Below are 69,993 nucleotides of genomic sequence, written 5' to 3' on the forward strand. Positions count from 1 at the left end.
TGGCATCTGATCTCCATGCCGGGGAGAAGACTGTGCTCTTCCACCCTCTCCAGGCTTCTGGCTTCTGCCCGTCCTATGTCTCTGTCCCCAGCAGGTGAGTGGCTCGTCAGGGGCTCCGGGACCTGCTTCACTGGTGGGCAGGGCTTCTGTCCTCCAAGGTGGGTGCCCTATCTTGGGAGTGCCCTCCTCCAGATCCAGCAAGTGCCTGTCCTTTCCTAAGTAATAGAATCCATAAATTGAGCGCTTCCCAGGGCCCACCTACCTCTGCTTGACCCAGACATCCTGAGCTTGGACTTGGGTGTTGGTTGAGGAGGGCCCTGCCCAGCCTTCATCTCCCTGCAGCCTGGCAGTGGACATGAGTGCCTTGCCAGTATGGGGGCTACTTTGGCCTCAGCCCCTTTAGGAATCTGTTCCCATGATGTTCCACAAATCTAATGACATGAGGACATGGGGCAGAACTCCTCCAGAGACTGGTCGTTGGGGCAGGCGCCAGTGTGGATGTCTACATACATGTGCACATGTGCTCACATGCGTGCATATGCACACACACACACATGTCCACGCATATACCAGCACACACTAGTGCACGGGTTTGTGCCCCCCCCACACACACAGGTGGGGCTCATGGCAGAGAGGCCCAATAAGGAACCAGAAGAGCTGGCCAGTGAGGGCCTAGGGAAGTCAGGCCTGCTGGTGGGCTGGAGCTGGCCCTTGGACCCTCCAGGACCCTGAGGGGGCTCTCTTTGGAGGCAGGGAGCCAATGGGGCCAGGATCTGGATCTGAGTTGGGGATTCAAATCCCAGCTCAGGGCCAGGGGTGCCAGATACGTCCTTTCACCTGGCACACGGGGCCCCACTACCCAGGGTGCAGGAGACACGGAAGAGGTGGGTCCGACCCGCGGGATGTTGTGGCCAGTGCTGTGGGCCACTGCCTTGAACCACGGTCACGGGTTGGCCAAGGACCCGTGAGCCTGGGAGCAGCAGTGTCTGTGGATGAGACTTGCCTGCGTCTGGGGGTGCACCCAGGCCCAGACACAGGTCTGAGGCCCCTGAGAGCTGCTGACCACAGCAAGCCCTGGGCTGCAGACTCAAGGACTGCTCTGAGTCAGTCCCCAAAGCCCTTCAGATGCCGCACTGTGATTCCAGACTCCTCTGCTTGTCTACCAAGCCACCCTGTGGGTAAGGAGGCCAGTCAGTGGGGCTTCACCTGTGCCCACCAGGCCCATAGACACGCCCCAGGTCCCAGAGGGCCACCCGACAGCCAGAGGAGCTCACTCTCCTGGTTGGCCTTCCTCATGTGCTGACTGTGGGGCAGGAGCCTCTTCCACTGCCCCTGAGACCCCTCTCTAGGACTGACCACCAAGAGGAAGCTCTGAGAGGTTCCTGGGGAGCAAGTGGGGTGCCGCATGCAGGGAATAGCAACTTGGCGCTCACTGTCCCCTGGCCTGTGCCAGCCACTCACACCCCAAACCCGTGGCTCACACCAAGCTCTGGCCCAGAGACACCCTATCCCTGAACCGGGGTCCTGAGAGCCTCCCACATGCTTGGTCTCAGCCCACTGGGGCTTCGAGCCCCCCAGCCCAGTGCAGGATTTTCTGGCAAACCCGAGCTCCCATCCAACAGCCTGGGGCGAGGGCAGAGGTGGGCTGGGGCAGGGGGCGCACACCCACATCTGTTCCTGCCCTCTTCGCATGAAGACACGTGAAACCTTCACTACCCTCCCACCCTGCTCTGCAACCACCCCGAACCCCACCCTCGGCCGCTCCTGGCCCTGGCGCCCCTGAGCACCCCGGAGCCATGTGTCCCAAACCTCCCTCCAGTTGGCCCGCTGCTTCTCTGATGACATGACTTCCTGGATGGTACCCGCCAGCTGTTCCTCGGCCAGGCTTGCACCATCCTGCTTGTCACCATACCGGAGACGGATTTTCCTGCCTGTCAAGCCCAGGATGGGGAGACCCCCAGGGAAATTGAGGCTGTGTAGCTTCCCTGGTAACCACTCTACTCAGCCTCCCATGTCCTTGGCCTCAGAGACGCCCTCCAAGCTAGACAGATGTGCCAGGGCTCAGGGCTGTTGGGTCCTCCCAGTGTGAAGAGCAGTCCAGCTCAGGGTGAGGCCACAGTCACAGGGACCCTGGGCTCAGGGTCCCACCCACCACAGCGTCCCACCCCCTCGCAAGGACGCCTCTGCCTGGCAGAGCTCTCAGCACCCCTCCCCATACACCCCCACGTGCCCACTGCTATCTGTGCCATTCTGGGGAGCTGGTGGTCCCTGAGAGGCCCCAGCAGCGCAAGGCGGAGGGCTGCTCTCCCACCCTTTACATTCAGCACCCCCCTGGGTGAGGGAGGAGCTGGCCCAGAAGGATGGGGCCCGCTGTGCCCCTGCGCACCCCCGCCGCTGGCAGCCCACAGCTTATGACACCTCCTTCCACTGTCCCTGTTGTCATGAGCTGCCTGTTTTAAATCTAGATTTTATGATTATTCAGCTATGGCAAAGCCAACTGACCGGGAGACGGTTGTCATTGAGAAGATAGTGGGTTACTCGCAGATCCTAAGAGGACGGGGCATGCCGCGCTCCTGGGAGCCACCGGGGACGGTGGGTCAGCAGGCAGATTGAGAGAGGGAAACTGTGGGCAGGAGCCTTTGTTGTGGTTTCTGAGGGAAGGCTGCAGAGGAAGCAGCCTAAGGACTGGCTAGTTTGAATGATTTCAGCGCTCTGGGGCATAGGGGCTGTCCCTGGTTGTCTGGTACGTGGCCCTGGGTGATTGGGACAGGTAGGCAGTGGCCCAGAGTGTGGGAGCCACGGAGGAGGTGGTTGGGAGTGGACTCTGGATGGGTTGGTTTGTCTGTGAAATGTGTGCTCATGGATGAGTTGTTTGCTCTCTAGGGATTGGCTAGTCCTGGCAGGGGCAGTCCCTCCAGGGGCAGCCAGGACCTGAAATGTCAAAGCACCAGAATGCAGATAACAAAAGGCGTGGTTAAGAGTGTATGTACTGGGAAGACCCAGGGCGAGAGGGATGGCACCTAGCAAGCCCCCTTGCCTGCAGAGGAACCCCAGGGCCCACCCTCCATGCCTGCCCCACTGAGCCATGGAGGCCTGTCATCCACTAGAGTCCCTGGGACCCAGAGGCCTGCCCGGGTGGAGGTGGGCAGAGCCCCACGACGGCTGGCCCAGGTTGGGTTGCTCCTGGGAGCCCATCTTCACATGGTTCTTGTGGCCATCCATTACACTTTTTGTTTGGGGAAGATTTTAGAGTATGAGAAAGAGGAGCCGTCCCTTCCGTAGGGACCTCTCGACATGGGGCATTTTGTTTCCCGTTCTCTGTCCGTGTCCCCGGGAATGCCCTTTCTGCCCCATGAGCCTCTGTGGCCTCGAGCCCCTCAGGAGCTAAGTCCTGGCTTGTCCTGCTGCTTCCCTCTCGACACTACCTGCTTGGCACCCCTTTGCCAATTCTGCTGAGGCTGTGTGGACGGCACTCCGTCGCTTTTCCCCGTCCGAGGACGTCTGCCTTCCAGAAGGACGATGTGAAACACCGACATCATTCATGACTGGTCCGGGTCTTGCTTCAGTCGTCCAGTTTTATGTGCCCCGTTTTATCCTCTTTTCTTCTCCTTTTTTTTTTTTTTAACTAAAATGATCCATTTATTGAGTTAAAGATTGCATATTCAGGACATTCACTCGGTAGGTGATTCTGCATAGTAAATCGAGAATGAACCAGAGACCTATTTTTACATATTAAAAAAAAATTCGGTGGCATATAGACTTATAATGTTGGGGAGGGAAGATTTGGAGGGGAAATATTCTTTTTTTCCTTTAACGTGGTGAAATATATGTAGCATAAAATTTACCATTTTAATCATTTTTACGTGTCCAGTTCAATGGCATTAAGCACATTCATGCTGTTGTGCACCCATCCCCACCACCCACCTCTGGAACTCTTCATCTCCCTAAACAGAAGCTCTGTCCCCATTAAACACAACTCCCCAGTCCCCGCCCCAGCTCCTGGCAACCCACATTGGCTTTCTGTCTCTCTGAATCTGATGGCTTCAGGGACCTCACGGAAGTGGAATCCTACAGTATTTGTCCTTTTGTGACTGGCCTGCTTCACCCCTCTGCTTTATACCCTTTTGCTGCCTGGCATTCTGGCTTTCTGTGTTCCACAGCAATGGGTGGTAAGCTGGATAGATGTCCTGTTCTTGATTCTCAGGGCTTCAGTCCCGGTTTTCAAAAATACACTTGACCCTCTGGCTCTGCACTTCTCAGGTCTCGTGTTGAAACAATACTTGTCATTTCCTACCATGCGGACCTCTGGGCTCTGCGCCCCTCCAGCCCATCCCCTGAGCTATGAGAACATCAGCACTGTCTCCGTGAGTGGGTGCTCTTGCGGGCCCAAGAGCACCCAGGCTCTGATGGGACCCCCTAGGGCCCAGGGAAGTGTCAGGACAGCATGAGTGAGGACTTCATGACTCCCAGGGTGGCCTCAGGACCACAGGGATGAGCTGGAGCTCAGGACACAGAGGGCCTGGGAGGCCCCTCCTAGCCCCTGTTGCCAATTCCCTCCATGGCCAGCCTTCCTGACTGGCTGATCCCCAAGCTGGACCTGTGGTCCTTGTAGTGACAGGCTTGCTGCCCCGCCCCCCCCACCTCCTTCCAGGGAGGAATGAGATCCGCCTCCTTCTTCCGTTCGAAAAATTCCAAGAAGGCATCCTGACTAGCCTGGCTTGAGTCATGTAACTCTCCCTCCAACCAGTCACTGTGATGTGGCTAGGAGGAGGAGGTCCTGGGATTGTCCCGGCACGGACCTTGGGCCCACCCTGATGCCTGGGGTATCAGCCATCCCAATAGCAGTGTACCCTGCAGAGCCGTCAGCCTCACGCTGAGTTGGGCTCTGAGATGAAAGTGGACAGCCTGCACCTGCAGCCTTACGGGGACTTGAACCTGGGCTTTGTGATTCCAGGTGGAGAAACTGAGGTCCAGGTCAGGAGCAGACTCACTGGGGTCACACAGAAATCTGTGTCAAGTCACAGTGTGACTGGGTGCCCCTCTACTATACCACACCATCTCTTCCAGGAAGCCTTCCTGGCTTGGCCTAGCTGGCAGCTGTCTCCAGTGTCCAGAATAGGACAAGTGCTTGCTACACAATTCCTGGGATCAGTCAGCATACCCCATGCCCGGGATGTCTGTGGAGTTTGTGATTATGGCATAATAGTGGTGGCTGGGCTCTCTCTGCCTTTTGCCCAGCCACATGCCAGCTCTCCTGGGTCCCTGCTGGTTTCCTGGCACATTGACCCCTTTCTGCCTCCCTCCCCTAGTCTCCAGGACAAGCATGATTTTTCATGCCTGGGACCTGCTCATGTGTGGGATGGGCCTGGCCTCAACTTTGTAATCAGCGACCAGGCCCGGCACCCTGAACCGCATGGACCCCGAGCCTGCAGGACGGGGCCAGGCCCTGTGCCTCCTGCTGCTGAGGGGCCCAGAGTCTCCTCATGATGGGCAACGCAGCCTCTCTTTTGTAAATTATGAACATTCATAAGTGTTGATGGAGGTCTGGCGAGATTTTGACTTGTGCAGTTGACAATTTGGGGATGGAGGGGGCATGTGGAAACGACAAGTCTTATAAATGGGAACCCACTGAAATACCCCATTAGGGAGATTTACTCCAATCCTTAAATATTGGAGATTAATTTTTTGAAAACATCTATAAAATAAGAGATTTATAACTAAAACAATACTGTACATTGTGACAGGATGGGATTAGAGTCAATTTATTTGTGTATTAGTCAAAAATTCAATTTCATATATTGTGCAGAAAAATTAAAACCCTTTCTGCATTTGATTACAAATTATGCATTCTCCATATATGGAGATAAATAATTGATAGCATTACAAATACTTAATCTAGAAAATATTTATTAGGAACAGACAACTCATTTTTCACATGTTTCGTTGAGGACAATATTGCACACTTTAAAATATTAATGACGACTTCTTACGAGAAAAAAATGTCTACATCCTAATTCTTTTGTTTAGCATCATGGTTTAGCCAAGGAAACGAAGCTGGGCAGTGGGACAAGAGTGTGGGGTCAGGCTGCCACTCCATGACCTTGGCCGTGGATGGGTGGGAGAGTCTCTGGTGTCCTGGCACCCAGAGCCTCGAGCCTGGGAAGGTGCATTTGGCGAGTGTTAACATATGGTTTTTCCACTGCTGCCCACACTCTCCTTGCCTTGTAATTTAAAAATAAGTGTTTCTGACTTGCTCTCTGAGAAAGCACCATTTGAGGATGGACTTGGAGAGCCAAGGAATCAAGGCTTTGCGGACTCGTGGCCCAGAGAATCACAGTGTTGAATTATTCAGGCCCCCAGCTTGGGTCCCAGGCTCTGTTCCGGAAGGAAGGCCTCATAGATGGTGGGAAGCAGGTGGTTGCCTGGGGCCAGTGGCCTCACCCAGGACAGGTGACCTGCCCCCATCACACGCTCTCCCTGCCAGGGGAGCTCCCAGCCTGTACCTGAACTCTGCCTGGGGCCCATCTTACCCCGGGCTCCGCCCCATCTCATCTCAGAGCTGGCAGCACCCACCCATCACCCCATCCCAGGCCTGTGATGGAGGAGATGAGAAGAACCAGGAGGGGCATTCGGGATCTGTGCCCTTGCCCATGACCTCTGTCCTCTGCCCTCTGTCCTCACTGTGAGGTTTGGAGGCTGTGCCGGTGCAAGGTGGGAGCTGATGGTGGTGCCCCGCAGATCCTTGATGCCCCTGGGCCCCTGGGAGCACCAGGGATTGAAAAAATAAAGCCGTGTTTATTAAAAAATAAATTTGGTGCCTAACGGAAGTGCTGTTTCTATACATAGAAAAAAAAAGGTTTAAAATAAAACCAAAACAGTTTCAAAAGCGCGGTGGCATTAATTATTCATCTCTTGCTAATGAAAACGTGCCTTTCCACGCAGCACAGGAACGCCACCCCCCCGCCATGGGGGTCTCAGGGCTCCTTGATGAGCCTGGCCTGAGGGTAGGGAGTCGCGTGCCTCAGGCAGTGGGCCTCTGTGTGGCAGATCCCGTGGGGCCCGGGCGCTGGCTCTGAGCTTCAGTGTCCCCTTGTGTAAAATGGGGTGACCATGGTACCCCCTCGAGGCTGTTCAGTGCGTGTCAGACAAAGGCTGCACTAGGACGTGGGACCCAACAAGGGACAAAGGACACAGACTGGCCTGGAGGAGTGAACAGTGGATGCTGGTCACTACTGGGGGCCAGTCCACACGCATCCCTGGCTTCTGCGGTCAGGTCAGGGGACCCTGTAGTCAGGGTCTGATGTGGGGGAAGGAGGAAAGAGAGGGAGGGGGGGTTGGCTGGGTGGCAGAGGCCCTGCCTGGAGGAGGGAAACAGGGATGAAGGCAGGTAGGTTGTTCTGATGAGATGATTCAGCCCAGGGGCCAGCTGGGTGGACGTGCCAGCTAGTCAGCCTGGCTGGGCCAGTAGGCCGCAGCTCCTGAGGGAGAGACCAACCACACCAGGGACGCAGCTCAAAGCTCTTCCCAGTCTCACAGAGTGCTCACCACCCACCCTGGTAAGGCCCAGGGGACAGTGGCTGCATACCTGGCCCACTGGCCTGCCCCAGTCAAGTCCCCTCTCTTGGGCTCACTTTCACGGGGCTCAAGTCTGCAGAGATTGGCTGGCCCACCATCTGGGACATCCGCCTGGGAGGGTGGTTCCGCCCTTGACTCCTTGCGGCAGCCTCAGACCCTGCTTGTCCCCCTGTTTCTGTGTCTGGTGAGGAGCCCATGTGGAGGCTGGGCAAGTCACGCTGGCGAAACAAATAATCCCGAATCTTAAAGCAACAGAGCAGGATTTCCTGTTCTCACTGAATGCCACAGCACGTGGCGGAGGGACCCAGTTCTAAGTCACTTGCTAACCCAGGCTGATGAGCGGCTACCAAACGGGGATGTCGCTGGTTTCTGGACAGAGGGAGAGGTAGAGTCCGTAGGCCTAACCAGCCTGGATGTGCCCTAGCCCCCTCCTGCCCACAGTCCATCGGCCAGAACCAGCCCCGTGCCACCAGGTGTGAATGGGTGGGCTTCTGCAGCCGAAGGTGCCGATGGGAAACACCTGGGGAGCAGTGACAGAAGCTTCCACCCCCCAGCCCCCACTGCCCCGTGGGCCACACAGTATACCCTGCCCACCATGTGCAGCGGGGGATTGGTGCCAGGAGGCCCTGGCCGTCCTGCGGTGGCCAACGAGCAGGAGCCTCAGACAAAGCTGGGTCCAGGGCCTTAAATGGAGCCCCCCCCCAATTCATGGGATCCTAGAGCTTTTGGCTCCCATAGTCACCTGGGGCAATCCCCAGGGAAGCCTGAGGCATTTGTTCTTTTTATCTTTCATTCATTCATTCACTCATTCATTCATTGTTCATTCACAAACACCCCCAAGGCATCGCCCCACCCCCACCTGGGGCCAGGCAACTTGGGCTCACACTTGGCTGGTAGATCTCCCCGGACCTCAGAGGACGTTGATCCCCGTCAGTCACCCCGCCCAGCCAAGGGGTCTGGGGGTCCAGAGGAGCATCTCAGAGCTGCTGCCCACTGCGGGTGGGGAGCAGGTGGTATCCAGGACTACCGCTCCCTGCAGAAATCAGCTGTGCCCTCAGGCAGCAGTGGAGGGGGACCCCAGCAGGGCCCTTTGAAGCTCTGCCAGCCCCTGGAGGAGCCAGGGGAGGGAGAAAGGGGCTGTTGGGAGAAGGCTGCACAGGCTTCATTTTGGTTGGCAAGGCTACCCCCTGTTCTGGCTGCCCCCCTGTGCTGGGGCAGGCAGTGGTTTTGTGCCTGTGACCCTGTCGCCTGTAAGAGAGGACCTGGCCGTAGGGTTCATATGCTGGATGCCTCCCAAGGGAAGACGGCCCTGGGCGGGGCCTGGCCCCAGGATGGCCTGGCTTGGCTTACAGAGGCATGTGGAGAGCTGGCCCGGACACCTTGGCCTGCTTTCAGCCTGTGAGCAAGTGAGGGTAGGCAGTCTGGCTCAGTCCCCCCCCCCCAACCAGCCTCCCCCTCGCCAACAGGTCTGACCTCGCTGGAAATATTGCTCAGCTCAGTATGGATTTCCTGTCTTCACCGAGGCTGCTGTGAGGCCCGTGCAGTTGCTGAGCGGACGCCGGCCTAGGGATGTTTTTCTGTTGTGGATGGGGAGGGCCAAGTGGGCCTGAGCTTCCCGGAACTCTGCCTTCTCCTTCTGCCTGTGTCTTAGGGGCTCCTCCCCTGACATGGGCACTGGACCTTGCCCTGTGGTGCGGGAATCTGTCCGGCCAGACCCCTCCCCAGCTAGGACTCTCTGCCCATTCCCTGGGGCACCATCCCAAGACCCTTTCTAGAGCAGGAGTGACTGGGACAAAATCTCTGAGGTCTGCACACATTTGACCTCATGTGGGGGACAGTATGATGGCAATGGGTCCAGAGAGTGGTCATCATTCACTTGGCATCACACAGCCTGGCCCCGGGAGAAGTACACACTCTGGCCCTTGATCCCTTCCCCCTGATTGTGCTGGATGGGGAGTTGGGGCCAGGAGGCTGGCTTGGGGATCCCCGGATGGGGAAGAGGAAGATGCCAGGTAGAGACAAAGGTAGAGGTGCAAGTGCAGGAAGACAGATGCTCCGACCTCCCAGGCAGACACAGTAGCCCACGCACATGCCCACTCATGTAGACACACACAGAGACACACGCATCCACATGCACCCGTGCCCCCGCCCCCCGCTGCCAGCATGTTCATAGATGCACACTCGGAACTTGCCATCGGTCCTGTGGCGAGGAAAGCGGGAGCCCTGGGCAAGCAGGGCCAGCTGCTGCAGTGATAATTGGTCCTGGGTAGCTGTGCCTGGCTCACCCTCCCCAAAGCCAAAGGGCAGCCACAGCCCATCTCTGGAAGGGGGCTCTGAGGCCCTCCCCTCCCCCTACAGGGTTTCAGGGGCTGCTAGAAGCTCCCCCTGGCAGGAGCTGTGGGACATGGGACTATGTAGTGTGGTCCTGAGGCTGGGCATTCCCAGGTCCCTGCAAGCCTCCCAGGTTCCCAGATTCCCCAGTAGAGCAGCAGTGGGGTAGGGTGAAGATGGGGAAGGAGGGAATGAGAGATGTAGACCAAGAGCCATGTTCTGGGTAGGGAAGATAGGGAAGAAGACTTCAGGCCTGGCTTGGGGTCCTGTGAGGGTCTCAGGGACCAGCCCACTCCTGGGCAGGATCAGTCACTCACTGTACAGGCTTACCCAAGGTTCCAAGGCTGATTAGGCTGTCCACGGTGAGGGCCAACTAACAGGACACAAAACTTCCAAGGCCCTCAGTCCCAAGCTACATAGTGAGGATAACGGCTCTGCCATTAAAACCATTTATTTTGCTTTCCAAGAAACTAACAGCTGTTCGTAGTCAGCGTGTCTGAGCCACTCCCTCGGGTGGTGATTCTGCTGGATCCAGCTTCCCGTTGGCTTCCTGTATAAGGTGTGGCCATGCCAGGCCGAGGGTCAGAATGGGCAGAGGGTGCCATTGAGGGCTGGGCCATGTTCTTCCTGGCCACTGCCATGACCCTGAGGTGCTTCTGACCGCCAGGTCCACATCTCCTTGGCAGCTATCATAGGTAGTCATTAAGGCCTCTGGACCCTGGGCTGGGGGAGCGCTGTGGTGATGCAGATAGAGCAGCACTCTATGGGGCTGATCCTGCACAGGGTGAACTTGAGGGGGTCGGGGAGAACCACTGAGGGGGAGGGCATGGGGTGCAGCTGGGCAGTCCGGGAGGCCCTGCTGAGAAGGTGGGCTGGAAGCACAGGCCCAGAGCAGGAGTAAAGATGTGCCTGGAGAGAGTGCACAGAGAGGGATTGGGGCTGGGGAACTGGCAAGTGCAAAGGCCCGGGGGTAGGCTCCTGTGACACCTATAAGATCCTCCCACTCTGCAGACCTGTGCCTGTCATGAAGGTCACAACTATGTGACCTCCCTCAACTGTGTGCACACACAGTAGGTTCTCATAAATACTTGCTGAATTTTAAAAATGACACTCGGGAACAGGGGCCTCTGAGACATAGGACTGTGCACACTCAGGGTCTTCTACTGTCTGCCTGGAGCCCAGGGCTGCTCTCTGGGTGAGCCCAGTGTGCAATGGCCCAGATGCCACACCACAAGGACAAGGAGCAGGATGCCCACTGCCTGGGGACACCTCTGCGGTTCCAGGTCCCTTCCACTTGCCTGTTACACCTGTCTCGGTCCTACTCCCACCCTGCAGGAGTACTGAGTCTGGGGAGGGAGCTCCTGAGCAGCCAGGAGACACACAGGGTGATTCTGGCAGGGACTGAGGAGCCCACAAGGCTTCTGGAGGGACAGTGGGTGGGTGTCAGCGGGCCCCAGTACTGCACGGCCCGAAGGTCTGGGAGAGGTGGGAACTCCAATCTGAGGCTCACCTGGGGACTCCCAGGTCCAAGTCCATGGTGGCTGAGAAGCCAGCTGCTCCCTCCAGGTCACTAAAGCCCCTCAAAGTCCAGGCCTGACCCTGGGGTCTTGAAAAGAAAGGTTCCAGGAGGGGACCTGAGTGCGGACTCTCGGGCAAGTGGACCAGGGTTCTTGGGGGTTCCTCGTGGCCCAGCTTTCAACCAGAGAGAAGCCAGAGGTGTGGGCAGGGAGCTGCCTGAGGGGAGGATGAGGGAACAAGTGTGGGTGGGGGAGCCACAGCTCTGGGGTCAGCTCTCAGCAATTCAGCCTGACCTTGTGACCCTCTGTGTGATGGCACATGGGCACCGCTGCCCCACAAAAGGCCAGAAAGAGCACGGCAGTGTCCTCTGTGAGTGTCCTTCCAGGCACCTGGGAAGCATTCCCAATGACTGAAGCTGGGCCTTGGACTGCATGACCACATCATTGGACGGCCCCCAGCACCCAGGCAGGACCTGGCAGTATCTGGGTGCCACAGTCCCACAGTCCCACAGGGGCCACAGCCCCCTGACAGGGTCTGAGGCTGGGTCAGGGGCTTCATCCCTGGTCTCTCCTTTACTTTGCAGGGGGCCAGAGTGGCCCCTGCAGCTGCCCTCCACGCCCATCTGTGGAGAGGCCCCTGAGTTCTCAGGAGGCTCCTGGCTAGCACTCACTCAGGTGTGGACACTCGTTGCTAGGCACCTACTTCAGATCAAGCCAGCTGCTCCCGCCATGTTCCACTGCTTATTGAAGCAATTGCCCTTGGGGCCAGAATTTGCTGGAGTTTCAGCAGCAGCTTCTGATTTTAACGTGGAGAGAGTTGTGAACAACACACCATGCAACAATGAAGAGTGTGTGAACACACAGAACAGGGTTGGGACTTCGGGGGTCTTGGCTTCTGGAGCCTTCTGGGAACAGGTCCTTCCAGGCTACCTTCCCTGCCTGAATCGGGCCCAGGGACCCCACAGTCAAGGTGGACAGTGCCCTGGGATGGAGGTCAACACTACAGGTTGAGCACAGTTTCCTGTTTGGGATCAGCCCACAGATATGAGTCCTAGAAGGTGGGGCCCTCCTTCAGTCGGTTGAGCATCTGCCTTCAGCTCTGGTCATGATCCCAGAGTTCTGGGATAGAGTCCCATTTCAGGCTCTCTGCTCACTGGGGAGTCTGCTTCTCCCTCTGCCTGCTGCTGCCCTGCTTGTGCTCTATCTCTCGCTATCAAATAAATAAAATCTTTAAAAAAAAAAAAAGGTGGGGCTCTCTGTGTCCCAGCACTGAACACCAGTGAGTGTTGAGGTGACAGCACACCCAGTGCAGGTATGAATGGTGCTTCCCAGGGCTGGCTGGTCAAGAGAAATCCACCCTGGGGCAGCCTGTGGCAGGAGCTCAAGTCCTAGGAGCTGGAGTCTCCCCATGGGGACCTGTGAGGAGACCCCTAGCATCCTGGCAAGATTCCTTGGGCTGACAAAATGCCTGCTGCCGATGGCTGCTGTGGGCTGTGTGGAGATAGACGGAGGCCTTAGACGAAGAGAACACAGGCTGGAGGAGGGGAGCCACAGACCCAGCAACCCCAGAAGAGAACGAATCCACTGAATGGCAGCCTGAGAGCTGATGGGCTAGGTGATGTGTTGGCATGGTGCTGGGGTCTCTTCTGTGCACTGTGCACATATGTGCATGAGAGTCTGCATGCGTGTGCATTGGTTTGTGCACCTGTGGTTGGCCCTCCCTGGGTGCAGCCCACAGTGCCCAGTTTTCTCTGGGAGTGTGCATGGCTGGGCTGCGGAAAGAAGCTGGCCCAGGGCCTTTAGGTGATTCTCTGAAGGCATTGTTGTGAGTCTCATCATTACTCCATTTCACAGACCAGGAAACTGAGGCCTGAGGAGGAGAAGTGACCGCCTCCCAGCAGCAGGAGGCCAACAGGAGGCCAGCCTGATGGCCCCGCTCCATCTCCTCCCTGGCCCCCTCCATGCTCCTCTTGGTATCTTTATCTGTAGTTTCCCTGGTTACAAAATCACAGTGTTTATTCTTGGTTCTTCCTACTTAAATCTCTCTATTTGGAGGGCAGCATGTTGGGGTCCATGTCCCAAATGTGCCCAGTCATAGGAGTCACCCAGGGTACTTGCTTAGCTTCAGATCCCCAGACTCACTAACCCATCCTCTCATGAAGGGATTAGACCTGTTTTTGTAATGAGGACCAGGGGATTCTGTGTCAGGCAGGTAGGGGAAGATGGTTGGTGGAGGGAGAAGACTTAAGTCCCATGTAGGCCCCACACCAGCTCTCAAGGAGGAGGAGGGATGGCAGTTTATCCTGGGTCTTCTTGCATCGTGCTGCCCAGGCTGGGTGCCCCACCAGATGCTAGCTGTGCACATTGTCTTGGCCCAGTGCCCATGTGGCCTGAGCTGGGTGTGGAACCTCCCCGAGTCCCTTGGAGGTGTCTGGGCCCTGGACCAAGCTGTGGCCCGAGGAGGGGAGTTCCGGGCAGCCTCCGTGGACGCAGGCTGTCGCCCACACACCTGGGGTCTACAGCCCTCCCTGCTCCTGCTGCACGTCCCCCAGGGGCCTGGAGCTATTTCTGCCGCACCGGCCTCTCCACTCCGCCAGGCTCCAGTGAGCAAAGATTGTGCCGACGTTGACAGAACAGGCCTGCATGGCACTCTGTCAGGGAGAAGGCCCAATTAAAAGGGGGAAGTGTGGGGGTGTGGAGCAGGCCAGGCCGAGTGCAGGGAGGCCCTTGGGCCCAGCCTGCCCCGGGGCGGCCATACACAGCCCCTGGGCACCGATGGCAGCAGGTGGACTATATAGCGCTGTGGTGATGGAGCTGGGTACCAGGGAGGGAGTCTTTCTCCCCAGGTGCCCACTTGGTGCCACACCTGCCGGCCCCCTAAGCCAGTGTGCTGAATGTACTCTGGGTATAGGACCTGGGTACATAGACTCCAGCCTGTTGCAGACAGAAGGTAGAGGGTGGGCACAGAGTCCTTGGGCAGGACACAGGAGGACAGGGCCTGCTCTGGGCAGCAGGGGCTGGGGGCCAGGGACCCCTCCCATCCACTCAGCTGTTGCTGGGAAAATGCCACGTGGTTGCAAACATTTGTCAGTGCCCTGTGCCTCCTCATTGCACTCTCTGATGTTCCAGATCAGCCCTGCTTCTGGGCCACGGCCACATGCAGCCAGCACGCCAGCCGGCCTCAGTGACAGAGCCGTAATTGGGGAATTTCCTGGCGAAATGAGCAGCTGGCTGCAGTATGCCGCCGGCACTGCGTCCTCCTCAGCATCAAGGGCTGGTCCACAACTCAGTGTGGCCAGTGTTGTGATTTTTGGGGGACATGTCAAGAAGGGGAAGGAGGATGTGTGGCTGAGATCCTGGGGCTCAGTGGGGTCCCCGGCCAGCCCCTCACTCTCCTCCCTCCGTCCCCCGCCACAGGCCCCACAGGCTGGAGGGGTCCATGAAGGAGCTCCTCATGGTCTGTGGCTGCACAGCTCAAACCAGGCCCAGCTCAGCCTGCACACGGCCCAGGGAGGGGTCCTCGACTCTGACCCCAGCCACGCGTCCGTGGCCTGTCCCATGGGGACGCCCACCTGGATGCGGCACCTTTCCACACGTCACTCTTAGGCCACCCCAGCCAGGGGCTGAGCTCAGCCCCTGGTGAGGGTACTCAGTTCCCTGGCTTTGCCCGGCCCACCCTGCCAGCCCCCGTGTCCCCACGGGGACAGGAGGAGGGGGTGTGTTGCTGTTGTAAGGACTGAGGAGGACGCACACTCAGGGCCACAGCAGAGGAGGTCCTGGCTGGGGCAGGAGGGATGTGAGGCCCCCGAACCGAGATGGTGTGAGGGAGAGGTCAGGCAGGACCCCCCACCTCAGCCCCTTCCCCACAAGGGCGTAGGGAAGGAAAAGCTGCCTCACGCTGTAGGCTGCAGCCCCCCACTCTGGCCCCAGTGGCTTTGCCTACTTAAGGCTGTGGGATGGGCAGGTGGGGTGCACTGTTCCCCAGTTTGGGCTGCCTGCCTGCTCACAACACCCTATGCCCTTGGGCCCTGAGCAGGCAGGGACCAGGGTGGCAGGCCCAGGGCCCCCTGAGTCCGGGGGTGTTCTGCCCTCAGAGCCTGGCTCTCGGGTCCCTACCCCCACTCCCACACGAGCGCGTCCGCTTACTAGCGCTGCTTTGCCAATTTTGCAAGTCAGATCCTGCATTATTGAGCTGCTGGGGTCTCCAGCTTGATATGCAGCCAGCCAAGCTAGAGGCCAGCTGGGAGCAAGGAGGGCTTTGTGTCAGGCATCGGCAGTCACCCATCAAAGGGGCCTGGGGACCCCAGAGGCAGGTGAGGCAAACCCTACAGTTTCATCCTTCTACTGGGGTCCAGAGTCCACCCCCTCCATTCTCGGCCTCACCCTGGCCCTGCTTAGGACGCTTCACTGGGTTTCCTGGGGAGACCCCGCCCCCACCCTTCATAGGCTGTTAGTAAGGGAGCCAGGTGGGGCCCATGGCCACCTGGCTCAGGTCGCTGTCCTGTCCCATCCCCCACTGAGGCCTCTTGCTCTCCTGTGTCAGTGCCCCACACAGACTGTTCCTTCTGCCACGATGGCCTTCCTGGTGCCTGCTTGGCCAGGTGGGGGGTAGGGAGGAGTGAGTCCCTCCTTCCACAGGCCCCTCAGGGACTGAGCAGCTGTGACACATGTAGGGGAGGTTGCTAGCTACCACCACAGGCTGGCTCTCCATAGGCCAAGAAAAATTGTGTTTAGTTTCTCCGGCAGGTCTGGGCCCCCCTGTTCTGGAGGTCAGCTGCTTCTTAGCTCCCCACTGGCTTTCAGCAGCTCTTTGGATGGGAGATGAGGGGCTGCTGGTGCAGGGTGTGGACGAGAGCTCTCTCCCATCCAAGCTGCATTGGCCCCCACTGCCCTCCCCAACTTTTCCTCCTTTGTCCTTCCCAGTCTCCTCCTCCTAGTGATGACAGTGGGTCCCAGCCCCCGAGGGCCACAGGACAGAGACCCTGGCTGAGACAGACAACTGATTGCGGCCATGTCTCAGCCGGCAGGAGGAGGAGGGGACTCAGGGCTGGGGGATACCAAGGTCCTCCCTTAGCGGTGCCATGTGTCCTTGATGCCTGGCTGTGGCTCAGGCTGGTCCTGTGGTCCCAGGAAGGTGGTTGCTCTTCTAGGTGTCACACTGGTTCTCATCCCCTCTCCAGACCAAGGAAGCCTTTCCAGGAGCACTCAGCACGTGCCCGACACTTGCCTGTCACAGGTAGGAGACAGGGTCACCCTGGGTTACATTTGGAGGGTTCGAGTCAATCCCTAATACAACTGGGGCTTTGTCAGCAGTGGGAGGAGTGCTGGGTGAGGGCTCAGACTCCAGAGCTGAGTGGGTGCAGTCAGGCCTGGCTTCCAGGAGGAAGTGGCCTCAGAGCCTGGTCTTAGAGCATCTGTAGGACTCACTGGGTGGAGAATACTGGGTGCCAGACACTGTGCTTACCGTCTGGAATGCCCACGTCAGCCAGTGAGGACACTGAGGCTCTCCCGAGATGCTACCGTGGAGACATGGAGACGGTGGATGCCGGGCGCCCCCTCACTTCGCCCCCACCGCCGTTCTCACCCCAGCACATGTCCTATTTCTAGAATGCGGCACCGGGTGCTTCTATTTGCTGTGTTAATTGGGGTTGGTTTTTACAGAATGAGCCTAAAGGGGTGGGAAATCTGCACGCCTTTGTGCTCCAGTTAACCTGCAGGTTTGGGGGGCGTTTTGCCCCTTGGGGGTGTCAGGGCAGAAGTCATCCACACCCTCCAGGCCTAGGCCCTTGAACGCACCAGACGCAGCAGGTGGTTGGGGGGCGGGGGGCAAGGAAGGAATGGGGGCAATAGCACCACTGGCCTGGCATGGGTGATCACTCCGGGTTGGTTTGGTCTGGGACGTGGCCTTGTGACCAATGTGTCCCTCTGTGGTTCTGGAGGGGTCTGTGGTTGGAGTGGGAGAGCATGTCCTGGATGATATTGACCCTGGGGACAGGAAAACCATGGCTCCCCAACCAGGATCTGATGGACAGAGCAGGACCTTTTGAGAAGAGCAGGGAAAGTGTTATCGATGGACTGAGTGGTGGGTGGAAAGATAGACAGGAGGATGGGATGCATGGACAGGACAGCTGGCACCCAGGGAGAGTCAGATCCTGACTGGGGCCTAGCCAGTCACAGGAGAGGGGTCCTGGGGTGGAGGGGGTGGGACAGAGAGCCAGAAAGTGCTGCTAAGTGAGAGCTTCGAGGTGGGCGGGTGTGGCTGCGGCCGCTCCTGGTGGCCAAGGGACCCCCGCTCTGTCCTCAGGGGCCCTGGTGGTCCTGAGATTGAGACATTCCTCCCCCCACTCGACATTGCAACTGCCTCCCAGAAGCCCCTGAAACCCTGGAGGCTGCAGCAGCCCCCACCCCACCCCCCTAGTCTGCTCTCTCTCTGTTCCATCATTTTTCAAAAATAATTGCGTGGCGTCAGGCTGTCACTGAGCTGCTCCCTGTCAGGCTGCCCCCCTGCCCCCCACACCGTTGCTGGCTCTACCTCCCTGAGACCCTCCCAGGCCGCGATGTGTGTGTCAAGGTGTTTTCTCTGCAAGGTCTTCATCATTCCTTAATTGTTCACATTAATTTTTCTCCCTCCTTGGTGAGCGTCCCTCGAAGCCTTGGCCCCCAGCTCTCCTTTGCGGACATCAAAATGCGGCGGCCGTGCTCCTTGGGAGGGGCTGCCTCCCCACCCCCCACCCCCCTGCCCCGCTGCCGCTCCTCTGACTGCCCCGAGATGGATGTGCCTTTATCGCCTATAAATCTCTGCACAGCCCTTTGTGAAGACAGATCGGAGGCCTCCAGTTCCCCGGTGTTTGTCGGCGGCGGGTTTAATTAGCCCTCCCCGCAGAGGAGCGGGCTGGGCTTGGGCCAGAGAAGGAGCCTTTCACTGTCCCTGTGCTTTGTCTAGGGGGACAAGGCTGGGGCTCGTGCAGGGACAACAGAAGGCTCCTCCCTCATGCATCCATCTGTGTGGATTCAACACGCCAGACCATGTAACTGGCTTCCCCACACCCGGTCCCAGGCTGACCCTTCCTGCCCAGGTGGCCCGGGGGGTGGATGGTAGAGGCCCCAGCAGTACCCCCTGCTGGTTCCTAGGAAGGAGTCCCATTAGTTCTACCCAACACAGAGCAAGTACCTAATACATGCATGGTGAGCTGGTAGGTTTCTGGATGAATGGGCCCCACCCTTCCCCAACCTGGGACAGAGCACAAAGAGCCCCTCTACTGAGCCCAGCCCAGCCATGTGCTGGAGGACAGCTCACCTCAGCAAGGAGGCCGGGTCACCCCTCCAGCTGGCTTTGAGTCCTGCTGCCCTCCTGTGGTCGACACATCTTCACCCAGCCTCCCTGTCCCCCCCAGCTGGCTGCACGAAAGGAGGAAGTGCTGTGTGTGCAATGCTCAAGACGGCAGGCAGACTGGGTGCTCAGCTGATGTCAGGGTGAGGGGTCCCTGAGGCCAGCTCCAGCAGTCCCATTTGGGTGAGCAGTTCTCAGAGTGCCTGGCCTGGCCCGACCCCCGGCTGGATGGCATCAGGGGGACTGCCTTGGCTTGCCTGGGCCTGAGAGTCCAAGTGTGTGTTCTGCACAGAGGTCAGAGGGACAAGAAGACAAGCCTGCTGTGTGTGGGTCGGCTGGAGGGTGGGACTGCCTTGGGATGGTGTAGCAGGCCTCAACCAGCCCCTCTGCGAGGGACCTCAGCTGTATTGGCAGTCTTGGAGACTCTCCGGCGCTGGGTCTGAGCTGAGCTCTCTCACAGCTGCTTTGTGCACCGCAGGGACCCTGGCCATGAGGATTTACTCACTCCTCCTGACAGGCAGGAAAACTGAGAGCTAGTGAGGTGTGGTGACCTGCCCCGGGCTGGAACCCGATTCTGGACTCCCTAAGCCCTGGTTGTGCAAGGTCTGGGTGATATGGATCTATTCCATGACCACCTGGCTGGGTGAGGATTAGCCTGGGAAAATCGTGGAGGACTTCCTGGAGGAGGGGGTTGAATCGGAGCTAAGGGTTGAAGCAAAGGGAAGGGTACTGGGACGAGGATCTTGGGGCATTCTGGCACTGGAAGCTGGGGTGGGCGTAAGTGGCAGGAGATGAGGCAGGACCCCTGGATTCCCTCAGGGTTCCAGCTTGGCCACATGGTGGGGTGGGGGTGGGGGGCGGCAACCACCCTGGGGCTGCCCATGTCTTGCGTGGTGAGCCTTGCCAAGCTCCACAGTGACCAGGCCTGTCGTCCAGGGCTCCCGGGCGGCCTGAGCCCAGTGCACAGTGGGAGAAGAGAGAGAGGGGTGCAGAACAAGGTGGACCAAGAGCAAAGCTGCCAGAGAGGCTGGGTGGGAGGGGGACAAGTTGTGTCATCGTGGTCACATGTCCACCACAGCTCAGAGTGTATCTGCCTCCAGGGCTTAGTGATGCCCTCAGGCTGAGGGGCACCCCTGGGCTGACACCCCCAGGCTGACTGGCACAAGGCAGAGAGACTGACGCTCAGTTCGTGTGCTGTCCTGGCACAGGGGTGAGGAAGCTGAGGTGGCGAGGAAGCCATGTGCCGGCCACAGCACTCTGGGCAGAGCCGCGTTAGCACTGGGTGAGTCTGGACAAGCGTGCTGGCCTCAGGTAGGTCCAGTGCTGCCCAGGCACGTCACTTCACGCCTGGGGCCTCAGTGTCCTCATCTGCGCACTGGGGGCATCAGCAGCCTCTTCCTGTAAGGACATGAATGAGACGATGTGTGTGAGGTGCCCGCCTTGGTGAGAGCTGGGGCAGGGCCGTGACCAGGGTAGGCTCTTTGGCTGTAAGGAGGGGCCTCCACCCTGCTGCCCCAGGCCCCAGCTCATCCAACAAATAAACACTTCTCTGTAAACATGTTTCCGGCATGTTCTCGGTCTCACTGGACAGCAGTCTACCATCAGCTGCTGGACATTCTGCTGCTTCTATTATTTCAGAACTAATTTAAGCATTAAAAAATAATTCTTCTGATTACTGTGCAAAGCCCCTGCAGCCAGATAAATGGGGGCAGGTGTTTCTATCCTAGGACCTGAGCCAATCCTGCACCCCTGGGTGGATGGCAACACAGGACGGCCCCAGGCACCCCTTAGCTCCCAGAGGGCCTGTGGTCATGCCTCACTACCCTCCGAGGGCCCTAGAGTCAGGGCTGACAGAGAAGTGACCCTTGGGGGCAGCCCAGCCCTGAGCCCAGCACCCTGAGAGGGCTGCTCACCCGCCCCTTTGACCCCCGGCGAGCCTCGGCAGCCGGGATCACCCTCCCCCAATTGCTCTCCGTGGTGCTGACCTGTGAGCTGTGAAGGATGCTCTGTCCACAGGTTGCCCTGTGGCTGGCCTGGCATCTTTGAACGGGGGCCAGGAGCATTTGCTGTAAGCCAGCAGCCAGTGTTGGGGGAGGCTGATACTCAACACCGCTTCTCATGGTTTTAATTAGCTTCCTGTGCAGATCTCAGGGTTCAAGAGACTGAGGCTGGACATCAGCCACCCGCCCACTGGGGGCCAGGGGCCCCACCTCAGGGACTTAGCAGGGGGCCGCTAAGGGGTTGGGGGTTGGGTGGGGGCAGGCAGGAGATGAGCCCGCAGGCCCAGGCTCAGCACTCCCACCCCTCCCTGCCCCTCACCAGCACCGGCCGGTGATCTCATCACTTCCTGGGCTGTAAATATCACCCAAACGCTCACGACTCCCAAATTGTCCTCCAGCCCAGGCCCCTCTCCTGAGCTCAGCCCGCACAGCCCACGCGACACCCCCGCCCAGATGTCTCCTGGGCCTCGACAACGGTGGCCGCTTCTCCTGCACCCCCACCTCGGGGATGGGCGCCCCATGCCGGCTGCTCAGGGCAGACGCCGGAAGCCCTGCCCACCATCTCTGCCTTCTGCCAGATCCAAATTGAAATGCAGCTATGTCTCTCCTGATCCCCCCACCCCACCCTACTTGGGCCTGGCCCCCTCCCCACTGCATAAGCCTCTACTGTGCACACAGCAGCCAGAGGGACCTTCTCTGGAAATCAGATCCTGCCTTTGCCCCTTTTAGGACAAAGCCTCCAAGGTCTGTGGGATGTGACCCCCAAACCCCTCCAGTTCCACCTGGGCTCACACATTCACCTGCTTCACCCTTGGCAAACCTGGTTGGCCCCTTGTCCCCACTCCTTGCCATGGCCTAGGTTTCTCCCTCCTGGGGGAAAGGAGGGTGCAGGGTCCCAAGGGAGGGCCTGTGGGGTCTGGCAGCACCACGAGGAACATGTGCTGTAGAGGCAGGTCCCATCAAGGGCACCTGGGGAGTCAGCCAAGGCACAGCTCAGCATGGGCCCTGTGGTCTCCTGAGCTGCCAGTGGGCTTCCAGCTCCCATGTGAGGGCCAGCCGGTAGTGACAGACACAGTTAGACTTCAGAGTGCCCCAAGGTGTCTCTCAGTGAGGAGCAGACTCAACATAGTGAATGTCCCATCCTTGGAGGCATGCAAGCTGAGGAGCCCAGGTGGGCATCTGCTCTTTGCAAAGCTCTTTGCAAATGGGCATCTGCCATTTCCTGGCTGCCGGGAAGGTGGTGGGAGCTCAGGGGCCACCATGCTGTGCAAAAGCCCCTCAGGCTCGGCTTGGAGCCCTGTCTCTTCCCCAGACCCAGCAGTTCAGCTCCATCTTCTTGGCCACGGCAGGGTCTGCTCAGGTGAAAACTGGATTAAAAAACCTCTCGTCCTATGCTCCCTCTGGCCACCAATGCGCAAGGACAAGGAGCCAGGGAGCACTGACGGTGGCCTTCAGGCATGTGGCCGAGGCCGTCCAGCACCTCCACACCAGACACCACAGAGCTGCCTCTGCGAAGGCTACTGAGGGGGAGCAATAGGGTCTTCCAGGTCCAGAGATAGGGTCTTCCAGGTCCAGAGGGGCTGGGACAGGAGCTTTGGGCAAGCAGTGTCCCTACTCCCATGGGCCAGCCTGAGCTGCCCCCTCTGAGCCTGGGGAGTCTCAAAGCAGTGGGCTCTTTGAGCTGAGATGTGCTGGCACCCTTTGTGCAAAGGGACAAACCGCAAGGGCTCATACCAGCGGGGATGGGGTGCGCAGGTAGCGCCAGGGCGCCCAGGATCAAGAAGAGGCCCTTGACTCTGCCTTGAGCCCCAGGGCGGGGAGGGTCTGAGCCCACTCCATGGGCACTGAGGAGCTGGGTAGGGGAGCTGGGAGCCTGGCTGTTGAGCGAGTCCTCCCTCCTCCTTCCCTTGGGCTTCTGGAGCCCTGGCCGCCCCCACCGCCATCTGGTTCCACCAGCAACGCTCCCCCTACTCCCTCCCCCAACTCACTGTGCTTCCTCCCTCACCCTGCTCCCCCAAAGCCCCTGCCCCAGGGGGATGGGGGAGCTTCAGCCACAGGCCACGTGGCCTCTTTCCCTTTTGTGTCTGAGTCCTCACGGGCCCAGGCCTTGAGAAAACGTGCATGTGCATATTTTTGCCTATACTGTGTGTGCTGTGTTTGCAAGCACACGTGTGCATGCATGTGTGCGCATACGTGTGGTCCTTGCCCTGCTGCGTACGTGCCGCTTGTGCACACGTGTGATCAGGGTCATGCAGACCCACGCAGGCCTGTGTTTGGGGTGTGGCATGGTGTCAGTGCACACATGCCTGGGCACCTGCCTATGCAGGCATGGCTGCGGGCCTGGCACGAGACTGTGTGCCATGGTGTGATGGTACACATAACCCCTGCCGGATCTCGGAAGGGAGGGGCCTGGCCTCACCCACTCAGCTCCCCGCAGGGCCACCCTGTCTACCCGCACAGGGCCACCCTGGGACCATCCCAACCCACATGGAGCCAGGGGGTAGCTGGGCGGCGCCAGCTACGGTGGAAGGCTGGGAGCCCCAGGGACCCTGGGTGGCAGCAGAGCAGATGTCTCCGCAAAGGCAGCCTCAACCTGCTCTTGTGGGCCTGGTGCATGGTCTGTGCCGGCCACACACCTCTCCCTGGACAGACACCGCTATCAACCCCACTCAAATGGAAGGTGGCTAAGGTGCCCGACGGACTAACGCACGTTAGTCTTCATGTGGCTGGGGTGGGGGGGCAGGGGCATGACACATCCCTGGTGACCATCACGGGTGCCACTGGGCTGAAACGGCAGGCTGCAGCAGCAGGCAGCTCCCTTCCCATTCAGGGCTTCCATGTGCCTGTGACTGGGGCGGGGCTGCACCTCCAGGGCCCACATGCCTCTCATTGCCCACAGCACCCCAGCCTGAGAGGCCACAGCTTAAGAAAAGATCTCTTTATTCCACGTCGTCCGATATTTTTACACAAGTAAAATAAAATGCATATCTCTATATACCGCGATCCGGGTGGGAGGTGGCGTTCTGGAACAAACGCTGCTGCCGCACCCTGTAAACATGATGGGGTGGAGATGGGGTGGGCGGGGGGACGTGTCCATCAGGGAGGGCCTGCCGCCTGATGCTGGCTGGCGGCACGGAGGGGACCCCGTATGTACACACACACCTGACTGCTGAGAAAGGCGTCACGCTCGGTGGCTGGTCAGCAGGGCCCAAGCACCGTCCACAGCACCAGCGCAAGGCCCAGGGGGGCCAGGCTGCAGGTGAGGCTGGGCAGGGCGCCTGAGCCCTCCACATCACCGGCCCCGCCGCCCCCACCGCTCGCCTGGCCCAGACGGCACTGGCTGCGGGTGCGGTTCTTGCGGGAACAGCCTGGCTTCCGGCGAGGGCCTGTGGTGGGGGGCCCTGGCGGCTCGGAGCCCTCCGGCCGCATCCCGCTCAGCGGTGGCTCAGCAGAGCCGGGCAGGGTCCCGAAGGGGGAGTCGTTGATGTGCCGAGGGCCAGAGCCGTTGCCTGGTGGGCTGTCGCCAGATGGCACACGTCCCTTGAGCGCATTGCCGGCCGAGGCTGGGCTCCCAGGCTCCAACACTGAGGACTTGTCTGCGCCGTCCGGCTGGCAGCACTTGGGCAGCCCCAGAGGCTCGTCGTCAGTAGGCCAACCGGTCCGGATGGGACGGGAGGGCCTGGCAGCCACGGCGCAGCCCTCCAGGTCAGTGGCGGCCAAGCGCTTGAGGTCGCGGCCGGCCAGGTGCGGCGGCAGGCTGCAGGGCAGCTCAGACGAGGAGCCGCGGAACTGCTGCAGCCAGGCCCAGAGCGGGCGAGCCCGGCAGTCACACACCCAGGGGTTGTCATTGAGCCGCAGGTACTGCAGGGCACGCAGGGGCGCCAGGGCCTCTGCAGGCAGAGCCGAGAGGTTGTTGGCAAACAGGTAGAGCGTCATGAGGCGGCCGAGGTCACGGAAGGCATGCGGGTGCACGCGGGCCACGCGGTTCTGATGCAGAAGGAGGCGATCGAGGCTGTGCAGGCCTCGAAAGGCGCGCTCGGGCACGCTGGGGATGCGGTTGCCGTGCAGGAAGAGGTGCGTGAGGTTGCCCAGGTCACGGAAGGCGTCATCAGGCAGTGCCTGCAGCCCGTTGTCCTGCAGGTAGAGGTACTGCAGGGCGGCCAGGCCACGGAACAGGCCAGGGCCCAGCTCCTGCAGGCCGCAGCGGTCCAGGTGCAGCGTGTGCAGGCGGCTCAGGCCGTGGAACGTGGCGGGGTCCACAGCACGCAGCTGTGCATTGTCGCTGAGGTCCAGCTGCTCGAGAAGGGCCAGGCCGGTGAAGGCAGCAGCATCGATGCGGGCCAACGCATTCGAATGTAGCCACAGGATGGTGAGGTTGCGGCAGGCCCGGAAGCCGGCAGCGGGCACGTGCACAATGCGGTTGCCGTGCAGGAAGACGCGCTGGCTGGCGGCCGGGATGTCAGTGGGCACGGCCTGGAGGCCCTGCTGCGGACAGCTCGTCGTCACCTTGGGCTCGTTGTAGCAGACACAGGCACCTGGGCATGGTGCTGCCACCCGCCACGCCTGCAGCCACAGCACCCAGGCCAGCAGCTGGCTCCCTGTGGGCAGAGGAGAAAAGGTGGTTAACAAGCAGAGGGCCCTGTGAGGCTGGGGATCATGCTGGAGCCGGGCTGGCCCCTGGGATCAGTCCTCAGGAGGGCCCTGAGCTGGCCGCGGACATGCTGTCACCCCCGAAAACTCAGCTGCTGTGATCCCTGCTCCACCTGCCACACGGAAACTACTTAGCTAAAACCTGCCGCGGGAGTTCCCATGCGCCAACAGAGCAGCCTCACCTGCAGACGCCCTGTGCCGCCCCGCCCCGCGCTCAAACGCACGAGCTGACGTGCTCGCTCCAGCCTCTCGAGGTTAGCTGGGTCACTACCAAGGCCCATTTGAAGCCCTGCTGAGATGGACACTCATGCCTGCAGACACCTGCTCAGTACCCCAGCGAGCGCCCCGGACCTGCCCACCATCCCCGTCAGTCTCAGCACCACCCTGGCCTGCCTCCTGCCCCACCAGCCCGTAGGCCCGGCCGGGAGAGAGGCCCTTGGTAAGCACTGAGGATCAGGCCGGCTGAGCTCACACAGAGCCGAGGCTCACTCCCGGGCCTGCCAGGCAGCCGACTGCTGGGTTTCCGGCGGTTTCTGCGGCAGCTCCTCCTGAGAGCTCCCCTGGCTGCAGCCTGGGAGGGGCTGAGGCTCAGACCCTGTGCCCTGTGCGGGTCCCCTGCCCGGGCTCCCGGAGCCCCTGAGGCCCCACGGCACACAAAACTGACAGGCACCGGAGGCTGCAGAACAACTCCGCTCTTATAGGATCAGGAGCCTGGGTGCCTGAGGGCAGGCAGGTGTAGCCCTGCCCGCCCTGTGTGCCCTCTCCAGACAGGCTGCTCCCTCCACCACACATCCTGACTTGGCATGGAACTCCTCCTGCAGGCTCCTCCCTTCGGCCTCATTCTCTGCTTGATCTCCTCCCTGGGTGAGGAGCTTACTCCTTCCCAGCCAATCGATGCCTGCACAGTTCCTCGTACCCACCCCCCACCCCCACCATCTCGAGGCCAGACACACACAGGGCCTCACCGAAGACCTGTACTCCAGGGACACTGTATCCACGCCAGTCTCACCATCAGGGCCACACACCCCAATACGAAACTCACTGCCTATCATCCCACCATTAGAGCCCCCTCTTTGAATGCCAAAGGTTCTTTCCTCCTTCAGGAGTGAGTCTATTAAAATGTGAATCCCCCTGGGAGGGTTATGGCTTATCAGCTAACACTTGAGCTATCAGCTAACACCTTCCTTGACAGCTAACACCTGCATTGACAGCTAACACCTTTCTTGGCAGTTAGCTAAGAGCAGGATTCTGCAGACAGGGGGCCGGCTAAGTGCTGGGGCTGGAGCCAGGTGGGAGGAAGGAGAGGCCCATGGGCCAGCTTCCCCCACCCAGAACTGTGACCTTGGGGCCCCCCCACTCGTGCTGGGGCCCTCGCCACACTGGCTCCTCTCTATCTGGGCCAGTGTAGATGCATGCCCCAAGCCCAGAGCCCTAGCAAGGCCAGCATGTCCAGTGGTCATGAGGAGTGTGCCCTCCTGGACTCTGGTCCCCAGGATAGGAACACACATCCTGGGGCTCATCTGTCCCTTGCATTCTGTCAGTGTCTGGGGCTGGGCCATTTGTTAGCCCCGGGGTGGGGGTCCACAGAGGGAGGCCTGGTCCAGAATTCCCCGAACCCAGGACACTGCCCCCTCCCCCCCGGCTGGCCATGCATAGGAGGCTGTGAGGGGGCCCCTCAGCCTGCTGTTCTATTTAAACTGCTGACATCTTCTCCAGGCTCTCTCCTTACGGGGCTTCTCGGAAAGTCGGGCCTGATTACGCCAGCGCTCACCAGCGTCTCACCTGTCACCGGAAGTAAAACAGTACTTCCTGCCCCTGAGGACTCACGGAAGAGAAAGACGTGGAACAGGGTGGGATGGGGGCCCCGGGTACTCACCAGGCTGGGCTCTGGACCTCACCACCACAGATGGGCCACGTCACCAACCAGGCAACGTCACAGCTGTGCCAATGTCATCAACCGCTCCCTGACACAAACTGGGCCACGCCACCAACCAGGCTATGTCAGCAGCCACCCATCGTGACCACACCTGCCAAGTCGGAGCTGTCCAGTGGCTGCCAGGCCCGAAGCCGTGGTCTGTGAGCTCGGCTGGTGTCAGGTTCATCTGACTTCACGAGAACTAGCTGCTCCTCCAGCCTCCAGCCCTCCCCAGCCTGGGCCCCCAGGAGGCCGTAAGCCACATGCTTGGGGTACACCCACTCTAAGAATGGCCCAAGCGAGGCTCCAGGGCTGAGCTACGCCATGGGGGTAAGTGGCAGAGCAGCTGTGTGGCTCAGCCCTGCTGGGAACCCGGCATCAGGCGCAGACACGGCTCCATTCCCGCTGAGCCAACTGCTTTTCAGAAACCGACTTCTGAGGGTCGGTCCCTCCACACCGGCCTGCTGTCAGTGCAGCGGCCAGTGGTGGGCTCTCTCCTTGCTGCAGCCACGGTAATTGGCTCCAGCCTGGCCCCCCTTGGGGCCTGCCTGCTGGTCTCCATGGCAACCCCTCTGCTGAGCAAGCAGAGGGGGCATCTTTTTATGAGATAATCAAACCCAACTTTGCGGCCTGTGTTCATATTCACAGCAGGGGCCCTAGGGACACAGGAGGCCCTGCCAGGTTTCGGGATGGTGATCCCTGACCCCACCCCAGGAGCTGGACCCAGTTACTCATCTGGCCCCTCTGCACCCTAAAAAGTGCCCCTCCCATCTGGTCCCCCCCATCCTGTCCCCCAACCTGTCCTCCTAGCCCATCCCCTCAGCTGCACCTCCCACTTGTGCCTAGCCTCACTGGGTTCCTGTTCTCAGCGAGCATTCGATACCAGCTCGCCTCCAAACACATGGCAAGAAAACAGCCCTGCCACAGCGCTGGCTCACATGCAGACACCACAAGGCACACTCCCACACCAGGCCGCCCGGCCACCTGAGCTGCACACAGGCCCAAACCTGTCCCTCGCCTGCCCTCCCTGGGGCTGACTCTTGCCTCTTCTTAGGCCTCAGCTCAGAATGGCCCTGTCAAGGGCCTTCTCCAGAGCACTAACCGTGGAGAGACGCACAGGGTCATGGGAGGGGCTACCCCCTTAGCTCAGGTCTGTCTCAGGAGTGGTAATGGCACAAAGGCCACCGTTGGGGAAGGACTGGCCACTCCTGCCTGGGAGGCTGTGCAGGGAGGCAGTGACGGGATGCCGCTCAGGGCCTCTCCCGCTAGGGCTGCCCGACGAAGCAGGACTGACAGCTCACGAGGCCCTGGAGCCCAAATCCCATCGGGCCTGCGTGTGGTCCCAAAGGGCAGCTGCATTGCTTACCCTGCCCCATCCTCTGGGCGGCAAAGGGCCCAGGTTCTCCTTCCTGGTCACTGCAGAGTGGGGGGGGGGGGGGAGGAAGGGGAGGGAGGAGGAAGGGGAGGAGGAGGGGTGGGAGGCTTCTGGGGACTCGCCAGCAGCCCCAGGAGCCAGTGGGCGGTCGGGCAGGCGGCTGCTGAGGGCAGCAGCTCGGGGGCAGGCAGTGCCAGAGGCTGCAGGCGCAGGGGAGGTCTTTGGTGTGTTTCCTGGCCTCTACTCCTCTCGGGGGTCCCCTAGCCTGGGCTGGGCTGAGGTATGCAGGTGTGCAGCTTCCCTGAGGTCCTACGGGATGCTTCCACCACCGCCCGCCACCCCGACCCCATGAGGTCATAGATACAGCGCAGGGCTGGCAGGCTTGGCTGCCCGGAGCACTGGCTCAGTGCCCTTGGGCTTCCCTGCTGCAATGGGGTAGCAGAAACACCCTATTCAAGGGGGCAGTACGAGAGTCTACCAGTTGGCATAGAAGGCATGAGTCAGAGCTGCATGAGGATGCATTTTCTTTATAATATCACATGTCCATTTTATAGATTAGGAAACTGAGGTAGAGAGCAGTTAAGCCCTGGACTGCTCCCACTTGGAGATGGTCCAGGAGGAAGGGTGGGAAAGAGAAGGGGCCACAGTGCTGCCCAGAAGGGGCCATGTCCAGCCAAGCCTGTCCAGCCAAGCCAGGAATGGAGCCCAGGCTGCGAGGGCATAGGCAGGCACCGGGGGTACCTAGCTCCCTCCTGTGCCATCTGTGGCTGGGAGGGGACATCTCCAGGGAGGCTCTGAGTTGCTGCCTGCGCCCCCCTCACCCCCAGGAGACTGGAGTGAGTAGGCTGGGGTTGGGGCCTGGGCAGCTGTAGCACAACCAGGACATTGGTCAGCTCAGGACCCTCTTGATCACCGAGAACGTCCCCAGAAGGGTCACGTCACAGACCGCAGTTACACCGCAGAACAAGAGGCCACAGCTCAGCACACCAAGGCCAGAAATAGCTCCAGGCAGGGGTGGGGGGCCGGTGGCATCCACACATCAGAGGGTCAGGGCACCCCAGCAGTGCTGTACTCACTCTTTCCTGTCCTGTGCCTGCTCCCCGTCCCTGCCAGCCCTCCACCAGTGATTGGCTCACCCCCACCGTCCATCTGTCCCCTCCTCAGTCTTCTCTACTTCCTCACATTCACCTCCCACCCTCTGTCTGTCCTGCAACCCATGGACACGCGCAGGAGGCAGTGTGCCTGCCCTTGACTTTTCCTAGGCCCCTTCCTTGGCGCCAGGGAGAGGAGGCTGGCAGCAGCTCCCAGGGGCCAGACCACCCCCGAGAGGGCCTGCATCCCCTGGGGGTGTGGCTGCCAGCCCCTGCTGCCGGTCATGCCCCTCAAGGCCCCGCTCGTTATTGATCTTCTTGGGGCAGTAGCTGCAGGGGCAGGCCAGGTCGATAACAGGCAAGGTCACCCGCCAGGGAAGGAGGGCACTGGACCCAGGGCTGATCAGTTGCAGCAGGCCAAGCTGCAAGCAGTGAGGGAAACTGAGGCCCAGCATAGGCAGAGTGAGTAGCGGCAGCCTCCTGGATGCACTCAGTGCACGGGAGGACTCGGGGCCAACAGAGGTCTACTGAATCCTCCTGGGGGCCTGTTTTATTTTCCTGTTTTAGAGGGGAGGAAAATGAGGTTGGGTAGGGGAAGTCACCTGTTCACAGTACCAGGACTCGTAGGATTCCCAGCCCCATGGTGTCTAATCACTAAAGGCCTTGCTTGGCACTAGAGAGTTAAAGCTCCCCCGTCCCCACCTTACCCAACCCCGAAACCCAAGCTATGTTCCCCCTTAAAATTTCCAGCTAACGCAGCACCTGGGAGGGCCCTGGGTCCCTTTCAAAGCCAAGAAACCAAGGCTGCTGGGGGAGGGGGGCCTGGGCCTCTTGAGGGCTGGAGGTCTTCGATGCACAGCTTACACTAAGGGTGTGTTCCTTTTTTTTTTTTTTTTTTAAGATTTTTTTATTTCATTTATTTGACAGAGATAGAGACAGCCAGCGAGAGAAGGAACACAAGCAGGGGGAGTGAGAGAGGAAGAAGCAGGCTCGTAACGGAGGAGCCTGATGTGGGGCTCGATCCCATAACGCCGGGATCACGCCCTGAGCAGAAGGCAGACGCTTAACCGCTGTGCCACCCAGGCGCCCCAAGAGTGTGTTCCTAAGGGGGTACCCCATGATAGGGGCCGCACCTGTCAGCATGAGACCAGTCCCTGGCTTGGAACACTTACAATCAAGGAGCAGGCTGACCATAGGTGGTCACCCTGCTACATGGCATGTGCCATGTGGGGGATTTAAGGGACCATGGAATCCTGACCTGGCCCCAGACATCAGGGGGACACCAGGGGAGGAACACCCGAGCCCATTGCCAGGGTGGGTGTCCAGGCAGACCGTCTGATGGGCGGGATCCTTGGCCCTGTAATCATGCCTTGGGAATCCATCCTTGGCCAAGGCTGGGCTGCTGGACCAGATGGCTCTGGAACCTCACCCTGTCCAGCCGGTGTTTCTACCTGATGCATCTCCGTTGGCCCCCACCACAGGGAGCCCCACAGTGGGGGCTGATGATGTCAGCATCTGGAGGCTCTGTTCACCTGAAAACCCACCCAGGGTTCAGGACACCCCCCTCACTCCAGGGATTCAGCCAGCATCCCCTCCCTCACAGGAGGTGGGCATCCCCTACCTGCCCCTCATCAAAACCACCAACAAACACCCACTGCCTAGTTACCTGGGGAATCTGTCTCCACAACCGCTCATCAGTTGGTCCCTTAACTAATTCAATCTGGCGGCCAGTGTGGGCTCAAGTCCCCAGAGGATGTTAATGAGGAATCAGCTGGTGGCCAAAATGACCCTGCCCCACCCCAGGGGGGCAGCTCAGGAATGGGGCACCCCCAGTGTCGGGACCTGGGACCTGCACTGCCACATACCTGCCACCATGACCCCTGCCTTCCCTGACCCCTTCTCACTGTCAGCTCCTATCCAGGACTGGGTACCAGCCCCCACCCCAAAACATCCCACCTCCTCCCAGAACCCTGCATCTGATCCTGCCAGATGCTGACCACCTCTCTGAGGCCCAGAGCATCAGCCTCCAACAGGGCAGACACAGTGCAGGAGTGCACTCTTCGGTGCACTTATAAGAATGCACACCTGGGGGGGTGCCTGGGTGGCACAGCGGTTAAGCGTCTGCCTTCGGCTCAGGGCGTGATCCCGGTGTTATGGGATCGAGCCCCACATCAGGCTCCTCTGCTGTGAGCCTGCATCTTCCTCTCCCACTCCCCCTGCTTGTGTTCCCTCTCTCGCTGGCTGTCTCTATCTCTGTCGAATAAATAAATAAAATCTTTTTAAAAAAAAAAGAATGCACACCTGGGGCACACGCTACAGGAACACACGCTCAGGGCGCATGCTACAGAAACACGCGCTCGGGGCGCACGCTGCAGGAACACTCACTCGGGGCGCACGCTGCAGGAACACACGCTCGGGGCTCACGCTACAGGAACACACAATAGGAGTACACTTCTGGGCCTTTGGCTGCCAGAGCCTGGGTGGGTCGGGGCACTGTGGGTGAGTCGGCCAAATAGCAGAGGCTTGCTGTGATGAGGTCAGACAGACACGGGGAGCTCTTGCCAGGAAGCAGGGCTGCAGAGGGTCTGCTCTCTTCTGCGGTGGGACAAGACAGGAGGGCATGTCCTCACATGCTCTGGAGCCCTTGGCACTTGTCACCAACCTCGGCACCAGCCATCACCAACAAGGCAGGCCAGTGGCCTCTGTACGAGTGGGATTTATTCTTCTATGCAAAGACAAGTGCAGGTCTCGGGAGGCCCACATTCCCTCGCCCTCTGGGATCAGCCAGTCCCGCCCTTTCGGCTGTCTGCCTCAGATCCTGAGGGAGCAGCTGGATTGCAGCCTACCTGAACTGTCCCAGGACTGACCAGGGCAGTCAGGCCTTGGGAAGGGGTGTTAAGAATGAAGGGTGCTCAGGGGCTTTGTAACTAAGCTGGGGTGGTGGGAGAGTAGCACCTGCTGAGACCATGGAGAAACCCAGTGGAGGGTGGTGAGAACCCCTGGACAGAGACAAGTGGGAAGGGCCATGGGGTCTGGCCCTTTCCAGGGGACGAGAGTTTCCAGAGACAGTGATGAGATCCTCCCATTTGGGTCACCACTGGCCAGGGCACCATGTCCAGGTGACCAGAGTGAAACCCTTGTCTGAGCCAATGGGTCCTCATGCCTCCTATTCTATCAGCATCTGGCAAACCAGCCCACCAGCCGCCACCTGTTTTTGTAAATAACAGGTTATCAGCATATGGCCACACCTGGGCGTTTATCGTGCTGCTTTAGCACTACCACGGCTGAGTGGAGTAGTACCCCCACACGGTGTGGCCCACAGAGCTGAAACCGTTCAGGATCTGGCCCTTTAGAGAAACAGTTTGCCGACCTGGCTTGTGATTAGAGCACACAGAGCACCTGCTGCGCGTGGGTATTGCCACCCTCAACCTCACCCTCACCCTCACCGTGGCCCTGCAGAGGTCACTTAAACCCCCACCTAAAGAAAAGGAAACCAAGGGTCAGAGAAGGCCACTGTCCTGCTGAGACCACACTGCTGGGATGGACAGAGCCTGATGGCCTCTCATGGGGCTGGAGGGAAGGTGACCCCCAAATCGAGGGTAGGTCAAAAGAAACACAATGATTTTGCTAAAGAGGTTGTTGAGGGGCTGGTGGCCAAACATGCATTAAAGAGGACACTTAAAACACTGACGAACAAAGCTGGCTGTAAGGAGGCTGTCTTCAGGCACTGGGGTGGTGGGCGGAGGCCCTCATCCACATGGCACCAGCCTGTGCTTCAGGAAGACAATCTAAGGAGGGGGGTGGTCTTGGGGTCTCTGGGCCACAACTCCCTCCATGCCAATCCAACAGCACCAGAACCCTGTGCCCTCCTCTTGGGGCTCTGTGGCCAGGTCACACTGGGGGCAACCCTCTGGCCCACTACTACCAGCCTGTCCACTTGGGCTGGGAGGAGGGGACATGGCAGGTCAGGTTTGATGCCCTTCCCAGGATGACAAGGTCCAGGCCTCAGCTGACAGAATCTTCCCATTTGAGAACAAAGAAAAAGTAAAGGTGGGATGACTCTGTCAGAAAAGGAGAGAGACACTGAGTGTAGGGGCCTCCTTGCAAGTAGGCTTCCCTGGACCATCCCGTGGACCTCTGGCCAGAATCTTGAATGGAAAGAGTGCTGTAGAGGCCCATGATCCTTGTCACCAATACCACCACCATCATCATCACACCAGTCATGTGTAAGGCCCTCAGATCACAGGCAGCTCAGAACCAGCCTGGGACCAACCTGGGCCAGTCTGGAGTGTAGCTAGCCTCGCACAAGGGTGGGGAGCTCCAGAAGTGGGTGAGCAGCAGGCCAGTGTGGGGTGGACATCAGAAACCTCTGAGCAGGGTTGTGACCCAAGGATGCCCACTCCGGCATCAGTACCTTGAGGTTGCATGGGGCTGCTTGGCCAAGCATGTCTCCCATCAAGGCCAGTCAGCCCACACATGGCCTGTGCCAGGGGACAGGGAGGGAGAGGGGAGAGATAGGGCCTTTGGCCTCCCTGGGACTGCTCAAGGCACAGACTTCTGAGGTCTCATGACATCCCACAGCACAGCAAGGGGATGACCATCAAACCCACTCTTCAGAAAAGGGCATGAGGTCTAGTGAGGTGAGGTGACCGTGCATACCAGCTGAGGCCAGGGGACAGGATCTAAGAACCCCTGCCATTGCCCCAGGTGACCAGAGCAGGCCCTGAGCCCTAGAGACCCATACAGCAGAGGGGCAACTGTTCCCGCCACAGCAGGCCAGCTGTTGAGCACCCCCCCACCATGCTCTGGGCCCCTTGACTTCCTACTGCCCCTTATCCTCAGCCCAAACTTGTTGTTCCCTGGGCTAGTGGGCCCTGGGGTCTGGTCGTCCCAGGCTCAGATGTGGGCTCTTTAGCCCTTCGTGGAGTGGCTGGGGAAGCTGCTGGCCAGCTCTGGGTCTGTCTCAACACCCATGACATGAGGATGACAGTGGGCTAGCACCAGCCTTTCCAGGGCCCTGAGATGCCTCCAGCTCCATGGCTGGTGTTCTGCCTCCCGAGAGGACCTTCGGTCAGCCCCATCTCAGGTGAGGAACCCAGGGGGGTTAGGCCTATAGCTCAGAGGTGGCATCCCAGTGCCATACTGAACACTGGCACACTCAGTGGGTCCCTTCCCTGCCCACCCACCACCTGTGTTAGAGACAAATGCTCATCCCCCTTCCTCAAGAGCCAAGATGATGACGATGAAGTATGTGTTAAGAAGGGCGAGGACCAGGAAGATGGGGCTACTCCCCCGGAGAAACACCCAGAGGAAGTGTCTCCACCATGGGCTTCTGGGGGCGCTCAGGGTGGCTCCTGCCTGATCACCCAAAACCTGCCAGTTGATAAGCCCCACTCTCAACACTGCTTCCCTAGAACACATGACCAGAAAAACCAGGCATCTGGAAAAGACTCTAATGCAGACAAGAGAGAAAACAACTCTAAAGGAAGCAGAGACAGTGCAGGGAATAGATAAAAATTAGGGGAAAAAATCTAATCAGTGTCCTCTCAGGGATAGAAGGAGATTTCAAACAAGAACAGGGTGCTATGAACAAGGAGCCATCAGAAAACAAGAAGAGTACCTGGAAGTTAAAAATAGAATTACTAAAATTACAAAAAAAAAAATCAATAGAAGTGTTGGAAAACAAGGTCAAGGAAGTCTTCCAGAAAGAAAAACAAAGAGAAAGAAAGAAAAAAACTTGATGAGATTCAGAAGACAAATATAGGTCAAATATCTGAGAAAACAGAGAAAATAGAGGAGAAAAAAGTTATCAAAGAAATAATACCAGAAAATTTCCAGAGCTGAAGACCCAGCCCTCCACTGGGCAAGTGCCCACATTCACAATGTGATTTCAGTCCCCTGGGGGTTCAAAAGAGGCCTGAAGCTCCCAAGGGGAAAGCATTGTGGCATCAGACCTCTCTACAGCATACTGGATGCCAAGAAGATAACAAAATTGCAATGGCTTCAAAATTCTGAGGGACATTATTTTCAACATGGGATTCTGGATCAGGCCAATCTAGCTTGAATAGGTTTGCTAACATACGAGGACTCACAGAATGATTCTTCACTGTAAATTCCTTAGAGAGTTAGTTGGGGCTGTGCGTCAGCTAGAACTAGGATATAAACCCAGAATGAGGAAAATGTGGGGCCTAGGAAACATTGGGTGATGATGGAAGTCCTGGGCAGCTATGAGGGGACTACAGCATGCCTGATCCATGTGGGGACAGCAAGACAAAGGTCTGGGGTCAGACCTCCCTGGAGTTAAATGAGACACCCAGTAGAACACCCGAGGTGGAGAGAAAGCACATGAGGGTGGTAGATGGGACAAGGGAGAAAAGACAAAGTCAACTATAAACTCCAGGGAAACCAAAGGCCATACGAGAGCAGAAAGGTCACCAAAATAACCCTTGCTCCTCCAACCTGTGGTGGGGTGGTGAAAGGCATTTATGTGACCTGGGTTGGGAAACACTGGTTATGAATTTAACTGATGGTAGTGAGATAACCACACCGGGAAGTATGCTAGGGGGCTGGGGTAGGAGCCACGGAAATATGAAGAAAACCACTTGGAAAAACAGGGAACAGAGCAACAGTGGCTGCTTTCAAGGAGGAATGGGGTCTGGGGCAGAGCAAACCAATTCTCAGACTAGCCCTAGATTGGGAGTAGGTTTTAACTTTGAGCAAGATATGGTTGACCATTTTATCTTTTCAAAATGACTGTATACTTGGCACTGAAATCTCAGAAATAGAGATAAATAAAAAAGAGAAAATAAAGTGTATCTGCCTGAAGGTGGAGGTGAATGTGGTTTAGACGCGGGCATCTCTGAGGTGCAGGAGGAGAAAGCAGGCCTGCGGTTGCTCGAGCAGCATCTCCGTGGCCCTGAACGAAGCTCTTTGGCACCATGCTCAGCCAAGGGTCACTGAGGTTGCTCCGCCTCTCTGGGGACACTCCAGGCTCTCGGCTCCAGAGGCCTCTACAATTCAGACACTTGACGGGACAGCTTCTGGCCTGAAAATTCAGCTGTGTGCTCAGACCTTCCACACCTGGACAAAGCCCCACCGCAGCTCCTTCTCATCTCTGCCCAGTTCACAGACCTGAGACCCCCACTTCAGACTGAAGACCCCCAAGAACAGGGGGCCCAGCAGGTAAACCTGGCAGGGGGCTGTGTGCACGTGGAGCCTCCAGTGTGGGGGTCTGTGGCCCCTGGGGAGGGCCTGCTCTGACCTTGACTGAGCACAAGCAGGCTTTCCTCGGCTTCAGTGAGAGCCCCAGTTGCGTTTCTGCCACCGAACCCGCGGCGCACAGGCAGGGGCGACGTGAATAAGTAATTGTTCTTTTATTAACGAGTGATAAATTATTCCTATATGATTGTGTGTGATAACTCTTCCTTATTTGAAATCAATTTGGGATGGAGATTGTTGGCGGCTTCTCACCAGTGAGGGTGGGAGGACCAGGCGCCGCTGCCTCCTGGAAAAGCAGGTCAGTGTATTTCGGCTACTTCCTGAGGCTGATGTGCCAGAAGCTGGCATGTGGAAGGGGGTTGGCTGCCTTGGGGGGGGGTGGGGGCTAGGGAGGGCGGCCTTATTCCTCAGCACCTGTCCCTAGGACCCGGGAGGGGTCAGTGCAGGTGCTCCAGCCTCTCCCTACCTCCAACACCTGCCGGGAGCTCCCAAAGAGGCCCAGCCTACCCCCTAGACCCAGGGCACATATGTACCCTGGGCCAAAGAGGGGTCAGGCCGGGGGAGGAGCCCCTGAAAGCTCAAGCCCTGCCCCCATCCTCATTCCCTCCTCTCCCAGCTCAACACATGAGGGTCTCTAGTGTAAGCCTAGACCCAGGTCAGACAGACTTGCCACCCCCCCCCCCGCCCCCGCGGTGCCCCTAGCTGGCTGCCAACTCCCAGGGGCTCAGCGTGCTTATCTGCAGATCTGTGGGCAGAGCCGCACACAGCAGGCACTCAGTAACTGCTGAACAAAAGTGGGAAAGACTGCACTCCCCAAGGTCCCCCTCACATTGACCCTGCAGCCTTGGTGGCCCCACAGGGCCCGGGGAGCCCCATGAAGAGGAGGAAGCAGATGACCAGGGAACAGGGTGCCTTTGGCCCACACACCAGAGCAGCACCCCTTGCAGGAAGTGCCTACTTAAAACTCTGCAACCCACTGGTCAGGCAGTCGCTGCCTCCCTCCCAGGCCAGGCTGCAGGAAACCAGGCTGTGCCCACCTATCCCCACTCCTGCTCCTCCCCAGCTGCCTCCCTGCCCCCCCCCGGCACGGCAGTTACAGGCCCGAGAGGCTGGGGCACCTCCTAGCTGAGCCATTTTGCCCAGCTCAACTCAGGAGCCACCAGTGACCTTGCCTCTCAGGTCTCCGTTGGTCATCTGTGAAATCCCCAGGGGTAGGAGCATTTGGTGTACCCACTCCACCCACTTTGGACCCTGACACCCGCCACCTCCATCCACTGCCAGGGCGCCCATTTCACCATACACCTCGCTGGTCAACTTAGCAGGTCTCCGCGTTGCTAGCTTCCTTCGGTTGCCCCCCATGGGCTGTGGGCTCCACGGGGACAGGACCACAGCTGGTGACCAGCACACACCCTAAATGTGTGTCACACATGAGTGTAAGAAATGTCCATCACTACAGACATGCAAGTTGCAGACTTTGCGAGGCTGTGGGGACAGCATTCCCCGAGGACCTGCAGGTCAAGGAGAGCCCACAGGGTACGCACATCCTCACGGGGGCGGGGCAACAGCGCCCCGAAGCCAAAGGCAATTTCTCTTGCGTTATAGAAATGTTTCTGTCTCCCCCAGATTCCTATGTTGAAGCCCTAACCCCCAATGTGATGGTATTTGGAAGAGGGACCTTGAGAGATGGGGACCTAGATGAGATCCTGCGGGTGGGGCCCCCCTGATGGAATTAGGGCCCTTCTAAGAAGAGATACTGCAGGGCTTGTTTTCACGCGGGGACGTGCGAGAAGGTGGCATCTGCAAGCCAGGAAGAGAGCTCTTACCAGAACCGGACCGTGCCGGCACCCTGATCAGACTACCCGCCTCCAGAATGGTGAAAAAATAAATTTCTGTTGTTGAAGCCACCCAGTCTGCGGTATTTTGTTATGACAGCCTGAGCTGACTAATACAACTTCTTTCTTACATCTTTGATATATCTTTCCAGATTTTTTTACAACACACACACCAACCGGTAAAATCAGAAATGGTTTCAGCTTGGTTTGTTTGGTCTCATGTGCCAACACTGGATGAGGCAGCCCTGCCCTGAGAAGGGTGAGTGAGGCAGTACTCTTGCAGGGGACCCCCCTTCTAAGACCCGCCCATGCCATGGGGTCCCTGCCCACCACAGCCAGCCCTGAAGGATGGTTCGAGAAGGCCAGGGCTTTGGTGTTGACTCAGCCTCTCTGGGGCCTCAGGCAGATCTTCCAACCTCTTGGGACCTGTTCCATCACCTGGAAAATGGGGATAACCAAACCTACTTCACAGGGTATGGGGAGACCACAGAGCCCACGCAGGGCTGGTGCACAGTGCGTACACTGGAAATGCCTGGCTCACCGTGGAATCATCTCAGGGGTGCCTCATGTCACCCCCAGCAGGGACCCACTGTCCCCACCTGACAGAAGGGAGGTCAAGTCACAGCTAGAAAGAGCATGCTCATGCCTGACCGAGCCTCCCTCCAGCTCCGACCCTGGCACGTGCATTGGACCCTATGGCTCCCATGAGCCTTTGCTCAGGCTGCTCCCCTTTCTAGAATGCCTGCCCTATTCCCAACACTTCCCCTCAGAAGGGCTCTTCTCAGAGTCCCACCATGCCAGCCCTTGGAGGCTAGACCCTTCCCAACCTGTTCCCCTCCCACACCACAACCTTGCCTGTGGCGTCCATCCTCACTCCTGCCCCCAACGCTGGACTCAGCTCCGATGGGGCCACTGAAGGGAGCAGGTGAACGAGCAGAGCCCTGGAGTCTGGCCAGGGTCACAGCTCGTGGGCCCCTACCAAGGGGTACTTGGCAGGGGGAAAGCATCAGCGAGGCCTGAGGGTTCTTGTGGGAGTGACTGGGCCTTGGGGCAATGTGGGGATGGTGAACTTACCAGTGCTGGTGTTGGCCACCTGGCAGGGCCTGAGGGTGAAGATCTGGAGCCCCTCACTCCTAATTCCCACCACCTGCCCTAGAAACATAGTGCACGCCCCCCCCGCCCCCCCACCCTCCGCCGGTCCCCTTGTCTCTGACGAGGAGGGTCATGCCTATATCAAGCTTCCTATGATCTGGAGTGGGGAGAGAGTCAGCCACGGCATTGGGGAGGGCTCTGTAGGGGCACTGACGTGCACACACACACACACACACACACACACACACACACTGCCACCACCCGCCTCAGGCCACCCTGGGGACTGGGCCGTGGCTCCGGCAGCAGGTAAAGAATGGAGTCCATTAGGGCCACCATCTGTCTTAGCGGTGACGGGTCCTCTCGGTGACATCCAGGAGGTATGTAGATGGAATATCTTTATGGGGAGAGTTTTTCTTTTGCCAATTTTTGAACAGGAAGCCAGACACTTGTCACACCTGTCCCCGTGTCAGCCTCTGCCTGACATAAATTGGGGCTGAGGCAGGGAGATGAAAGACAGCCTGGACACGGCCGGTGTGCAGGGGCCACGTGTCATATGGCCGGGAACACACAGAGCAGGGGGGCTGGCCTCCCGCTGGGGCTGAGCCGGGAGGAGGGCATGCCACTGCCCACTCCACCCTGTCCTTCCAGCCTGAGATCCCGCAATTCCCCCCCTCGGCTCCCCTCTTGACCCCCATAAGCTCCTCACCTAACTCCCCTCTCCTCCTCCCCCTGCAAAACGGCCTAGGCCCAGCTCAGCAGCCCGGGCCACCCGGCCTGGAGTTTGCTGTCCCAGAATTTCCCGGCTTCTGCTCCCACCAGGAGCCACCCACATAGACGAATAGCTCTAGTGCCTCTTTAAGACCCAGGGCCAGGGTGACCTCAGGGCGGGGGCCCAGGCTTCAGAGTCCTCACCACACCCCCACTAGCACTTCTGTCTCCTGGGAACCTCATAGGCTTTGGGGTATCTCCCTGCGCCCTAGGGGCCCTGGGGGCAGAATGTGTCACAAGAGTCTAGGGGTCCCTGCTGCCTAACACAGGGCTGGCCTGAAACTAAAGGCTAGAAAATACTTCACCAAGAGAATGGAGGGAGAGACAACTGATCCTCAGGGACCTGCCCAGATCCCTCTCCCAGCCCCGACCCCCAGGGTACATCTTGGGGCCTGGCTAATCCCATTGAGGGTGGGGAGGGTCCTGCCCAGGGGATGCTGGGGGACCAGCTGCCAGGCCATACTCCAGAACCACACCCAGGGCCTCCCTCAGCTCCTCCATCAGTCCCTGTCGTGTGGGGAAGTCCACCCATGCCGTGGGGTGAGGAGTGTTCACTGCCATAGAGATAGCGGCGGTCCTACATCTTCCTCAGATGGCCCTGGGGGTCTTGGCCTCAGCCCCCAAAGAAACCTAAGAGCCCAGTTGCCCCCAGGCTCATAGGCCACTGCCTCACACAGCTTCATCCCTTAGGAGGCCCCATGGAGCCTGGGTGGGGGCTCGGCAGTGGTGTACCTAGCTAGCACTATGCTCTCTAAGGACAAGGAGGGGGCTGAATGTGTCCTGGGAGAGCAGGGAGGCCTCAAGCAGGGCGGCCGAGGGAAGTGGACAGTACAGAGCTGTGGGAGGAATGTGGCAGGGCTCTGGGGAGGGTGGGGGCAGGGCAGAGCACCAGGGCCCACTCGCAGTTCCTGGCTGGGGTGTGCTGTGGATGCGGGTGAAGGCCTGTGGGAGCAGGTGGGAGAGCTGGGTGTGAGCCTGCTGTGTGACCTTGGGGCCCACAGCCCTTCCAAGACTGCTATGATGTGATACCCAGCCCATTCTGGTGGCTGGCTAGGACTAGCCTTTCTCTGTAATTCTGATTCCAGCCACGTCTTTGGGGATGGGAGATGCTTTTGGGCTGGAAGCCACACCCAGGGGGCAGATGGCCCAACCTCCTGCTGCCTGCACCCCACCCTGCCCAAAGACCATGGGGCACCCCTTCCACTGTAACACAAAGCTGCTGCAAAGTGAATTGTGGGCGCAGAAGTCTCCACACTGGGAAGGCAGAGGGACCTTGAATTTCCTTCTGAGTCAGTATGGGGTGACCAGGCCCAGTGCCCAACTGCCCCAGACCCCTGCTGGGACTTGGAGACTCCTCACCTTATGTGGGTCCCAGACACCCCTCCAGACTCCCCTGCCACTGGCCCTGCCTGGACTTCTGCATATCCCGTCCTCAGCCCACTGCAGCCTCCCAGCCCCACTCCTCACTTGGCTCCCCTTGGCATGAACTGATATGTCACAGACGCCCCTTGGGAAAGGTAGCAAAGACCCTCATGGCAGGAGGACTGATAGGAGAGTGGCAGGCCCAGACAGGGCCTCCTCTTCTGTGCTCCCGTGGCTCAACAGAGTCTTCTGCTCCAGGCAGCACAGTGGCCCACACACGCTTCTCTACCCTGCTGCCCGAGTTCTACCACAGACCCCCTCAGGGCAGGGCAGCTGCGAAGGACTTGGGAACCCAAGGGGGCCCCTGGAAGGTGGGGGCCCCATGACCCACTGAGGGTCTTGGAAAGCCCATCACCAACCTCTGTATCCATAGGAAGTTCCAGCCTAGGGAAGGGGGTCCCACCTGAATGGGACAATCAAGCTCCCATAAGGGGCTGGGCCTTGTGGGCAGCATTCAATGTTGACTCCCCCTTCAGAGTCTCCTGTGTGACAGAAAGACTCAGAAGGTGAGTGACATACCCAGGTGCTCAGCTGGCTCTGGGCTAAAGCCGAGAGGGTCCCAATGCCAGACACTGCCTGCCCAGCCTTTGCCTGGAGGGCAGCCCCCACAGGATGGCATCTCTGTCTTTCTCTAGACCCATGCCTTTGCTCATGTGAGTTCCGGAGGGGGCCCGCCTTCTTGCAGCCACCTTGGGCAACTGGCCTGCTCCTGACAACCAGCAGCCATCCCCAGGGCCAGGACTGCCAGCTCCTGCATCTCTTGGGAACTCATTCCCCATGTCCCAGTGCCAGGCTTGGGCTGGACTCGGGGACGTGGTGATGGGGAGGCAGGCACAGGTGTGCATATTGGGTGCTGAGACCAGGGAGCTGGAGGCCTTCCCCAGTGAGGATGGAAGAGAAGATTCCCAAATGAGACTCCCTGGCCCAGGCCCTGAAAACAATGGGGGCTCATCCAGGGGTAGACGTGGGAGAGTTTAAACAGGAGGAGCCTGGCTGGCAGGCAACATGTTTTAGGAAAGCATCTCAGCGCCTGAAAGGAGGACGAGATGGCAGGCAGGCAGCTGTGGGCATCTGTGGCTATGGACCTGGGAGGGGACCGGCCCATAGCAGGCCCTCACTGAGGGATAAAAGGTGCCTTTTGGATGTGCCTTTGGGGGTGGGAGGCAGCCAGGACCCTGGGCCTTGGGTGTAGATATTGGGGGTGGAGGGGCAGGTGGTACAGGGGTGATCAGCATCAGACAGACCGGATCTGCGGGGCCTGTTACTCCATTGGAGCAGAGCTACACATGCAGGGGAAATACATGTGGGGCAGCCTAGGGGCCTGAGACCCCTGTTCAACTGCATAGGCCTGGCATATAGCAGGGAGGCAAAAAATGCTTGCTAAGCAATTGCTGGGACCTGCGGGCCACAGCAGAACTCAGCAATGGGCCAACCTGGGCCTCAGAGCTGACCTTGCTGGGGTGGGTGTGGAGGCAAGCAAGTCTAGGGGCTCTGGATTCCCAGCTGGTCTTGAGCCCCTGCACCTCCTCGCCTTCCATAGTCTACTCACTGTCCCTTGCTCTTTATGGAGCACCTACTGTGTGCTTGGGGCTGTGACATGATACTGGGAGCCAGCCGCCTAGCCCCCATCTTTCTCCCCCAGAGCCCAGCACCCTACATACCTCAGACTCGAGAGTTTTCCCACCCACAAAGGCACTGAACCAGAAGCACCACCTCTGGTCAACAGTCGTGGATTACGGATGAAGCCTCCGGTGACCAGGAAAGGGCGGGTGCGGCCCAAGGTCACACAGTGAGCCGGCAATACACGGGCTAATCCAATGCCTGCCCAGACTTCGGGATGGGGAGACTTCTGGCAGGTCTCTGAGCCCGCCCCATCTGGGCCCTGGCAGGAGGTGAATAAAGGCAACATCTCAACAAGGTCACAATAGCTGGGACAGATGGAGGACACGGCGCTGGGCCCAGGCAAGCGAGGAGCAATCTGAGAAGGCTCCCTGGAGGAGGTGAGGGGCCCAGAGCCCTGCCTTGGCCCGAGCCCCTCAGCACTCCACCCCCTTCCTCGATGGGCCCTTCACCAGCTTCAGCCCCAGCCTGACATTTCCCGTGACATTTGCTGCAAAGAAATAGAGTCATAAACCCAAAGGTTAAATTTGCACATTGCCTCACACTGCCAGGAGAAGTGTGGTCCCTCCACCCACCAGGTGCTGTGGCTGCAGGGTTTGTGTAGGATGGCCCACCCATCCCTGGAGCCCTGACTGGGGGCCTGAAGGTCTCCCTCCCAGGCCATCTGAGGAATCTCAGTCACTGTTGCCCAAAACAGTTTCTGGGCACACCGGTCCCTGAAGTGTGTCGCACAGGGGTGACCATCAGAGGCCCTGCCCGATCTGCTTGTAAACCTGAGGCCCCGAGACACCCTGTGGTAAAGGAGATCTGTCAGTGCCACTTAACCCAGCCAGTCCCATATTTGCTTGACCACGAAACCCTTGTTCAGTCCCTATCAACATTCTGTAGAACTTTGATAACGCGGCATGTGACCCGTGGTGGCCAGTTAGGAACGCCTAGGTGCTGACCAGAGAGCAGAGGAGTGCCCCCACGGTGCTGGGTGGGCTGTCTGGACAAAGCTGGGTCAGCTCCTGGCACCCCGGGCCCTCCATTTGGTCTCCCTGCATCACCGCCGGACCAGCTCCCTGTGCCTGGGCCCCGACAGGGCTCACAGCCTGCCCGGCCCACCTGAGCCAACCCAAGCCCCTGGCCTCCGCCCACACAGCCCCTTCCATGGCCCCTCCAGGAGGTCTGCCCATAGCCCTGCCTTTCAGCGGCGCTTCCTGGGCCTGGCTGCCCTGTTCTGGGGGAGGGGGTGCTCAAGGCTGTAGGATGGTGCCGCATGGCCCATCCTCCACCCTCTCTCAGCAGGGCAAGGCAGCGGGCCCACGTGGAGACAGGACTGTCAGGATGCTGCAGGGTGAGGGCAGATGCTGTGTGAAGGGGGCAGAAGAGAGGCAGCCGGAAGCCCAGCTGCATAAAGGCCATCCCCAGAGTCAGAATCCTGATCAAAGCCCAGAAGCAGAATCCACCACTACCAGTGAGAAACTGGACCCCAGGTGAAGGAGCGGCCCAGGGAGCCCACCCCATAAAATGTCGGGAGGGGGTGGGGATCAGGGTCTGCCACCTTTGCTTTGGGGAAGGGAGTCTGTGGCCAGGCCCTCGGGGGTGGCGGGGGGGACTGTCAGGGCCCGCAGTGAGGACGCTGGGGGCATGTGCTGAGTGTACCTCCCTGGGGGCCGGCTGCAGGACCACGGACAGCACGAGAAGCCAAGGCAAGTTCAGATAAATAAATTACGGCGAATCCTCAGGAAGGGATTCCACATACACCAGTAAACCCATGATGCACAAGAATAGTTCCCGACGTGCAAAATGTTTAAAATACAGCGACAAAAGAAGAAACTGCAGCACACACAGCACCCGGCTGGGCCCACACGCCCCAGTGACGGTTCAGGGAGCTGCAGCGGGTGTGGACGACGGGCCCACCCTCTGGCTGCGCTTCCATTTTTAGCTCTGTGACCACCTATCCTTTAAAGCATTTGGTCCTATAAACTCAGGAGGGCAAGGATCACATCCCTTTATTTGCCTGACTCCAAAGAGGGTCTGACAGGCTAGGAACAAATGAATGAGTAACGAACGGATAAGGAGCAAATGCAGTGTCCAGGATGGGGCAGCTGGGCCACAGGGTGGGGGGACACTGAGGAGTGCCGAGGTGCCTGAGGGGTTACTTGAGAGGGTAGGTGGGGGCCCTGGGGGCTAGTGCCACAGCACAGCTGAAGGGACGGGGTAGAGGGGTTTGGGCAGCCAGGCCGGCTCCTACGGACCTTGAGGCCCAGTCCCTGGGTGGCCACCAAGGGACAGGCAGCCCTGCCTGGGGGATCAGGGGTCAGGTCCACCAGGCTGGGGGTGGGGTGGCATGAACTCGTTAACCAGGCACAGCCAAGAGCCCTCAGGAGCCCCACAACAGGGCCCAGGGGCAGGAGCGTCACACTTATACACACTCCCCTCACACACTCAAGCATTCGTTCACATACCCATTCACTCATTCCATGCAATTCACTTATTCACCGTGGAACTCCTTCCTGGTGCTCCTGTTCTCCTAACCTCTTTCCGGCTGACTGAGGCTCTGTGGAGACTCTCTGGCCAGAGGCCCAGGAGAGCAGGAAATGCAGCCCCGGGGGATGGGTTCCTTCTGCTTGCACCAGCCGGGACCCTCCTGGTGCTGCACCAGCTGCCACAGGCATCCGTGCCATGAAGCCGTGAATTCAGGCCGGGGGCAGAGAGCAAGGAGGGGCTGGAGCCAAGAGGCAGCACTGGCCACGGTGAGCACAAGTCCCCCGGCCTGGGAGCAGCAGAGGTTGGAGTCCAGAGAGCGTGGGGGAACCAGGGCCATACACGGCCAGCCCCTCAAGGTCTGTCACTCGCAATGAGTAACAGCAAACTCACATGGCTCTTGGGCCAGCCCTCGGGCTCCTCAGACAGCAAGACTTCCTCTTCTGCCTTCCAGAGCCCCAGCACATCCTGTGGTGGGGGGTCTTCTACAGACACCCCCACAAGCCCTCTTGCTTCCTGAGACACACTGGGCCCTCTCCCCTACTTTTCATCCGCGACCACAGGGAGAGGGCCAGTCCCCGCTGCAGGACACCCGGCTCGCTGTTAATCCTCGCTCAGAGAAACTGAGGCTTGAGTGTTCTGCAGGCCACCTCCCACCTTCTGCAGGGCTCTCACTTCCTGCCCCCCAACTGTCCATCACCCCTTTCCAACTCCCCTGTGACCTTTATGTGCCTTTTTTTCCCCAATCTGCAAATAGGTAGAAAAGAGGTCCAGTTGTCAGTGCAAGGGTTCCAGGAGGACTTCCATTTGTGGGAACCACTGCCTGGGGTGGTGTGTGTGGAGGGGTGATGTTTTGGGTGTTTTGAAGGCAAAAGCACTGGCATCAGAACCCTGTGGGGACCTTGGCCTAGAAGTGCCCCCAACAATCCATGCGGGATGCCTGATTACTGGCCCATGTCATGGGTGAGAAGGCTGAGGCACACAGAGATGAACTGTCATACCCAAGGTCATACCACCTATGGGTGGCTGCGCCAGGACCCAAATCCAGGATATTCTGCTATCCCACCCCCAGCAGCCAGGGTTTATGAGCAGCCCTCTGCCAGGTGGTAGGGTGCTGACAACCGCCAGGCTCAGTCTGTCCCATGGAGCTTGCTTCTCCCTCACCTTGTCTGGCTTAGAAAAGAGGAGTGGCCAGGCCAGCCCCTCAGCCTGTCCTGCCATGGGGCCCAACTTCCAGCCCACCCCTCTGTTTCACCCCCGCACACTCTATAAGGATGACCCACTTGTCTCCATTCTATAGACAAGGACATCGATGGGGACCAGGCAGTATGGCCCTGTCTCTCCAAGCCCCGGCCCAAGGTCCTCCTCACTATAGTGAGGGTGGGTCACTAACACCCTTACCTCCGTGCCCCACACAACACCTGAGGCAGCTGACATACCACAGAACACCTTACCAATAAGTCTCCTACCATGGAGAGACTGAGGCCCGAGGGCAGGGCCTTCCTGAGGTCACCCTGGGTCAACCTCAGGGCGGGCACATACCTGGTCCCCATTGGGCTTAGTGGCAGTGACTACAGAGCATGGAGGAAGGATCTGGTCTGTCACTGTGTTGATCTCGAGGTTTGAAATGGGTCTTCCCCGCCCAGGTGAGTCCCAGCCCCCATCGGCCACCATTGCTGCTGCACAGGGGGAAGGGGAAGAGTGGCTGGGAGCCCTCTGGCCTCACACCTTAGCCTGGGCTCACTGAATTAGCTCCTCAGCACACAGCACACACCCGTGCCTCTGCTCAAGATTTGGGTAAGACCTGTTCACAGCCTGTCTGGGCATACAGGGGCAGGCAAAGAGACACTGGAGGCAAAGACACACATGCCGATGTGACCACAGGCACACACGGTCACAAGTGCAGAGACACACACACGTGCAGAAGCATACTGAGTCCCTCTCTCTCTCTCTCTCTCTCTCTCTCTCACACACACACACACACACACACACACACACACACACACACAAAGCCCCAAGGGGCTGCGAAGGGGAGACTCCCAGGACACGGGGGTAGGCAGACAGAGGTGGGGCCATGCTCCTGCACCCGGTTTCTCGCCCCTCCATCTGTGAGCTCTGGCTGCCCAGAGCCTCCCCCTCAACACATGTGCATGTAGGCAAGGGAGCGGGTCCCACTAAGAAGCCTCAGCATGTGCCAAGTGTGGAGACCACAGCAGGCAAGCTATGTGCATGCATGTGTGGTGGTAGGCGTGCAGGCGGGGGCGAGGACATGGATGTGCATCCACAGCATGTGTGCGCGTGCACACTGGGGCAGCCTGGCATGCGTGTGCACACGCGGTGTACAAGTGTGCAGCCCTTGTAGACACGTGCACGTGCAAGGAAACGTGTGTGCCGCCTGCGGCACGGTGGACATCAGCAGGGCAGTCTGGGTGGGCACCAAGGGGCACCCTCCAGGCAGGGCATGCCCAACTTCCCTCACAGGAGGTCACTCCCCACACCCCTCCCTCAGAACCTCGCACCAGGTAGCAGAGGGAGTCCCATGAGGGTTGCCAGGGAGGGGATGCTGCGAGCCCCACCACTTCTGGAGCCTCTTAGCTGAGCCCCCAGGGGCCCCTAGGCTCGGGTGGGGGGTTGCTAAGGCTGCCTCTTCTCCTCACCAGCCCCCTGGGGGGCAGCTCTGGGCCAGCCCCGCCCCCCACGCCCTCTACTGTCGACAACGCCCCCATTCATCCCGCTGCGGCCTGACCCCAGAGAAACCAGAGGTCCTGAGCGGAGTCCTCCGGCCAAGGGTGGAAGCGACCGGATACCCCCACCCCTGCTTGGTACCCACGTTTCTGCAACCCTGCTCATTAACCCCTTCGAGGCCGGGGCGCTCCGAGGCTGGACCCCGCCCTTCCAGCCGGCAGACCCCACCCCGGCCCCGGCCCGGCGTCTGGGGCCACACGGCCCTGCCGCCCCCGGCCCCGCCGCCGCGGCCAACTTTCTCGGGAAGCGGCAACTTTTCCTGCTGTCTCGGGCTCCGCCCTCCGGGGACCGGGGCGCCCGCGGCCCCAACCCGGCGCGGCACTGCGGTGGCCCTCACGGCCGCCCGGTGACCCTTCTGCCTGCCTCGGCAGCCCCGGCCTGGCCCTGCAGCTCCGGGAGGGGCCGCCCCCACCGTCCCCACCCCGCCGGCCCGGCTCGGGTGCGGAACGGCACTCACCTCCGGCGGACGCCCTCTTCATCTTAGGGGTCGGGCGGGGCGCGACGGGGACCGAAAGTCGCTTCGGGGCCGGCGCCCGTCTCCCCGCGGCCGGGTCCGCATCCAGGCGCTGCCGCTCTGGCCCGGCCCCGGCCCGGCCGCGGGACGAGGCTGAGCGCGCTCCGCTCCCCCGGTCGGCTGGGCTGGCGGGGCCGCTGGCGCGGAGGGCGAGGGCGGCGGCGGCGCAGACTGGCGGGGCGCTCGCGGCGCGGGCCGGGAGCGGATGAATGTTTTATGGGATCATGTGGTTTGACGCGCGAGGAATCCGCCCGGTCCCCCCGCCGGCCGGGCCGGGGCGGGGCGGGGGCGGGGCTGGGCGGGGCCTCGCGGCGGGCGGGGCGCTCACCTGGGCGCTGGCCGGGCGGGGTGCGTTGGTGGGGGGGGGGGCGTGCGGGGCTGGGGAAGGAGGAGAGAGTGTGGGCGGCACGGGGTCCCGGGGCGCGCAGGCCGGGCCGCAGGAGGCGTTCAGCCCGCCCGGTGCTCCGGCGCCGCGCGGCCCCAGACAAAGGCGGCGCATTTTTGAAGAGGCGGCGGCCCCTGCAGGCGGCCACAGGAATGGCGGCGCCGGCGGTAGCTGGCTGGGGGCGCTGGCCCGAGGGCGTGGGCCCGAGGGCGTGGCGGCCGGGACTGGCCGGAGCGTGGGGATCCCCGATGAGTCCAGCCACCGGTAAGGACTTTGTCCGGAGGCCTGGGGAGAGGGACGTCTCTGCCTGGAGCACTCGCTACCTCGCCTCACTAAATCCTGGAGCCCCCACCGCAGAACAACCCTTTGCTGGAGTAGGATTGCTCCATTTTTCAGTTAGAAAACTGAGGCTCAAAGCTCAACAGACTTCTGAAGGCCCCAACCCGTCTTTGTGGCCCTCTCTGCACCAACCCAGGGAGGGGACGCAGTCACAGTTCTGCCCCAACCCACAGTTGCACCCCACCTGTTCCCTCCTTTGGAATGGGGAAGCCCAGGAGATTCCCTTCCTGCCCACCTGCTCAGCACCCCCACCCTCCACAAGCCAGCCCACTCTCAAAGGATGGGAGAAACCACTGACCCTGCCCCTTCCGCACACACACCTGGGCCGACTTCACTCTGTCTCTCCCCTCAGGGGATCTCTCTGGCCTCACAGATAAGCTCCTGGGTGCATCCTGGAGTCTTCATTCAGCCAGCTGCCAGGCCAGGATCCCTACAGCCGCCCTGCACATGGAGGAGTGCTGGGAGCTGATCAGCCTGGCCTGGGCCTTTCTGAGCCCACCCTGCAGGTATAAGGGCCAGGTGGATAAGAGACTGGCTGGCAAAGTTGGTTCCAATCGGTAGGACCCTCTGGACCCTTCCCTGTGATTACACCATCCTGCCCAAGGGCTTGGTGGTCCCCCTGGGAGCCCTAGCCAGTGTCACCTGGTGACATGAATCTGAGAGACCTGGTTACTAGAAAGCCTAGTGCACTCTGCCTCCCCACCAGACCAAGCCTCCGTCAGGAGGTGGCATTAGGAGAGGTTGGCAGAGTACCGGGTTTGTGGCCTGCCAGCCTCACCAAGGGAAAGCAGGTAACTCTCTGAGCCCAGTGCTCTCATCTGAGCACAAAGTTGCAGGCAGCCTCATGGGGTGGAGACCAATGGTGGTGCCCATGCTGGGCTTGCCCTCTGGCCTGGTGTAGAGGCTGCACTGTCCAGATCTCTCAGGCTGCACTGTGGCCCTGACCACATCTTTGACTGCTCTGTCCCTGTTGCTCTCATCCCTGCCTTGGTTTATGAGGTCATTGTGGAGTACATTTAATTTGCAGACACACAGGAGGTGAAGTGGAGCCCAGACCACTCCAGTACCTGTGCCCTTGCTCCTGCCCCCAGCCATGCACCCACAGTCGCCTCTCCAGTGGGTGCTGGTTGCTGAGGGCCACCAGTGAATCCTTGCCACAGCCACACAGGAGGTGTGTCCCCCATCAGACAAGTGGGGAACCTGAGGCCAAACTCACAGAGCCAGCCAGGGGCTGAGGCTTGTCCCCGTGCTATCACCCTTCCTCCAGGGTCCTTGCATGCAGCAGCTCCCAGATCAGGAAAAGTTCTCTCCACAAGGCCACTTCAGATCAAATGACAAGTCTTGTGCCACTGGCCATCGGTCTGAGGTCTGAGCTAGTGTGGACCAGGATCTCATGCTCCTTGGTGGCTATAATGATCCAGGACCCCAGGCTGGCCCACCACTGCCAAAGATTGTGACCCCATTTTCCTGTAGGTTCAAAGTCCCCCTCCTGAGGGCAGTTGGGGACAGTCATTCTGGGGCACAAGTGCATATAAGAGGGAATGGGGAGCCAGTGTTGCTGTGTGGAGGATTCTGGCACCAGGATCCTCTCCAGCTGCCAAGCCCAGATGTCTCTGGCTGCTCTGAGCTGCCACCTGGGCCTCCCACCTGCCCACAGGTCTGTGTGGTGAGAGCCCACCCCTGTGGGCCACAGGACAGGTGTCCTGGGCTCTCAGTCAGTACCTTGGCCACCACCCTCCTTGTGGGCTACCCAGTCTGTTGGATGACTCCTGGGTGTTGGCTGCAGGTGTTGACTGGGGTGGGCAGGTGTGGGCCAGTGCTGAGGGGGCTGAGAGCAGGTAGAGAAGTTGCCGAGCAGGGCTGGGTGGCGGTCATTCGGCCTCCAGCAGGATAAGGCTCACTCCTCAGACATGGGAAGGGTTTGGTGAGGCACATTTATCAGGACGTGGGCAGGTGCAGGGCAGTATGAGGGACAGTGTACCTCCCAGGAGGGCAGGGGCGGAGCCATTATCACCCAGGGCCCAAAGGTCGTGCAAGAGAGGGCATGTGACAGTTGATGAGGAGTCAGTGGGGAGGGCTGACAGGGGCTGCAGCCAGCCCTGAGGGTCAACCCCTGTGGGGGAAGCCAGAGACCCCGTGGGGAGAGCTTGGCTATACACTGCCTCTTTAATGTCGTCTACACCAATCAGTTCCTGGAAGGACCAGAAGGGATGCAGAGATGACAGGCCACTTGGGCCCCACTGATCTGAGTTCCCTAGGCTTTCTGGACACATGGTCCTGGGAACCAAGTGTAGGCATGGTCTGAAGACTATAGACAGCTCTGCTCGCGAGGCTACACAGACCTGTCACATCTGTCTGGGCTGGTCTTCTGCCTGCATTGCCCCCCTCAGATTTACCACATATAGGGTATGGCCTTCTGCTAGCTCACCCAGCCCAGCACACCCCTCCAGTGAGGCCTGGTACTGTTGTGGGGCTGCCTCACCACCACCCCCATCCTGGGGACCAGCCTTCACAATCAGTGTGTCAGGCATGGGAAGGCTCTCCCAGGTGTGCAACCTTGGCCCAGCCCCTTGGCCTCTTTGGGCTCAGTGCAGCCTGTAGACAGGGCAGATGCTAATGCTTCCTGGGCTAGGTCAGCCTGTCACCGTCTTTCCTTTGTCCACCTCTCCTATCCCTTGAGAGGGCTGATTGCGGCCCTAATGGACAGTGTGGGATTTTCACCCAAACCTCTACGTTTACTCATAGAATCCAGCTTGGACAAGGGGACCCTTCTGCTGGGGCTGGTCCTGTGTTGACAGGGACACGATTCAACCTGCTTCGAAGGCTGCTACTTCCACAGGCTCCCAGAAGCTTGTTTCTATCCCGGGGATACAGGCCTGGGTGGCTTTGCTTGGGCAGCCCAGAGGGGGACCCACAGGCATTCAGTACCCCCCCCATGCCTTCCCAGGGAAGGGGGTGGAAGCAAGGGACATGGTCTCTATTGCACACATTCTGGGCCACCCCAGGGCAGTGCAAGGAGAGACCTGGAAGGAAGCTCAAAGTTCCTGCAGCAAACCTGCGCTGCCACCCAGGCACTGCTCCAATGTGACCCTTCCCAGCACTCTTTGAGTGGGCGGCTGGGAATGTGGTCCCAGTGCCAGGGAGCTGGGGGGCACCAGCCTGCCATCTGCTGGCACCACAGAGGGTGGCTGCCTGCCTGAGGCCTGAGACGACTCTGTGCCAGGCCTGCTAAGTGCCTCGTTCCAGTCTGTCCTGTGGTGGAGACACCACCACCACTACCCATTTTATAGACAGGAAAACAGAGGTCAGGGGAATTTAGGTAGGCTCACCTCCTGGAAGCCCCTTCCAGGTCCACCTTTGCCCAAAGCCACTGCTTCCCCCACAAGCCCCTCATCACCCCAACCTCAGGGCTTCAGGAGGTATCTTGGTCTTCTGTTATCAGCCCTGCACCCCTGAGGAGTCCCTCTGCCCAACTTATGGTGCATTTTCCACCATAATTAATCTTCTTCATCTCTTTTTCATTAAAGTCACACACAGCAGCAATCAGAACCATTATAGGGAAGGGGCTAACAGCCTGACCCCTGGCAGCATCCCGAGGTATCCCACTGGTCTGCTGGCTTCCAAATACCTCCAACCTCTGCACTGAACAGGGGCCTCGTCCTACTGGACAGAGCACCAGATTCTGTCATGCTAAGTGTGCCCCTCAGGCCATGTGCACCTTCCACCTCCGAGAGGCTGCTGGTGGTCGTGGATGAAGCATGTACATTGCACAGTGGTGGCTCTCACCACACCTACCTTGCCCTTCCCCCAACCCCCTTGCTGCTGACCTGGAGCCCCTGTGGCCAGACTCCAGGATGGGAGCCTGAGCCTGGAGAGGGGAGGAGACTCAGGCAGAGTGGGGCATGCGTTGGTGGGACCTGGCCCCCAAGGCTAGATTTGCCCATTCTCCTGGCTTCCAAGGGAAGGCATGAGACCCCAGGGTTCCCTGGTGGTCACTGAAGGGTGAGCTCAGGGCCTTCTCCTAGCAGGTGCAGCAGGTTGGTGGTTTCTCGGCTAGGGATGAGCAGGAGACTTCTGGTTGATCCCTGAGGGCCCGAAGTCTGGTGAAGGGCAGAGCTCTGGAAGGTGGGGTCCCCAGGCTGTGTTTGATTCATGCCCCTCCTCCACCCTGCAGGGAATATGGATCCTTCCAGAGCCACCCACCCAGCAGTGACAGCTAAATTGGGATGCTCTGTTCACACTAGGAGCCAGCAGACGGTCAAAACTGGGTTTGGGGGGGAGCACCTGGTGAGGGGACCTGGGAGCACCCAGTGAGCTGGGGATGGCAGGACTAGGCATGGCACCAGCTCCAGCTGGAGTGGAAAGAAGTGGAGGGGAGGGCAGGCATCAGAGAACCATTCTGGGGCCACAGTGAGGGGCCTTCAGCTGGGCTCAGACTCAGTGCCCGGTCTTGCTCTACCTAGGCTCCCTGGGCCCCTGAGCCCCTCCTCTGGGCTGCCATAATCCACAGGCATGCAGATGTGCTCCATTTCCCAGATGGAGAGTTTGAGGGCAAAGAAGGGCCAGCACCCCCCACCCTTAGAGTTCAGAGCTCCCACCCAGAGGGCCCTAAGGAGGACCCTTCACCTTGTTCCCTTCAGTGCTCTCTTGCTCAGTGATTTAGTCACTCAAACAGACACACTGGGAGGCCAATTCCAGATACCTTTCCTAGCTCAGTTAGAGTCCCATTCCCTTCACCCTCACAGGATACAGGTAGGGAAACTGAGCCCCAGGGAGGACGCCTTTGTCCTGGATCACTCAACTTGTAAGCCCAAAACAAAGGGTGTGTCTATGCCACTTGGTCACCCACAGAGTCTGATGCATCGATGGAGCAGGCGATTGGGACAGAGTGCAATTGGGACAGAGGCAATTGGCACTCATGGCCCCCACATTCTGCCAGGGTGACTCAGCTCTCTGGACTTTGGCCCCCATCAAGTGGCTCTGCACTCCAAGAGCCACAGGACAGAGAGCTGTGCCAGGGTGAGGATGGCAGAATTTTCAACCCCTGCCCTAACTTATTCTTCACTGAGTTTTGCCCTGACCTCCACCCAGGGTCACAGGCAAGGAAAAGGGCAGGGGCCAGACGGGGCCTTGAGGCGAGACAAAGTTGTCTATGGCTGGTCTTGGAGACTGGGGCCTGGGCTGGGACTCACTGGGCACACGGCCCAAGTTTTCTTGTCTGTTCAATGGGCCCTGTTGCCAGGGTCTTGCACAGGGGTTGAAGGGCATGTTTTTGGTGCCTGGTGCAAGGAGGGGCTCTGAGGCAGTGGCAGCAGGTAGGTCTCTGAGACTGGGGTCTTTTTAGCCAGGATTCCTGCTGACAGTCAAGGCTGGCCAAGGTTTGTTGTCAGCCACAGAGGCGCTTCTCCCAGCCTGCATCAGAATATCTGGGGTCTGCCCACCCACAGGCTAGCTCCTGCTGAGTGCCCTTGCCTCACCAGCCCATCCAAATGGCTGGTTTCTCCCAGGTGAGGCTCTCCCAGGTCAGGCCACTGTGAAAACAGAGCCCGGGCCCCAGGGGTGCAGGTGAGGAACAGGCAAGGTAGATCTGGGCGTAGAACCATGGGCTACCCATGTCCTGGATGCAAGCTTCCTAGTCACCACTCTTGATCAGCCTGGGGGTCAGGTTCCTGGAAGGCTCCAATCAATGCCCAGGCTCCAGGCTCCAGGGTTTGGGCTGAGCATGCACAAGTTCAGCCTGAGGGTCTACTGGCTGCTGCCTCCCACCTGCCTGCAGGCCTTTTCTGGAATGAGTGTTCAGCAGAGTGACCATAACCACCTTCCAAGGGCCTGGATCCTTTTTCCCTGACATCTATGCCAGTGCTGCCCACCTGCTCTGGCCACGGGGCCAGGCTGGCTCGGCTCAGGTGCATGTGAAAGAACGATCCACATTTGGACCCAAAGAACCCCACGGCTACCTCCCTTTCCATAGGCAAGTGAGGACACCCAGATTGTAGGTCCTGGGCCTCCGCCACTCCCTTGAGATACTCTCCTTCCAAGGCCAGGGGCCGAACCACAGCCCAGCACCCTGGACAGCACTGCGCCTGCGCACTCCACCCACGGGGGGGGGGGGCGCGGTCGGCCTGGAGAGCAGGGGCGGGGGGCGGGGCGGCGCGCACAGGTCAACTAGAAGGACCCTACGCTGGGCCCTGGGTGCTGCGTTTCTCTGGCCTTGCTGAAGTCCTAACTGCTTGTTCTTTGAATAAATCAAGAGGCCCTGCCAAAGCAATTCTGAAGTTCACATGAAAGAATATGTGAGCAAAGAAACCCAGGAAAAATTTTAAAAATAAGCTAACCGAGGTAGACCAGCCATGTGGGATCCTAAAATATGTTCTAGAACCACAATAATTAACACAGCCCATGGACAGTCAGATGACAGGAAAGAAAATCCAGCAAGAGACTCTGGTGCAAATACGAGAAGGGAGCAGGTGAAATCCAGGAGAAAAAAAATGGATTATTCAATAAATAATTCAAAATATATAATAAATATACAGTCTTGGGACAGCTAAACAGACATTTGGGGGAAATGTTTGGATACTTACCTCACTCCTTGACACTAAAATAAGTTCCAAATGGATCAAAGCTTTAAAAAGGAAAAACAAAACTGTAAAACTACTAGAAGGATAAAAAAAAGTCTGTAATTTTGTATCATTCTAAGAATTACACAAAACCTAGAAGCCATAAAATAAAAAATGAATATATTCACTCTCATGAAAATAAAAGGCAGATGCATGGCGGGGGGGGGGGGCACAGAATAAAAAGATAAAGGAGAAACCAGGAATAGAGGCAACTCATTTCACAAAGGGCCACTGTTTGCTATAACAATTTTTCACAAATCGGTAAGAAAACCAATGACCCAAGAAAAAAAATGGACCAAGACCTGAAATGAACCATAAAGACAGGCTCAACTTTACTTGAAATGAGAAAGATGCGAATTTAAATTACGAGTGAGATGCAGTTCCCCTGCCCCCTGACAGGGCAGCAGAGTTCATCGAGGTGGGGGTACTCGCTTTGGTGAGGGAGGGGGCACCTGCAGCTGCTGGTAGGAGCGGGGAGACAACTGTATGTATGGCTGGGGGGGTGAGGGGAGGGGACATCCCTAGGTATGGGTCTGGGGAGTGAGGGTGGGGACACCTATATGTATGGCTGGAGGTAGTGAGGGAGAGGACATCTGCAGGTAGGGCCTTGGAAGTGATGAGGACACCCACTTGTATTGCTGGTGGGGGGAAGTGAGGGGACACCTGAAGGTAGGGCTGAGGATATCAGGTGACTGGAGATGAGGACGGAGGGAGATGCTCCTTTGTGCTCCTTTTATTCCATATTACAGGCCGGGGGATCCAAAATAGGAAAGAAAGCATTATTTAAAATAAAACAAATGACACCATGTCCTCCTGCGACCACTACGGACAAGCAGCAGTGGAGGCTGTCTTGGCTGTTCCCCCTGTGTGGAGTGTCTGAAGAGCACCTGTAAGCACCTGCTCCCCCTTTTTTGTCTTCGTGTGGTGCTGTGCTGGCAGAGGCCTGCTTTAGTCTCTTGTCTTGCTTCTGGGGAGCAGTGCCAGATTCAACTGGGGTTGCCCTGGTTGGCCTCCAGCCCTCGTTGCTCCTCCTCACCGGGTCTAGTCAGCTTTGCCCACATCCCATTATCAGCCAGCTGTCCCCACGTGTCACAGGTGGCCAGCAAATCCCAGGCTTCCCACAGACTGGCCACATATCCCTGAGCAGTCCCTGTCCCTCCCAGCCTCAGTTTCTCTGATGGCAAAATAGGGTGAGACCTACTTCGTAGGAGGGAGAATTAAAGGAAACAGGAAGGACAAGAGGAGTGGAACGTGGAGGGAACAGCACTCCTGAGGGGGGCCCCAGAACAGGTCAAGTGTCCCTGAGTTTGCAGGGCCTAGCTAGGGATGTCCATCGGGGAGGTACAGAGATACAGATCAGTTGGGAGAAGGGGACAGTGATCTAGGGAGGGCTGCCTGGAAGAGCCAGATTGCTAGTCCCTAAGTGCCGAGCCAGGTAGGGCTGAGTGTCCATTCTGTAGGGACCCATGTGCCCACCTCTGCCTGCCCACCCCTTATCTACTCATGTCCAAGGGGGTGGATACCTGACAAGCTGGAGCTCTGGACAGCCTTAGGGCTGAGCTTCAGGGACCAGAGTGATGGGAGAGTGGCTCTCACCGAAGCAGAGCATGTGGCTCCCCCCCCCCCCAATAACTCACCAGCTTGTCTTGTCCTGGCAGAACTTTCTGGGGAAAAGGTCACCTTTTCAGCTGAGGCTGAGCTGGAAGTGGGAGGATGGCAGCACCAGTTGTGGGGGAGTGAGAACTGAGGGAGGCACCTCCAGGAGTGACTCCACCTGCCAGGTCAAGAAACACCTCCTGTGTGCCCCTCAAGGAGCAGGCTGTGCTCCCCCGTCCCCTAGGCCTCAGGACAGGGACACCCTATCTGGGGGACCCAGACTCCTGGGAGTGGGGAGTCTGCCCCAAAAGCATCTGGTCCCAACTAAAATCAGGAGCAAGGCTCTGCTGCATGCCAGAGTAGGGTGTGGATGTGACAGCAGCCTGGGCCCATGTCACAGATGAAAAAACTGAGGCCCAGGAAGGTCTCCCTGGGGAGTAAGGAGTGAGGAAGGGCAACACACCAGCTATGTGGTGAGTCCCTTTCTCTCCTTTGTCCAGGCCTGCCTCCTGGGGAAGCCGCTGAGATGCCTGGGGCCCTGGGGGTGGGAGTGGGGTGCTGGGGGAGGTAGCAGCTGGAGGCCCAGCCCCAGCCAACTGCACTTCTATGTTCCGTTGCTCTTGGGGAGTTTCAGTGACTAAGAATCAGGCAGATCCTGGAACAGAGAAAGGACATCAAGTAAAAGCTAGAGAAATAGGGATAAAGTATGGGCTTTGGCTGATAATCATGTATCAACATTGGTTCATCAATTACAAATACTAATGTAAGATATTAACAATAGATAAAACTGGGTGTGTGATATATGGGAACTCCCTGTACTATCTTCCAATTTCTCTATAAATATAAAAACTGTTCTAAAATAAAGTTTATATAATATATATATATATATATATTATATATATATAAATATATATAATATATCTGTTAGCAAAAATCTGGGATATACAGAATTGAGCAGTGGGATCACACTCCCTCAAGTGGCTGACCCAGACTGTGGCTCAGATGGCTTGTATGTGCCCATTTTTCACCCTATGGGGCTAGTCCCATAGCACCCTCCTCTGTCCCCCTCTCACCGACACCTGCCCTGCCTGGAACATCCTCTGGATTGTGCTTCTGGCAGTGGGAGGCCCCATGGGTATAATCCATCCACCTGTCCATCCCACACTGTTGGACGTGGTAGTGAGTTCCTTGTTCATCTGGTTCTTACTCTGCAGAGGTACCCTGCTCAGGCCCCTTTCCTGGTGGGCTGAGGTCAGCCCCTCCTCCATGGGTGACCCCATGTGGAGATGGCAGAAGGAAGGGGTGGCCCCCTCTGAGCTCCCAGGAGGTGGGGGCAGTGGACTCAGACCCAGCTGGCTCTCTCCTGCAAGGCTGTGATGGTGTCTCCCAGACTCTCTGGCCTCCTTCCATTTCTTCTGTGGAAAGTGGAGTGTGCTGGGGGGACCCCCAGGCCTGAGGGTCAGACAGGCTGGGTTCAAACCCCCACACACTCTAGCCAGCTGAGTGATGTTGGTAGAACAGACACCATTTATCTCCCTTGAAGCAGTAGGGGAGGTGGCTGCTGGATGGTGGTGCTCAGCCAACTGTGCCTTCTCAAGGAGGGGGCGGAGAGGGGTTCTGCTCATTGGCTGGGGGGCCCAAATTTGCCCCGGTGATACCTGTGAGCTCATGTCTGAGAGTGGTGGAGCAAGAGGGGTGGGGTTGGGGGAAGGCCTAGTCTTTGAATGATCTGCTATGTTCCAGGCCCTAGACGGACCACACCGGAGGCCCCTAGAGTCAGACCCAGCCTCCTCCCTTCCAGGTAATATCCCTGGGCCCGGGTCAGGCCCACTGGAGGCTCATGCAGTGGAGAACAGGCACTGAGTCTGTTTCGGTTTGTCCAGGCTCCTATAACAAAATACACTGGTTTAGGAACAGCATACATTTATTGATCACAGTTCTGGAGGCTGAAGTCTGAAATTTAGGAGTCAGCACTGTCGGGTGAGGGCCCTCTTCTGGGTCATAGGCTTCCTGTGTCCTCCTGTAGCAGAAGGGGCAAGGGACCCTCTTTGGAGCTTCTTTCATAAGGTCACTAATCCCATCCATGAGGGCTCCACTGTCTTTGCCTAAGCACCTCCCAAAGGTGCCACCCTAGTACCATCATCTTTGGGGTTAAGAGTTCAACCATATGAATTTGGGGGGGACATATATTTCGATTGCAGCAGAGCCTCATGGGCAGAGGCTCCAAGCAACAGAGCCCAGGACTCAGCCTCAGGTTGAGAAGTGCGGCAGCTGACATTCCCTCTTTCTCTTTACGAAGTCTGGAGGCTTCACCTGGGGCCTCGCCTGGGAGCCTGGAGCCCTGACCCAGCCCTGAGACACCCGTGTCCACTTAAACACCCATTTTTGGAGCCAAGACACTAGTGGGCAGTGCCTGGAAGTGGCTGTGGTCTCCTGTCTGCTAGGATTGGGCCCAGTGGTGTCACTGGACACCCTGAGCTTGCGTTTTGGATACTGGTCATGAGGGAACTCTGTACCGCAAAGGGACGTCCCACCATCCCCAGTTCCTTCCAGAAGTGAGAGCCTGCTCCCAGGTTAAGGTAAAACATGGAGCGTCATCTAGCTGCTGAGCTGGGACAACCTCTAGAAAAGCTGCCCAGCTCCTGCTGTCCCCTGTCACACAGCCCTGGCCTGCACAATGAGGTTTGTTCACGTCCATACCCCTTGCCAAGGAAGGTGGGTGCAAAGCCCAGGCCTAGGGGAGCTAGGCCCAGGGTACAGCCAGCTCTCCCACCTTTCTCTGGCTTCCTTCTCTCCATCTGTAAACTCCTGGGGAAGTGCCTGGTTGGGCCAGCCTGCCTGGGGTTGGGGGCAAGAGGAAGGTCTATGACTAGTCACCCTCACCAGAGTTCCAGGATTAGAGCAAAGGGCCAGAGTCTCCCAAAATAAATGGGGCATCCTGCTCCTGGGCCCACACATCTGTGGACATTTGTTAAAGGGTGGGCGGCACTTCCATATGCAGGAGAGGCTTGAATTCCTCCCAGATGTGCCTGAATGCTGCACTGAGTGGCAGTGAATCCCAAATGGCCGCCTCTCCCTCTGCCACGCCAGAGTGGGTGGGAGGGAGTGGCTGCAACCAGCAAATTCTGCTGTAGATTTTTCTAGTTGTAGGAGTCAGAGAAGATGATTAGAGGTGGATTGTGGGGAGATAAAAAGTATGAATGATGCACAGGACGTAGAGAAAGTGAGAGAGCCTCAAAGACCCCGCTATGCTCTCGATGGGGTGACTCAGAGACAGGCTTCACACAGGGAACTTGGAGGAGCGGAGGGACGGGCTTGGTCCCGGATCAGAGGCCCCCCCGAGCCCAGTCCCCTGACAGCCCCAGGTCGTCCAGTGCTGTGGGCATGGAGGAGGGGGCAGCATCTCCTCAGGCCTGTGTCCCAGAGCCTCGGCGGACCCTTCGGGACCAGGCAGACAAACAGCGCCACCGTACAGATGGTAAATTGGGCTGGGGGATGGGGAGGGCACATCCAGAGTTTACACAGTCACCATCATGTGGCAGGCTGCATCCTCCATGTGCCAAGCAGCAGGCCAAAGCTGCAGATAGACCAAGGGAGCAAGGTCTCACCAGGCTCAGCATGTTTCAGGATCCCCATGAGAACCAACTTTGAAGAAGGTCCCTGTAAGAGCATGCCTGTTCCCGGGTGGGCCAGTCCGCCACCCACACTAGAGCAAGAGGTAGCAGGTGCCCTCCCCCTGTCAGCGCCGGGCCTCTAGCTGGACAGAGAGAGGGGACAGCGCCTGCAACCATTCCAGCTACCCCTGCCCCAGGCCGGCCCACCAGGAGAGGAGGGAAGCCTTGAAGTGCCAGGCCTTTGAATCGCTGTCTCCATGGCAACGCGTGGGCACAAAGGGCCGGGCCAACAAGCAGGCCGCGGCTGCGCAAAGCTAGAAGGAGGAAAGGAATCTTTTATTTATGGGGAGGGTGCGTCGGGGAGCTGGGCTGTGCCCACACCCATAGCGAGGCCAACGTCTCGAGGTTGTGCTTTCTGCCCCATAGCAGGCCCCTGACCTAGCACCCTCCAGCACCGCTGAGATACTCTGCCTGGTTAGGAGGATAGAATGTGGGCAAATGGAGGGCAAAGCCAGGGGCAAGAGTCCAGCATGCACCCAGCCCCAGAGGTCCCCCGGGGGCAAGGGAACCCTTTTCTCCACTGTACCCCAATCTCTATAGGGCACACGTGTTAGGGCAGGTGCATGCCAGGTGTTAGGGCAGGCACAGGCAGTGAGGAAATACAACCGAGTGGGATGCTGCAGAGACAGAGCTTGGGGGGTGGGGGGGCTGTTTTACTAGGCTTTCTCAGAAGAGACCAGAAAGAGGCAGCCAAGAGCAGAAGTAGTAGTGCAAGGGCCCTGCGTCAGGACAGAGCTGCCAGTGAGAGGGGGCAGGCCCACCCACTGCAGCTTTTCCTTCCCCCACACCTGGCCACGGGCTCCATGCCTCGGGCACCAGAGGCCTTGGGCACCAGGTGCCTTCGGTCCGGACGACTTCAGGTGCAGCTGTCACCCACTCGTGGGGTCTAGGGGCCAGCCCCACCTTCTCCTCAGTTTCTCTGAGCCCCCAAGTTGCAGGAAACTGCACACGGGGTGCCGTGAGAGGGAGTTCTGACCCCAGAGACCCGGGCCACAGAGCAGAAACCACTATCATGCCGCAGAGATGTTCATTTAAAAAAATATGTGAGCCAGATTGAAGAGAGAAAGAGAAAGAAGGGGGGGGGGAGAGAAAGTGAGCAAGAGAGAGAGAGAGAGAGAGGAAGGGAGATGAGTGTCATAGCCCCATAGTTGCTCCTCCCAGACCCACCCACAACAGTCCCACTTCCTTTCCTTGTAAATGTCTCGACTGGGGCATTATCTTGTGAAATTGAAGGAACCACACTGGAAATTCAAAACCAATCATACCGTGAGCCACACACACATTTTCTGGTTTGAGCTGAGGGAGGGATGTGGGAGGGGGGCCACCCCCGTGGTCTTCAGAGTTTATTGGGAAGCCAAATCATGGAGCTTGAGAGAGGCTTGTGGGAAATGCTGTGTCCCCTCCACCTGAGACCTGGCTTCAGGATTCTGAGAAGTTGCAAGTCTTTGGGGAGCCTGGAGCCCGGAGTCCGAGAGCTGTGTGGCCGGCCTAAGTTTCTGGGACCTTCTACAGTGTTCCCCCAACTCCTGACTCCTCTGGAGACAACACTTGGCCACTCCCACCGCTGCCCTGTGCTAGGCTGCCTCCCTTCTTGGGGGTCAGTTTGGTCTCTCATGCGTTTGACTTTGGAGTCCGAACCATGCGGCGGGGGAGGGAGAGCTCCAGGGGACCAGGCAGGACCAAGGGGAAAGGGAGAGGAGAAGCTAGCAGACAGGCCAGGGGACACGGGCTCAGCGAGCACAGATCTGCACACAGTGGGAGGAAGGTGGCCAAGGTGGCGTGGGCAGCTAGCCCAGAGCCCATTCTACCCATGGGCACTGTGTCTGGAAGAGCCCCTGGCCCCTTCATTCCAAAGATGGTACCCTCCAGCCCAGGGAACCTAGAGGATGTTCCCCAAATCACACTTCCAGTGGCAACAAATGGTGTGTCCCGGCTGTAGCCACTGCCTACCACTGCAGGGCTCCAGCCCAGACAAGCCCAACTCCTCCTGATGCTCAGAAAAAAAGGCTTGTGGCTGCCAAGGCTCCCAAAAGGCTTGGGGCTTCCCCCCCTCCCAGTTCCCACCCACCCTTCTCCCATCCCCACTGGAGGCTTTCTCTTGCCAGACCACAGATATGGTGGGGGGACTGTCACTGTCAATGCCACCCAGGGCTCACCACACCCCTGTTGGCCTTTGGGTGGCCAGACTCTCCCTTGGACAGCCGCAGGCCCCCCACACCTCCTCTTGCAGAGGTGCTGCTGACGGGCTGCCAGGGTGGGCGGTCTTGCCTCCTCTCCACCCTCCCAGAAGCCACCCTGCCTGGAGATGCTCTCAGCTGCTGGGAGACTGTGGCCACTGCCCTGCACCAGCCAGAGTCCCCTGTTGCCAGGGGCGGTGGAGGACGACCCACTGCCCGGGACAGTGGAGATGAGGGGGGCCAGGAAACCCAGTGACAGGATAAGAGGCCCAAGGCTGGCACCAGGGGCAGAGGGGGACAACAGGGTTACCTTACCTCCTCCAGAGAGCAGAGCCAGGTAGGAGGCCTCTGTCTGCATGCAGAGCCTGTAGTGGGGACTCTATTCAATTTTTTGTATGTGAGAAGTTGTTTCTGTTACTCATCGAACCCTTTCATTACAAAATGCTCTTGTCCTTGAAAACACTGTGCTTTGGAAGGAGCAAGGTGAAGCTGGGTTAGATTTCTACTCCCTGTGGAGAAGGCTTGAGGTGACCACCCTGCCGAGCCCTCACTCTACGGGGCTGGCGTCACCAGGATCAGGGGCCTGGACTGGGCCCCAAGGTGCACCTCAAGGCTCATTTACCACCATGGGCTGTTACTTACTCTGCAAATGTTTGCCCAGGGGCCCCATGTGGGGTGGGGGTATCAATCCCAACACCCCGAGGAGGGGGGCAGGCTTCAGAATTTGTACCCATTCTTAGAGGGAGCTCATAGGTTTTTCAAATTCATCAGAGACCCAGCCAAGGCCATTGCTCCATTGACCTGCCCGGCCACCAAGTGCCGCACACAGGGCACACCAGGCCTGGCCTGTCTTCCTGGTGCTTCCCATGTGGGGTAAGGGGGCTGCAGACTCTTGGTGTGGGCCCAGGAGGGTAGACAAAGGGTGCTGTGGGGCTGTGGGCCCGTGAGGACAAGGGTGTGGACCCAGGTGGGGCAGTGGGAACGGCCAGGGGATGTGGAAGGGCGGCCTTCCCTGGGCAAGGGAGCAGGATGGGGGGGACAGTAAGGGTCCCTCCAGAGTCTGGACCCGAGGATCTGGATTGAGGGCATTCTCCTCTTCTATGCAGTGACTTCCAGATGGATATCCCTGTTGGTTGGCACTGGGCCCTTAGGTGCCAATGGGCACTTCTGGGGCTCGTTGTGGGCCAATGTGATTGTCTTGGGGTGGGCACCACCCAGCCCGCCCCTCGCCTGCTTCCTCCGGAGGCAGAGGACCTCACAAAGAGCTGCAGGGAGCCAATTATCTCCAAGGCAAGCTGGCTGCAGATAATTGGGAAGACAGGCTTTTAACGAGGCAGGCCCATGGAACCGAGCACTGGCGTGCGTCCTCCCAAACTGGGACTCGGGGATTCAGTGGCTCACTGTGCTCCACGGCTAATTGGGAGCCCTGGTGTACCACTGTCAGCCTAGGGAGGTGTCATTTTCTTGGCAACTGAGGTGTGGAGGAGCAGATTGCCCGAGGACCCTGGGAGTGAAGTCGGTACCCCCGTACTCTCCTTTCTTCCCTCCAGAAGCCTCCACTCTGTTCTTTGTCAGAGAACTACAGTGATCCTTAAACCAGAGCTCACCATGGCCTAGAACAGCCCCTTTTCTGTGCAGGGGATGTTTGCATTTCACCCTGCAGACCATGGGGCCAGCCGCCACACTCCCTGCTAGGCCTCCTTACTCCTAATTGGGAAACAGAAAAGGAAAAACCAAAACACAAGTTTCCTATTCAAACAGATGGAACCCTCATCCCCTGCCCTAACATGATTCCCCTGAACTGTCACAACACCCCCATGCCCCCAAGAAGAGAGAAGACCAGCACGGTGAATCCCAGGATGGTTGGGGGAACAGTACATTGGGAACCTCTGACTGCAAAACCCGGGGCTCCAGGGTGGGGTGCAGTGCCCCAGCTCCCTCTACCTCTTGGGGGGCATGGCTCTCCCAGGGCAAATCCAGTCACCTCTGACTTGAGAGGGATGTGAGAGATAAATAATGAGTGACCAGCACTCAGCAAAGACCCTGGCCAGAGTGGGGGGAGAGTGGACATGGAGCCAGTTGGGTCTTTGGGCATACTCCAGACAGGGACAATAAGGGCAGGTATTGCAGTTGGAGCTCACTTGCCATGCTGCTGAGGGAAGAAGCTTTGGCCTGCGGTAGGGGTGAGGTGGGGGTGGATGGTGATGATACAACCACAGTGAGCCTTTGGCTCCAAGGAACAGAAAACTCACTGCAAACTGAGTGGGATGGTGAAAGAAACTTGTGGGCTTATGTAACTGGGAGGATTTGCAGAGGGTGGGCTTCAGGTGTTGCTTGATCAGGGCTTAGTTCTGCTCTTTGGGTTCCCCTCTGCTGTGTTGTCCAACTCATCCCAGTAGCCCACAGTCTAGCCATCCAGTAGCCACCTTGGGCTCCATTCTCATTGCACCAACCTGGACCATCACCGTACCCAGGGCAGGACACAGTGGCTTGGCTACCCTGATTTCTCCTGATCTGGACCAACTGCTGTGACCAGGACAAGTCTGTGCTGATGAGCTGAGCCAGCCAGGCCCTGGTCCTCATAACAGGAAAGGGTCAGGCCCAGCTATGTCACAACTGCTGTAGGAAGGGTAGTGGTGGTGCTGATGTGGCTGGGAAGGGGGCAGCTGGGGGCAGGTGGCCCTGGGAGGTTTATCAGGCATAGGTGGGGGCAGGAGGACAGTTAGAAGCTTCTGTCCAGAACAGAGGCCAACCAAGTGTGGAGGGGGGGAGGGAGGAGAAGAGGGGTTGATTGAAGGAGAATGGGGGGGGGGCAATGTCTCTAGGGCCAGTAGTGCTGTTTAGTGGCTGGGGAGGACAGGGCCAGGGCTAGTTTTAGAAGAGTCAGGTGTGGGGCCAACTGAGCCCAGAGGTGGGTCTTTCAAGGAGCCAGACTAGAGACAGGACTGTGGACCTCACTAGTAATGGTGGTGGCTCCTAGTTAAGGCCAAGACACTGGATGTATTCACCACCGAAAGAAGGTGGACATTGAAGGGCAGGGCCTAGGACCGAGGCAGGGCCAGCAGTGGAAGCAGGGAGGAGAAGGAGAAGGACTTGAGGGTATTAACAGCAAATTCTGGAACACCATCCCTGAGGCTGAGGGATCTGACAGAGCAGATCCTGGGTTGATGGGAAGGAGCTATGGAAGGTCCTGGAACCAGGAGCCTCAAAAGGGTGAGCTCCCCATCACTGGAGGGTGAGAAGGGACCAATCATCAGCTGAGGCAGCTAAGTTCTGCCTCCCTCAAGATGTTGGGCAGGAGGGAGACTCACGTGGGCCCAGCCCGTGCTTACCTCTGTTGGGACGCCCCCTGGCAGAAGTTGGACCCGTGGAGGCTGTCTTGCTACGTAAAGTTGCACCCCTGCCTATGGAGGAGAACCTATGTCTCTCTACAAATACCACTGTTGGTGCCACCGGCTCACCTGCCAAGCAGAGGTCTCTGTGCTGTGGAAACTACGTGCTTTGGGACGTGTGGTGCAGCGGCAATGCAGATGTGCTGTATGGCCCCAGAGACGTGTCCGTCATGAGCACCACCTGAAACATGCTGGAGCCTTACCCCATCCTCTGGGACTTAGGAGTGCAGGAGGGAAATCCTGAGTGGGGCTCCAGGCTTGGCCAGGACAGGGTCCAGGAAGGTGATCCGCGAGCACGTGTGTGTGTGTGTGTGTGTGTGTGTGTGTGTGGTGTGATGGAGGAAAGAGGCAGAAGAGGAAAGATACCAAGAGCCTTGTGTGGGGGGCAGGCAGCAGAATGACCTAAAGGGGAGGTAGTCCCCAGCCTAGCAGCTTGCCTGGGAGCGGAAAGGGAAAGGTGAGGCTTGACATCCCCTCGGCAGCTCTGGGTCAGGGTCTAGGTGTCCTGGAGGAAGGACAAAGTCCCAGGGGGCAGAGGGGGCCTGTCAGGGTGGCTCCATAACCCTCTGCTGCCCTCTGCCGGCCGGCTCTGTCATTGTGGGCCTGGACTCTGCCCACTGTGGGCCTGGATCCTTGGAGCTGGAGCCCAGGCCATGCTAGGGGCCAGTTGGGGTTGAACTGCTGAGGTCTGAGGGGGTTGGGAACCTGTGCTAACTCTGTACCCAGCCTCACTCCCACCAGGAGCTCCTGATGGATTCTCTCTGGCAGACAACAGGGGCCGACCTGGCATGTGCAGCAGGAGGACCTCTTTGTGGCCAGAGCCCCGGGACAGGAAACATCACCTTGTGTGCCCTGCACTACGGCTTCTCATTCTTGGTCCTTGAGCGGGGGTCTAAGGGAGGCTGAGGTCATGGCCTCCTGCCTTCTGCCCTCTACTGCACCCTGAACTTGGGCCAAGATCCTCCAGCCTCTTCCCACCACAAGGCTCGCCACCCAGACCCACTGTGTGAAGGGCAGCATATTGAGGGGAATATGTTTGTGTGCCCAGAGCTCTACGCATGAAAAAATGAAATCCATCAATCTTAATGGTGCTTGGTTCATAATTTTAAAAGGCCCGTGGGCTGTTCCAGATGTCCGGTGACTTCGATGCTGACCCTGGTGCCCCGTTGTTGTGCACACTCAGTGGGTGGCAGCTGTGGTCCCAAGGTAGTTACTACTGGTCTCCATCTGTGTCTGTGAGGCTTGGAGGCTCTCGGCAGCCAGATGCTGAGCCAAGGCTGGGTCTCTACCTGTGGGCATGGCGGTGGGGTCTTGAAGGGCTCAGGGGAAAAGCACTGGAACTCAGACAGAACCCATTTGCTGAGATGCTCTTGGTGCCCCAGGACCTCCCTTGCTTTTCATATATTTATCAGCCCCAAGGCTCCTGCTCTTCTAGGACACTACCCAGCGTGTGCCCTGCTCTTTGAGGGGTGGCATGTCATAGGTCCCCCATTGTTACTGTTCCTGATCCCACCCACCCTTGCTGGGTGAAGGCCAGTCCGATGGCAGAGCACATCCCCAGAAGGCTGCTGGGTGGGAGGCAGTGCTGAAAGTGTCTCTCAGCTTTCCTGGGGCCTCTGCACCCACCGAGCTACTACGAGCTGGCACAGGGCTGTCTGGTCCCTTGAGAATTCATCCCAAAGCAGCCCCCCCATGGTGGCTTGTCCTGGGCAGCAGGCAGGCCCCTGTGAGGACAAGGATGCTGTGAAAGCAGCAGGAGCCCAGGAGCTGGGAGCTGGGAGCCGGGAGGCGTGGGAAGTTCCAGAAAGGACGGTGCGTGTGCACACACGAGCACATGCATGATGCGGGGTGAGTGTGCTGAGTGGGCGCGTGCAGGTGTGCGTGCATCTGTGCGTGCAGATGGACGATGTGTATGCACACATGTATGCCATGACTGCAAGGAAAGAGATTGGCGAGAGATACACCCGAATTTCAACTCTGGCTTCTCACCCTGGGTGCTGGGGGCTCAGAGGATGCTGTTGTGTCCGTTGCCTTTCCGTGTATTTATCAAGATGTCTACAAAAAGCTACCTGCTAGCTCTATAATCAGAAAGGAAATGAGCTTTTTCAAAACATCAGGTGGTGTTCAAAGCAAGCCAAGGCCTCTGAGAGGCTGACGGTGAGGCCTGGGTGATCCAGAGCCATGTTCCTGGAAACTGGGGTGGAGATTAAGGCAGAAGTGGGGTGACACTGAGGGTGGGGGGACCCTGCAGAGCTCTGTTTTAGAACCATGTGTTTGGGTATTACATTTCTCCACCAGCTACCCCTCAATCTCTGGGCTGTCAGTCTCTGCCAGGGCTCCTCCTGG

The 69,993-nt window shown here is 58.8% G+C and overlaps 1 protein-coding gene across 1 annotated transcript; it reads right to left on the reverse strand.

Annotated features, from left to right (window-relative positions):
* Positions 1-23,696: 23,696 nt before the first annotated feature.
* On the reverse strand, positions 23,697-49,625 carry RTN4R (reticulon 4 receptor). Its single transcript, XM_057305848.1, has 2 exons — positions 49,411-49,625; positions 23,697-25,351 (listed from the first exon to the last, which is right to left on the reverse strand). Exons 1-2 carry the CDS (start codon positions 49,430-49,432, stop codon positions 23,952-23,954), a joined length of 1,422 nt encoding a protein of 473 aa, XP_057161831.1. The 5' UTR covers positions 49,433-49,625; the 3' UTR covers positions 23,697-23,951.
* Positions 49,626-69,993: the final 20,368 nt, after the last annotated feature.

This window comes from Ursus arctos, unplaced genomic scaffold (assembly GCF_023065955.2).
Source record: "Ursus arctos isolate Adak ecotype North America unplaced genomic scaffold, UrsArc2.0 scaffold_34, whole genome shotgun sequence".
Lineage (NCBI taxonomy): Eukaryota > Metazoa > Chordata > Mammalia > Carnivora > Ursidae > Ursus > Ursus arctos.

Bases quoted from the DNA above. Each gene is read 5' to 3' on its own strand.
- RTN4R (XM_057305848.1), bottom strand. From the start codon at position 49,432: ATGAAGAGGGCGTCCGCCGGAG. The intron at 25,352-49,410 runs GTGAGTGCCGTT...CTCTGCCCACAG, and splicing joins GAAGAGGGCGTCCGCCGGAG to GGAGCCAGCTGCTGGCCTGG.